The following is a 60,948-nucleotide window of genomic DNA, read 5'->3' as shown; positions in this document are numbered from 1 at the left end:
GAACCAGATTTCCAAGGCCCAATCTGTTAATTTTACCAACATTAAAGCACACACGCACGTATCTGCAGACGTTATCAGGCGATAACCGTTGCAAACTTGCACCTGCCGATTTCTACAAAAACCAAACTGCTGCAAAAAGCGCAAGAGCAGGCGAGGTCAGGCTACCCCCCCCCCCGTCACTGGCTACCATATTTGCAAACGGCCCGGACTTCAGCGACAAGATTTGCAACGGCCAACGTCTAATATCTCCAGTCCCTGTTACTAAAGTACAAAAAACCTGACCACTTAAGTGGGGGGGGGGGAGCCCCGTCGCTGCATAGGAGAGCGGTCGAGGCTGGCAGCGGCGGTGGTTAGGAAGACAGGGAAGCGGGAAGTCCCCCCGCTCCTAGAGCTCGTCACGTGACTCCGCAGGGAATTAGCCCGTCATTGAAATGAGGCAATAGTCTATTGTATCCTTCCGCCACTCAGTACGTGTGTGTGTGTGTGTGTGCGCGCGCGCGCTCTCTCCCTGTTCCTTCCCCCCCCCTTTTGATCGGTTATGTCTCGGCCAGACCCTTCCGTGTGAGAAGAGCCAAACCTCCTCTCGTTAGGCGCTATAAGGAACCCGGACGGCGGCGGCGGTAGGGGGAGGGGGTTGCTACTTGGCCAGAGCGCGCAGCGAGCCCGCTGGAGCCGAGGAGGCGGTGATGTGGCGGTGGAGAACTAATTTTTTCGTACGCGGCGGCAGCAACGGCGGAAGGACCTAAGCGAGGAGTGGTTTCGTCGTCCCGATTCTCTTTTTCTCTCTCTGAGTCTCTCCCCCCCCCTCGCTTCTTTCTCCCTCTCTCGCTGCCGTTCCCTCTTCTCCCTTCCCCCCTCCCTGCTTCCCTTCCCTCATTCTCCTCCTCCTCCACCCCCCTCCTCTCGGAAACTGCAGCCATGATGGCAGTTTGAAGCTCAGGCGGTTGGCGCTGGGGCTCGGGAGCCACAGCCCAACGGCTGGAGAACGGTCGGACGAACTGACGGCAGTGACGCTCGTGGAAGCCGGGCGCGCGGCGGAGACGGCAGCAGCAGCGGCGACGACGACGACGCGGGAGCGGCGGTGTGAGGGAGGGGGGGTGGCTCTCGCTCGCTCGCGGTGACAGAGATCTGGCGCTGAGGCGACGAGGGAGCGCGCTCGCCCAGATGGACTGAGGGAGAAGGAACTATAACGTCGGCGGCAGCAGAGAAAAGGAAAATGACACGGGGCAGCCTCCAGCCCCGCGCGCCCCTCAGGACCTGAGCTTGCTCTTTCCCTCTCCGCTTCCCTCCCTCCCTCCCTCCCTGCAGGCCCAGCCGCCTCCCCCTCCCTTTTCCTCCCCCCCCTTTCCCCGCCTGCTGCCCCCCCAACCACCGGAGGTGCGAGCCAAAGGAGCACCGAAACTTTCAAGCCGGCCGCCTTCAGCGGAAAAGCCTCAGCCTGCTCGCCTGCCCGCCCGCCCGGCCCCGGTTCTCGCGGGGTGCGGTGCTCGGCGGGGGGCGCGGAGAGAAGGAAGCCAGCCGGGGGCCCAGAGCCCCTCCGTGGCCGCGGAGCTGCTGTCACCGTTTGTGCTGGAGCGCCGCCGTTCGAGCGAGAGGGAAAGGGAGCGCGGCGGCGGCGGCGGTTCCTCTTTCTCGCCAGGCAGCAGCAGCGCTAAGGAGACTCGGGGCCCCATTTCTCCCCCGCCGCCGCCGCGCTCAAGGTATAGCCTGCCTGAGCTGAGGGGAGCCGCGCCAGTGGCGGGAGCTGCAGCAGCGGCAGGAGGACTTTCCTTGCAGCAGCAGCAGCCGCCGCCGCCTTCTGGCCAGGGCCCTTGTGCTGCTGCGGGGCCTTCGCCTGAATTGCCGCCGCAACCAGCAGCAGCGGGCCCTGTCCGCGGTGCCGCCGTCCTCGCAGCGCCCGAAGAAGGAGCAGCAGCAGCATCGCTTTCCAGCCGCCGCCGCGGCCGCCCTCTTCATCACCGGCGGCGGGGAGAGGTGGGGGAACAGCCTCCTCCGCCGAGGCTCCGAGCCATCTGCGCCCTGCAGCCGCCGCCGTGCCTATCCGCGCTGTTCCTGAGCGGCTCCCGGCTCCCAGACATGACCGCCATCATCAAAGAGATCGTCAGCAGGAACAAAAGGCGATACCAGGAGGATGGCTTCGATTTAGACCTGACCTGTATCCCAAATTTTGTGCAGGCCTGGCCTGGCCGGGCCGGGGACGCTTTTCATTTTTTCTTCTTCCTTAGGGGAGGTGGAACCCATATGTCTTAAATTCCCCCCACCCTCCCTGTACTCCCCACCCCCACCCTCAGTCAAAGGGAGACCTGTGTCCCCCTGTCCCTCATCGCTTTCTCTCTCCCCCTTAGGTAATTCTTTCAAAAAAGCTGCTGTGATTCCCCCCTGCCTCGGCTCCCCTCCCCCCTCGCTGATTTGCAGCAGCTAGAATCTGGCAGGCTCAGGCCTAGGCCTGGCACTAAAAGGTAGAGATGAAATTCAAGTGGAAAGCAGTAGTGCACATACAGCTGTTGCATCAGAATTATGCAGCGATTATCTAGCATGTTTCTTTCAGTGTCTTTTGTAGAATGCGATACATGGTGTAGTGCAATCTAGGATTGCAGCTTCATCTGTTTAAGACTTTACCAGTTACAGTGACAAAGATCTGGTTGGTTAGATTGTAATTCCTTTTGTCTTCTGGAAAATGCTCCTTTTTGGAGTATAGAAAATGCACACTGAGTCAATTTACAGTACTTAGTGTTGTTCCTTTTCTTGCCTGTAGAATGAGTAGATTGAGGGTTGTTCATAAGTTGCAATTTTTGTGTTTTATTAAAGCTAGTAAAATAAGACTCCTAAATGATAATGCCACATAGATTAATGCATATTTATATGTTTAAAAGTATGATTGCAAAGAGTATTAGTGGTCATTTGGAATAAAATTACTGCGTGGCATTATTTAACATGCATTTAATGTGGGGTGTTACATCCTACTTAAAAGTACCTAATAAGCTTCAGACTATTGCTGCAGTAACTATTTTCTGTTAAAGTGTTGGGGTGGTTGATGTACCCATGGTTGATGGCAGCATCATTTTAAATACATAGGGATGAGAAGACAATTTTCTATAACAGTCCTAAAATACTGCATTGATAATATGACTCCAAAGCAGTTAGAACTAGGAAGTTGGTTCTTAACAAAACTTTCATCCAGTAGTTTATGTTGCATCTGCAAATGCCTACATTGTTTAACATTGTGAATTCTTTCACCTCCCCCAATAGAAACAGCATGTTACAGGGAAGTGATTCTGTGTTAAATTGTAGCCTAGTAAATTTGAGAAACAATGAAAGTGGGAACACTTTTTCAGTACAGTATACTAGCATTAGGCTAATATCTCTTCAGAAAGAATACTGATGAGATAGGTGGTTTTATGGGGTGGGAGGCTGTTAAATTTGTAAAGATTTTGTATTGAGAGGCTCTGTGGTCTTACTCTAGATTTCTCTAATTGGAATCTCAAGTGTTCAGAACTGCTTACCAAACAGTTTGTTACATCTGCTTAACCCTTTGGTGGTTTTTCTAATCTTTTGAATGTTAGGTATTCTTAATTGGTGAAAGATACATATTCTTATAAAATACTCGTTTAAGCAACAAAACTTAATTTTTTTTATTAGCTCAAATTACATTCCATCTTTCAATTAGTTTACCACATTTGCAGTACTTGTGTATGTTTCCTCAGAAGTATGACTATGTTCAGTGGGCTTACTGCCAGGTAAATGTGTATAGTATATTTGTGCTGCTGATGTTGTAGCAAGCAATTCACACTGCGTGAAAGTGATAACTTAATTATATCACTGATCATTTTAAATATATGAATAATAGAGCTGCTTTTACATGGTAAGATTTTTGATCATAGAGCAAGAAAATTCAAATTATCTTGCCACTGTTGTTTCTGCTAACAGCATTAAAAAACATTTAAAAATGAAAACTTGTTAGTTCTTATTCCAATACATAATTGAAAGACAGCTCTTTTAACTCACAGTTGGACAGTGTGTGTGAAGTTGTAGCACAGAGAATCCAAAGGTTAAATATTTGATACTGGAACAGTAAAGTGTCACCAGTGTATTGGAGAATCCTCCAGCCATTTAATAAGTTGAAATCTCTTCACACATCACAAGGTTAAAATGAATCTCTTAGGCCAGGCACAGGCAGAAGTTAGATCAGAATCTACTGATAGATATTCTTGATCTACTGCAATAATCCAAAGATCTGAGTCTCAAATTGTTTAACAATAAGAACAACAAAGTGCCCCCCTCCTCAAATAAGTTACTGACGTAAGCAAACCTTTGGGTAACCAAGAATAGATTTTTGTAGGAAGTAACTGAACTCATTTTTGGTTCTTTTGATCAGTAGCTGCTCAGATACATCCTTTTCTTTAATTCTAAGTGAATGTCTTTTGTACCTGGCTCTAGTTGTTGGGTCTTGGAGTTAAGGTAAAAAATAAGTAGATTCTGCAAACCTGAGGTCTGCTCACCACTGTCTTAGGCTGCAATATTAGCAACATTTCTTAGAGCTTGAGGTTGCAAACTTATCCCTGGGAATAAGCTTCGCTGAACACAGATTGCTTCCAAGGAAATATGTATAGTGTTATGTTGCATGTCCCATTGAACTTAGATGGGCTTATTTCTGAGAAAACATACCGTACCTATGGCTGTGCTGTTAGACAAACAAAAATAATCCAAACCATTTGTTAAGCCAATAGATTTTAAATTAAATCAACTCATATATAGAAATAACCTATTGGTAAGCATAGAAATATTGTACAAGGAATTTCTTAGTCATATATACAAAAAGCAATAAATGAAAATACCTATTTCAGAATTACTCCTCTGGAATCAGTTACGGTACCTAAGGATTGTAGTTGTGCTGTGGCATGGGTATTTCTTCCTCGGATGTAGCCTGGAAATATTTCACTTCTTCCATTTGTAGAAAATTGTACTTCCTACTTAACTTGATGAGACAAGTAATTATATGTCCTGTTCGCTAATATGAAAGACAGTGTACATGATCAAACAGAAGTTAGTTGCAGCTAATTGCAATCCTGTTCATACTTGGTTGAGCTTGTTTAAACTTGGGGAGACTTTACTTTTGAGTATACATGCTTAGAATTATGTATTGTAAATCCTCTTCCATTGCTTTCAGTGGAATGTAATACCTAATGTAATGGGGCTTACTCCCAGGTAAGTGGGCTTGGGAGACTTCAGTCCTAAACTCACGTACCTGTGAATAAGTCTCATTGAATTAAATAGAGCTTACTTCAGAGTAGATATGATTAAGGCAGTGCTGTAGTTTGGATTTTGTAAATTTAGTTACCTAACTTTAATGAAAACAGAACGGGATGTCTTGATTTCTCATACATAACTTAGTATATTTTAAATTCTGTTTCTGTAGTATATCTGTCTTTTCATCCTCTCTTTTTAGGAGGGGCATTGTTATCAAAATCTAAATTGCTGTACACTTCAAATACCCGATAAACAGAGTAATTGTGGATATTTTCATGGAAGTAAGATCTTCTGTGTTCAATGCAGTTTACATGTTCATGTGTTTAGGACTGCAGCCTAATATAGGTAGAATTTCTAATCTGAAAGATTGTATGCTTTTTTAAAATTAGCTGTTACTCTGTATATGATTACCATGTAAGTCATAGTATGTGAATAAGAGTGGATATTTGATCCTGAAAGAGGTAGTAGAGTTTACCTTAATTTCCTTAAGATTTACATTTTATTTGCAAAAGGTGTAATTATTCTACTTTGCCAATTCGAAAGTCATTAAAATAGATAGTTAATAGATTCTCTTATTGTGTGTACGTGTGAGATCATATAGTTTTGGTACATAGTGGTAAATTTAAATACCTGATTGATTCTTGTTGTAGTTCCTTTGAGTGTAGTTCCTTTCCTCAGTTCTTTCAAGTGATGTGGAATGGCATCCCCTTCAGCTGGAATTACTTAACTTGTGTTTTAGAAAGTTGTATATAGAATGTGCAGATTTGTAAAGTTATACAAGTTAAACATGAAGTTAACAATTAACAAGTGTTACTGTGTACACAGTTTTAAGTCTCAACTTTTGGTCCTCTTTTCGTCAGTAATAGTTGTAGTACAAGCAGTACCTATATGATCTGTGTTTTAGTAGAAACTTTGAAATGGTGAGTAACCTATACATTAATTTGCACTGAAAATGGCATTGTTTTTTTCCTGATTATGACTTTGTGAGTGTGTATAAGTTAGGCCATTGCTCTGCCTAGATTAATATTGCTTGTTTGGACTGGCAGTGGCACTCCATGACCTCAGGAAGGTGTTTCTCAGCCTTACTGTTGAATACACCTTTTAATTGGAGTTCTAGGTTTTGAACTTTGGGCCTTTATGAATGCAAAATGTGTTATATTCTGATGCTTGTGCATCCGTCTTTATAAACTTACTTCAAACTGCTTTTTAAAGTATCTCCTCCCATATTGAGGATAGATTAATCAGAGGCTTTATTTTAGACGTAGGAGACACAATGCATTTTTACAGCAATATTTTAAATCTCTTTAGATTCTGAACTGTGTTACAAATTACACATTTAATATCTGTAATTTACAAGTCAATCTGTGCACTCATAAGCATCTTCAGCATCTGTCAAGTAGCATGGAAAACACCACTTTCTGTCCTTCCTGGTGGGTAAGGAGTACACTTCCCATGTCCCACTGAAAATAATTTTTTGGCATCTACAGTTTATTTTCACTAATTCTGACACAAAACCACTATTTCATAGTAATGATGCATATAATGGATACCTATAAATATCATGGTTTTTAGATATTGCATAGAAGTGCTTTAAAGCTGAGTCTTCCCCAGGATTTCCCTATACCCATATTCCTAAGAGTTTAGGAATAAAATAAACATTTTAGTTTGCAAATGTCCAGATTATGGTGTGCAGAAAGTAGAATGGCTTACTCTGTCAGTAGTGTCCCTTGTTAACACAAGTGTTTCAAAGATGGAAAATTCGTAGAAATTCAGGGTGTTAACTGCACATTTTCATTTGCTGTCTTGGGTCTCAAATAATGTTTTACCTGCTTTGAGGTGAGCCAAGTACCACACAAAGTAGATGGTAGTCTGCAATGGAGTGTACCTTGTCAGTTGGATTATATAACACAAACACATCATCTCTAGTAATAATCTTTTTCATACTTTTTTAATTTAGTGAATATAATGCAGGCTTCTGGGAGACTGTTTCTCTATCTGGACTTCTTTCTGCCTCTGGGAATGTTCAGTGGCTTACTGTAGTTTTCCAGAGAGATGGAACTCCCTTCACTTTGTCTCTGTTTTTTCAGCATAGGTTCAACAGGTAGTTACCCCCCCCCAAGTAGCAAAGCTCTCCCTTTGAATTGACTGTTGGTCATGCAGTCTTGATAGGTGCATTTTGAGTGGTTGATTCTCAGGTTTTTTAGCCTTTAGAGACAGATCCTGCTTTTTGTCTTGGGAGTTTAGTTTCCCTCTGCATCATGAATGGTGTGGGTTTAGCCGGTTGCATCCTACCACAAAAGGCAAAATCAAAATGGCAACACTGCTGCTGTGCAGCTATGAACTGCCTTTTGGCTATATTTGGCTTGCTGATTCAATAGGATTTTGTTTAACTTCAATAGGATTGTTTAACTTTTGTATTTGTGAAAATCATGAAATATTATTCTTAGTATGTCAATTTTATCTTGCTTAAAGAGTTCAAAATATTGTAAATCAACCTATAAGTGTTGGTATTGTTGATTTAGGTTGGACCAGCCTAAAATGTAATTCCTGTGTAAAACGGATCCAGAAATAACCTGCCTTTTTATAGGACTGGCTAAATTGAATGCATTTTCTGTGCATACTTGGCTATACTTTAGCAGTATAGAGTAGTATATAATCTGAGATAGATTAGGCTGAGAGAAAGACTTGCCCAAGGTCACCTAGTGACTTTTTTGAGTGAGAGATCTGAAGCTATGTCTTCTCCCCTGTAAGTCAGATATCCTTGCCACTAACTATACCACAATGACTTTTGTGATTGTAGTATGTATTTTCTGACAGATAGGGTGCTACACAATCTGTTCCAGAATGAAAGGCAGGGTTTGAATGGAAGCAGTGTTTGGAAGACCTTTCCACTTTTGATGCTTATTTCCATGTATGCACTTGCACTTTCTTATGACAGGCACTTAAAATAGAAGACACAAGATTGCAGCATGGAGTGCCTCCCATTCAGGGTGTCAGCCAGCCACCATGTTCTTTCTAGCCTACCGCTAGGATTTGTATTTCCCCCCTGCAACAGTCAGTTTGCACTCTATAGCTGCTGAGCATGCTCAGTCGTTGTCCTGATTTTTGAGTACCCCCCACCTTAGGGATTTCCTAATTTGCTTTTACTTCTACACAACTTGGTTTTCCCCCAAGCCTGTTGATGCTTCTCTCTGGAGTGTGTATGATCCTGTTTTTGCTATGTAAGGATATTCATTTTGAGAACTGGATTCATTCTGTGTTTGTTTGTGCGCACAGAGTTATACGCATACATATATGTCTTAAAACAAAATGCTTCAGATTGTAGATTTTTAGCTGCTCCATTTGTAAGATATATCTAACTTAAAATACAGTGTTTCTCTCTCTCTCTCTCTCTCTCTGTCTGTGTGTGAGTGTGTATCAAGCAAGTATGTGATGTACATGAACAATACTGGTTCTGCAGACGAAGTTTCATCCAGAAGGGGTACACTGGTAAAGGCATTAGTTTTGTGGTGCCAAAGAAAATGGGGTGGGGAAGAAGAGTTCTGAATAGCAGAACCTTCCCATTTCTCCAGTGGTTGGGCAAACAAGGCTAAATAATGTTTCTAATCTGTACACTTCCTCTCAGAAAGGATGCGTCGTTTTCATAAAGTTCGACACTATGTACAATGTGCATTTACTCTTGGCAGCAAAGAAACCAGAAATAATTCTATTGTAAATCTGATATTTATCTGCATTTCCCACTAGTTCCTGAAAACTGCTGAATGTATTTCCTATGGGCTTTGTGCTTAGCAGCACTGGTCAGTGCAAATTAAGCACAGTTTCTCTTAATATTATGTGACTTGGCCCCCACTAACATGGTTCTTGCAGAAGAATGTCATGTAGTCTTCTAACTGTAAGCTAACATAGCTTACAGAAGCATTGTGTCCCTTGGTATTCCTGCAGTGTATGGGTCTTTTGCTCACATTTTTTGTTGTGTATTACTAATACCTAAAAAGAAGTGGGGTTAAATACTTTAAAAAGGTAGTTTCAGTGCTATTTGAACAAAATTGTTTAGTTTGTCAGCAGCTGCACTTTGGAACTCCCTGCCTATTGAGATAAAGCAGGCACCTTCACCATACTCTTTGGCACCTGCTAATAGCATTCCTGTTTAGACAAGGCTACTAAAATGCTTAGAAAGTTGAGATAATTTTAATCTGTTTTATTACTTTAACTTTTGTAGGTTTTAATGTAGGGTTGTAATTTTTTTCTTGATTTTACAGTTTTGTTTTCTGTAAAGCGCTTTGAGATTTTTTACAATCATACAGTGTATAAATTTTTATGGAATGAATAAGTAAGTAAAATAAATAAATTGGTTCCTTTGGTGCAATGAATACAGTCATCCCATGCCATATATTGGTATGTGAAAGCTGTTACTCATTTTTTTATGCTTCTAATTCTCCTGGATTTTTATGAATTTGGTAAAGTTCATATTACCCAATATAACAAGTTTCATGTAAAATGGGAATTTTATTTTTCTGCCATAGAAAAATCATTATGGGGGGCCTGCTCCCTGGACAGGCTTTTTTGATGGGTAGATGCAGACTATGCAGTAAATGTTTTTTCTGCTATGAAATAAATTAAGTCGGGTCATAAATGTTCTGAAAGTTGCACCAGATGTTCATTGGGAAAAGAGCAATATTATAGTTTAAGACCATATATTTGACATCCTCAGTGGATTGAATTTTTTTGGATTTAAAAAAATGTGCCTGTACCTATCTCAAGAACAATAATGATAGAATACAGTAATATTTTAATGCAGAAAAGTTTCCTTGTGGTAGTGCATATTTTTAGGGAAAGTAGTGATGACTCTGAAAAAAAATATGCAAAAGGAATAATGAGTTATAAAATAGTTCTGGTTTGGCTTAAAAAGTGTATTTTTCCTGGCAGGGATTTTTTTTTTTTTGCGTGTGTTATGCACATATATATGAGTTATCAGTGGTTAATAACATCATACTGCTGCTTTGGTAAATATTCTAATGATACAGTTCAGTAGCTTTAAGAAGACTTGATTGAAAATTCAGAGAAATGCCTTTTTGCAGTAAGAATCCATTACTACTTTGCTGTTTGTTTTAACAGGCCATTTGTGTGTTCCCCAACTAAAAGAAAATGAGTCCTTAGTCTCTAGCAAATTTAAAATCCTTACATTGATAGAGGGACAGTAGAATAAAAACACCTAAAAGGGTGTTTTATTATGTCTTATTCACATGATGTGTGCATAGAACTTTCCAACTGAGTGATTTTCAAAACAAGTAATGCCCAGACCTTTTTCCTCCCAGAAGTTGGTGTTTACATGCATGCACTAATGTTCTGGAATTTGATCTTTAAGGTTTTTAAGAACTTAGATTGAAATCTACGGTATACATGCACACTTGGGTATAAATATCAGTGAACTCAGTGAGGTTTACTGCCAAGTAAGTCTGCCATAAGATGTATTAGTTCAGTTAGAAAGTGGTGGTTCCTAACTAGTGCTGTCATTCTAAATTTGAATATAATGTAGGAGGGCCCATGCTCTCCTACTTGCCTTTATCTCTTTACTTGGAAAATATTGCCATCAGAGTAAACTAATAAAGACTAGTTGCTGGGGGATGATGAACAGTAGGGGATGGCTGTTACCTGCATGACCTGGTAGTATGCTTTCTGGATGTATCTGACTAGGCAGTGTTAGAAGCAGGATGCTAAACTAGATTGATCTTTGTTCTCATCCAGCAAAGCTGCTCTTATTATATTATCAATCTTTTGCAGTTTATCTACATTGTTGTTGACTTCTGTTGCCCAGAATTGAACACAAATGAGATCTTCATCAGTGCTGAATAGAATGCTATGGTTATTCATTTGTATTTTAAAGACAGTATTGCTCTGAATGTGGTCTATAATGGCATTGCTATTTTGTTCCACTGCATCACATTGACTCATTCAGTTTATTCCCTATAAGCTGAAGTTTTTAGAAGTGCAGTTTTTCACCCAGTTAAATTTTTTCTCCCTCGTCTCCCCTGCCCACAGTATTGTATGTATAGTTCTGTATAGTTCTTTGTTTTAAATATACAACTTTTTTGTTTTTATCATATTGCTGTGCACCTTACTTTTCATAGATACATCTAACATTTTAGTGTTTGCAATCCCTTTATTTTGGATCCAACATGGTGTATGGTCATCTTCAGCTGTGTTGATTAAGAAATTGAAGAGAGAACTACCAGCATGGCTGGAAATCTCTTTACTATTTGATACTGATCTATTTTATTTCTTTGTGCAGTTTTTCAACAAATTATATCCCTCTTGCGATAGTTTGTTGTTTGTTTGCTACCCTCCCAAATAACTTTTCTGGTGTGGTTGTCATGAAGACGGAGATCAGAAGCCTCGGCATAGCTAAGATATATCAGTGGGTTATTCTCTACCTAATCCAGTCTGGCTTCTTAAAAAAGCAACTTCGTTTGGCTCAGTACAATTTATAACCATTGAATGCTAGCCACTCATATTCTTCTCTGTGCTTCAGTATGTGCTCCAATTTTAAAATGCAGAAGCCAGAATAATTTTTCTGCTTTCCTTTTAAAATAAAAAAGATGCACTTTACTTCTGTTTTGTAGCCTTTTGGGACCATGCCATTTTCCATGAGTTCACACACATAATTACTAGTGGTTCTGAGAGACCAGCGTAACTCCCATGGGATCCTTGAGTGAATGTCATCAGGACCTGCTGACTTGAATATGCTTACATTCTCCAATATTTCTTTGATTTCCTCTTTGGTTATTTATATACCACTTGATGGTAAAAAAAAACCCCTCAAAGCAGGGTGCAAAAAATAAAACAATAAAATTGAGAAAAATTCATAATCATACATAGAAAATTTAAATTACTAAAACAAATCAAAAATTACCTCAACTGTCTAAGTATCTCAGTAGGCTTGTCCAGACAAGAGTGTTTTTAGCAGATGACAAAAAGAGTATGGTGAAGTTATTTATTTATTTCATATATATCTATTCTGTATCTATCTATCTATCTATTTATCTATCTATACTGCTTGATTGTTGAAAAAAACTTCAAAGCAGTTTACAAAAAAGATAATTTAAAACATACAAAAAGTTAAAAGCACAATAGAACAGACTAAAACAAATTAAAGCTCATGATCTGTGACCTTTCCTCTCCCGTGGTCCCCCTCCCCATTGTGAAATACCCTATGATTTATTATTTTTTATAAATAGCTTTCCTTACATAATTAAGTCACATTGCATTACATACCTTTTGCTTAATTCATATGACTTGGTACTTGGTTCTTTTGAACCATTCCTTGGTACTTGGTTCTTTTGAATCATTCCTAGGCATTTGAGCAATGCTTTCTAGAAATTTGCTGCTGCTAGATGAGTTCTTTAGTAATTTGCATTCTATTGCAGAAGAAACAATATGGGGGAAACTAGGATTTTGATTTTATCAAACCATGAGATACTAAGGAGGCAGGTTTTTAAATTAATGGCTGTACAGAGATGGCTGGTCTCCTTCAACAAGATACCTTTGAGGGGGGAAAGCTGTTCCTTGGCCTGCTCCTAGATCAGCATTCTCAGAGGTTAAGTGCACACTGATAATAAATCCTTTGGTGTCTTTTTCTGAAGAATTCTAGGAAGAAAATACCATTGAATTCAATGGGAGCTATTCTGAAATAGGTGTGGATAGGACACAAGTTTGTGTTTTCTGCAGGCCCTATGCTGTACTGTGTAGCTTCAACATAAGAGTATTGGTTTTGTATGTTTTACTTGGGACACCTCCAGCCAGAACGGAACTATATCTTGCTGTCAACTGCAGAGAGGTGGAGTAAGATCTCTCCTAAAATGCCAGGTATTTAAAAGTATGCAATGGCTGAGGCCTTTTACAAATAGGTTTTTGCAGGGTTGATAAGTGCTGGAGAAAAAAATAGGGCATGTGACTAAGGGTGTGCACATATGATTTCTTCCTGGAGATTAATACTTGCATATTTAAGCTGGTCAGTCAGAACTTGTTGTTCCTGAAAGATGAGTTTATGTTTTCTGATGTCATGTTCCCCTCCTGCTCTGTTCATTGCTCTCCCATTCCATCACTTTGTACTAAAATGTTAGCAAAGAGGACATCAGGTAGAATAGCAAAACCAAATTCACTGCCAATAGCTAATAAGCCATAAGTCTTCAACTGTAGGTTGCTTCCACTTCTAAAACAAGCTTTTAACCTCTTTGCATTATAGCTGTACAGCATAAAAAAAATGTTAAGACACACTGAGGTTATGCAGTGACAACTATTTTTTCTTACTCTTCCTGGAGTGCTGATAAATTAATTATTTATTATATTAAACCTCCTAAAATTGATAGTAGTTTATTTGTAAATTGGAGATCAGTCCACATCTATAGGCTATATAAATCAGTGCTTCTCAAGCTATCTGATGTGGTGGACCTGTAAACCCTCCCCATTCAAATAAGCCAGGGACTAGTCCCTGAAGTGTCCCACCCAAACTGGGCTGTGGTAGAGTCATCAGGGACCAGTAGCTGATGGCTTGCAAATCAACACCAGTCTGCAGTCCACCACATTGAGTAGGGCATGCATAAATGACATATAATATTTGGCAGTTGCTGATGTTTAGAGTCTAGGCTTGGGGTTTCCAAACTATGGACCACCAATGGTCTGTGATCTTCATTCAGGTGGTCTGGTATGTCCACCATTAAATATTCATGCCGATTTTTAATTGCATTTTTATTGCCTCTTTTAAAAGAAACAAAAAAAATGGCAATAAAAAATTATACAGTATATCTCATACACCCTCTACAACAGGCAGAAAAACCATTAAACTGTCCACCAAGACCATCAGCTGTTTTCTAGTGTTCTTAGGGCGAGTGAGGGAGGTTGAGAACTACTGGTTTAGGCTTCTTATTGCAAAGGTAAGTCTCTGGTAGAAAAGTACAATAGGTTGGAGTGATTCTTGGAAACCATCTACATTTTAGCTTCTTCTTCTTCTTCTTCTTTTTTTTGGTCCTTCCATTTTATACACAGCCCCACCTGGGGAAGAACAGCTGGGCAGCTCTTATGACTGAAAAAACTGAAAAAACCTCCTTCCTGCCCTTGTTGCATTTCTACACCCCCCCCCCCCCGGAAATCAGCAGTGACTAGATTTCTGGACACTGGTTTGCTGCCATGATGTCTGGTTTGCTCCTTAGTCTATGTAAACATCTTAAGCAGCTTTGCAAATAATTACACAGGGAATGTTTGCCCGCCCTAACTAACCCTGTATACTTTGTGCTGCTGCAGCTCCTTCATCCTTCCCCATCCTGCCTCTACTATTGTACCCCTACTATAAACGTGCTATCTTCTTCTTGCTGCAACACTTCACCATGAGCTTAAAAGTCAGGTTAATTGATAACTGGACTTCAGTATCAAATCTACATGGTTAGGATATCTGGATTCGTAAGTCTTTAACACTTGTGGTTGAAAGAGATGGGGGATAGAATGTTGAGGTAGAACTGACAGGTAATAGAGCACTGTGCTGCAGTTTTTCCTAAGTAGGTGAAACAGTATAGAACTGTGGTTGTTAGTATGTTTGCATGCCTATGTTCTCTATTGCAGGCTTTTATATTAGTTAGCCCTTAAATATGAAAAAGGTAGAGAAGTGCAGCAATTAACTTTGACACCTGACTCCTAAAATAGCTTTTCAGGAATAGCAGCAATAGTGGATGGGTAGGGTGAGTAAGTATGATGCAACCTAAGACTGGGGACAGTGACTCGTTATCCCTCGCAAGCTGCAGACTGGATGGCTAGTTAAAGTTTTTTTTTACTGTAGCCTTTGCTTATCTGTGCTTCCTTGTTAATGCAATTTAGTAAAATTGTTTCACTGGTCTTTCTCCTCATACCCACAGGTATTAGCAGTTGTCTCTCGTGGTCATAACTGCACTTTAGGTGTACCTATAGATATAATACTTTTGAGTTCTAGTCTTCAGAAGTGTTTGTGTTGCTCTTTCATGCATATACTCATTGGAAGCTACAATGCTACTAATCTTTCCCCCCACAATTTTTGGGAAAGCTTGATAAGTAGAAATTGGAATACTCTCTAGGAGTGTAATTTACGGTAATAGATTTCACAGCTGAATATCTCATTGTGCAGAGGTGGTGAACACAAGGCATAGTGGGTTATGCTGCCCTCTTGTGCTGAAAGTCAGGAAACACATACCTTTGTCCATTAATAGCTCCCTTCCTCCTCTTGACCAGTCTGTTTCCTCTCTTGACCAGGAGCAGAGGTGTGTGTGTACTCCTCAGTTGCCTACTCCTCAGACTTGTAGTTAGTGTTTTAAATACATTTTGTCGGTGTGTGTGTGTGTGTGTGGTTGGTCTTTGTCTGATCTGTGTTTTGTATTGCTTGCCAGAAGTCCCCCACTCCAGGTTTTACCTTACTGGTGTTTTCCGACAACATCATTTTTCTTCAGCTTTTATTATCTGACTTTCACTATCAGGTCCGAAGGGTGGGTTACAACAGTTTAAAATTCAACATTAAAACAGTTAAAACAAATGACACCTTTGATAGTACTTAGTTCTTGGTAGAATTTGAGTGACTTGGCTGAGGGTTTACACAGGATGGTAGATGCAAGCTGAGATACTATGTATATATGGACAGTACAGTAATAAAGTAAGTATACTTTAAATGTAAGTTAAATTGGCTTTAATTGTTTCTTTGACAGATAGACTTCTGGATAGTTTTTGAAGATGTCAGTACTTTAGAATCAAAGACAAATAGATGAGTCTTTCTATATTGTATAATTAAACCAAAAATAAGGCTTCTGGGTCTTATACTGCTCCTTTGTGTCCATTTAAATAACAGTTTAAGATTAAGATTACTAGCACTGTGCAAGTTCTTATTGCATGACAATATTCTGCCATTTCCTGGAGGTTTGAGAAGATACTACTTTCTTTCACTGACTTTAAAGTGGGGCTTTGTTACCTAAATTTTCTTTTGCCCATTAGTGGTTCTCTTCCTCCTCTGATTGCAGGATGCTGAGCAGATATATCTATTCCAGTATTCCGGTTGTAGTTCAGGTACTGAGCCAGAAATGTTTTGGAGTATTTATTCCATTTTCTTTGTTTAAGTATGTAAACACATGTGAAGCCTCAAGATAATAATAGAGGCTGTCAAGGAAGGGAACTCCCCACCGTTCGTGGATTCCATGAAGTGTGTTGTCTTTTCTGCCAATGCCAGAAGCTCCACAAGGAACTCTGATAGGCTTCTGAAGACAATTGCGCTAGAACATTACTTTCATCCAAGTGCTCAACTTTCAGAATTTCTTCCAGTGCTGATTGCTTATCTGACTCAAGACGTCATCTGTGCACTTTCACTTTTAGTTGCCTAAACAGTGCAGTTGGCTTATACTTTCAGTAGAATTCTGAAGTTTTCAGGTGACCCTGCAGTGCAGTGCTTAATGGGTTCTTCAGCAAGTAGTCAAATATCTGTCAGGTTCCATGCCTCTTTATCAGGCGAAGCTTAGTGCTGATTGCAAAGGAGTGAATCCTGTACAGGTGACTCAACTTACACGGGGGTTACATTCCAGGGATAGTGCATAAAGCCAAAATCTCATATAGTCAAAACACATTTTGGGTTCAGTGGTGGGTGGGATTGCCAAAGTAATACTTTCCTGGACACCTGCCCTCTTTCTGCCTCCTTTTCAATTTTCTAAAAATAAAGAATTGCCTACTGTGTAAAGCTGAATGCATGCAAGTTAAATGCACGTAAGTTGTGGGTTACCTGTATAGTTAAGAAAACTTAACACTCTCTAGGCAGGCACCATTCTAGACCATTGCTCTGCACTCACCATAGCCATCAGGTCTCCTTTTCACTTTTCCACTAATGCCACTATTGAGAAGAACATGTCTCAAGGTATGCTTCTGCATTCCAGTCTGCCTTGGCTGAATGTCTCTGCCTGGAAGTTGAATAGAAGGCTCCTAAAGGCCACCCACCTAAAGTGGTAGGTACAGTTCTGTCATCCAGGTATCCTTCCATGCTCTGCATTTATCATTTTGCATGATCAATCTTCCTAGACAGTGTAAAGAGGGTCAACTGCGTTTAAAGAATGTTGGGATCACTGCAGCATCTTCATACTACCTTGTCAGCATTGCAGAAGCTGCCTTTTGAGTTGTTAAAATCTGTATCTCTTTGTTGTTTCTCAGATTGGGTTTTTTTAACCCCTAGTTGTCATCACTTCAGTCTGTCATGGTGGTGGTTCTTTGCACAAATTTGTCATTCATCTCATAAACATGCTTCCATTTTCAGCAGCAGTAGGAGCTTGTCCTTACAACCTGTTGCTTTCCAGCCTTGGAAAGGGCATGGTATTGTCTGGATGTGTGAAGAGCTTTGAGGTTTGCTTTGGGAACCAAACAGTTTAGGCAGTCAGAGGCTTTCTTTAACTTTTTTTCAGCCAAAGTGGCAGGGGGAGTGTCCACCAGAGCAAGGTGAATAAAAGGCTATATTTTCCTTGCTTTCATATTCTCTGACATAGCCTTTCCCAACATTGAGTCCCCCAGATGTTGTTGGACTATGACTCCCATCAGCTTCATCCAGCATGGCCCAGTGGTCAGGGATGATGGGAATTGTAGTCTCAACAACATATGGGGACATAGGGTTGGGAAAGGTTACTCTAAATTACCTGTTCCATCTAACATTATGACTTACTCTGCAGATTGGTGATTGGTGGTAGTATCTGCAGTTTTTGCAAATAATACCCTACACAAAGTTTGTTGAATCTCAACATGGTCACACCCTAACCTTCTGAGAATGTTTGGCAGTCTCTTGATATGTGCAAGACTTTTCGATATTAATTTATTGTTCCTAACCTTTCAGACAATCTGATTTCTTGTTTGTTTCGTTTCACTCAGCTTCTCTGAAGAGAAAGTTGTTTAGCTGTTCCCTGTCTCTCCTGCTTCTAGAGTTTAAGATGTATCAGCTCTCAGTAGCAAAACATTCAGGCAGGGTGGTTCTAAGGACATGCCTAAAATAAATTCAATTTTGCAGCAACAAGAAGAATTGATATTACCAAAGTTTTATCCCACTTCCCCGTGAGTAGGCTTGGCATTCTTTAGATGTGTGAAGAGCTATTAGAGCATACGTTAATAGAACAAACTACTGAGGCAAACAAACTCTTTCCACCCTAACACCTTGGGATAGAAAGTAAGAAGCTACACCTTAGTTAGGTGGATTAAAGCGTGCATCACATTAGCTTATGAATCACTGAAGTTATTTGTGCCAGAACATCTCAGCATATTCAACCATGACAACTTCAGCAGCTTTTTTCAGCAAATGCGCCTTTTTGCAAGGTATGCAGAGTGGCTATGCAGGCTACACCAACAGCATTCATTAGGCATTACAGAATTGATAAATGTTCTTCAGCAAAGGCAGCTTTAGGGAGGAAGTCCTCCAGCAGGTTATTTAATAGGCAACTGTCGCATGGTTCCCACTGAGAGGTTTTTAGCTTTAGTGCATCTCACCATACCATATATTAGCACCTCTAGAGAAGGAACCCTTGCTCTCACTTGAAAGGGGCTTCTCAGAGGCATTGAACACATGGTAGGTCCTTGAATTTTGGGGATGACTGGCAAGCTGTATAAATGCTTAATTTTGTGAACTGCCCTGAGATCTTATAATGAAGCGTGTTATATAAATTGAATGAATGTAGGGAGGATTGTTCTGCTTTCACAGTTGGAGGCAATATGCTTCTGAATACTAGTTGCTGGAAACTACAAAAGGGGAGAATACTCTTGTGTTCAGGTCCAGCACAGGTTCTGGTTTCCCCCCGGGCAACTGATTGGCTACTGTAAGAACAGGATGCTGGATTAGATGGGCCATTGGCCTGATTCAGGAGACTCTTCTTATGCTCTTAGGTTTTCTCCTGTGCTGCATTGCTTTGGTGATTTGTTCTGTATATGAGTAATGAAAGAGACTGGTCAAGAGATGGAGGAGCAAGGAACAGAGAAAGGTCTGTGTTTTGTGTCTTTGGGCAAAAATGGGTAGCATAGCCCACCATGCCATCTGAGAAACGTATTTCAGGCAAGAAAAATGGTTCCTTTCCTTTTAGTAGGCTTAAGTGCTTATGCAAAGGTAATTTGATAGAGTACAGTATATCAGGCTAAATATATGATACTTTGCTTCTTTATTACAGTACTTACTGACAATCTAATGTTAACGTGAGGCTTTTATTTGTTTGCTGAATTTTATGCTATTTCAATTCCTGGATGAGATGGCTATAAAAAGATCCAGTTTGAGAACCTATAGAAAATTATCTGTAGTTTTACTTAAGAGGAATGTAGGCTTTGTATAGCCCGTGATGGTTGAAATTATGCAAATGCGCCTGACTGGACTCTTGGCCTCATGTGCTTTCTCCACCCTCGCTTTATTTTTTAATATATATGTATATACTATACTTAAATAAAATTCTCAACGTGTTGTAAAAAAAAAAACCCAACTTAAAAATTAGATTTTCTTTCCTAGTTAGTAGGGCAAGGGCAAACCATTGCTGGTTTGGATTAAATGGAACGTCATGGCTACCTTACATCAGGAGGGCAGAGAGGGATCTCCCTTGTCAGCAAGGCTAAGGCCCAGGCATGTTAATGTCAGAACGTAGCTTACCATTATTTTTGAACTATACCTGTACTTGGATCATGTAAATTGCTTCAGTGGAATTAAGATTTCACTTTCTTTTATGTAAGTTCCCAATGAAGTGCAGAAATCAGCGAAAGACTGATTTAAAATCATATTATGTATAATCTGGTGAAAAGTGTAGAATAGAAGAACTTACTCTCTTACTGGATGCCTTGCAAATTACTCCCAACACAAAAGTTGCTAGTATACAAGATAGTGTACAGGTTTTTTTTTAAAAAAGATAAAATCAGATAATTCTGCATTTACTTTGAAACGAATCTCATTTCTATCAAGCATACGATATGAATTTCTGTGTAGAAGATTTTTTTTTAAAAAAAATTACTTCTGAGGACAAGGTGTTTGTGTATTTGTTTATTTACATAACACAGTTTGTGTGTGTCTATATGAATTATTGTTGCAAATTTTAAAAAAATTAGCATGATCAACCAAACAACATGGATGCTTACCACTTGGATAAGTGCTATTTTGGTTTGTAATTACCTGTTTTGTTTACTTGCAGGTGCAAGTGAAGGTTTTTGCTTTTGTTTGGTTAGACTTGACTATGATTTTGGGAAACAAGCCAACTTCAAAATATGGTTCACGATCCTGGCTTTGTTTCCTACCATGTATAATAATCACAATTCTCTGATTGGGTGAAATGAGTTGCTGTCATCAGTTTAAAATGAGTGGCATGCATGGAAAAGTTTTTTTTTTGTTTTGTTACATTTATATCCTGCCTTTACACCAACCAGCTCAAGGTGTCCTACACAGGTCTCTCCCTTTCCATTTTATCTTTGCAACAGCCCTATGCTGTGGGTTAGGCTGTGAGGTAGGTGAGACCATAACTGGTCCAAGGTAATCCAGTGAGCATCATGGCTCAATGGATATACTATACAGAAGGTTCTGGAGCGAACAGCTGGTATCTGTTGAGCAGGTGCATTTTGCTGCAGATGATGGAAAGGCAAGTGTCAGTCTAGTTTTGTAGTTATGAACAAATATTTATAACAATGAGAGTTTAACAAATTGTAAAACTTGGAGTACATAAAATAGCGTGAGCTGGATTTGAGTGCATTATTCTGGTGAGAGACAGGAGGATGGCTTTTGGAGTAGAGACTAGATCTTAACAAATCAGAACATTTTCTTTTCCCTGTGTTTATATGCAGATTTATATGTACCTTCATGCATATAAAAGAGCTGAAGGACAGCTTTCAAGCCCCCAGGACTTGCATTCTGCTCCCCTGTGTTGTGTGTGAGAGGCTTGGAGCCATATGATTCTGTGGTACAGAAACAGGAGATGTTCTATATCTCTTGGCAGCATATGCAGCCACCCAGTCTCTGAATACTCAGAGCTTGCCGAAGTAGCCCAAATGGACAGACTGCTTCTGTTTGTACTCCACAGATGGTCTGACTGGAGCAAGCTTGCAACTTTGGAGGTTCTGGTGAAGGGAAGGAAGTGCCCTGGATGTGGAGATTCTGTACCTCTTCAGTAATCTGATCCTTGCAAGGCTGTGTCTTGGCAGCTAGGAAACACTAGAGAGCAACTAAGTCAAACTTAGTGGTCAGCTATGCATAAATCACTAGATCCATGGTGGCTGTTTTGATGTTAGGGGCTGCACGGGTATGAAACAGTTTCTTGACCCTCAAGCTGAAGGGTAGACTGAATAAAATTGTGAGTTATATGACATATAATACTGTTGTTACACTGCTTGATCTTTCAAAATGGTAGATATTAATTTCTCTCTATTGAAAACAAGAACATTCTGCTTCCAAGTAATTGTTAAGATTACATGTGAGCAATCCAAGGCCCTCAAAGACCTTCCCTATGGGTTGGCAAACCACCGCCTGTGCCCCTCTGTACTCCCAGTCCTGTTCTTCTTAGCCTGCCAAACAGTTGTTTCCCTGATGGTGGAATACTAGTGTGGTGTAGTGGTTAAGAGCGGTAGATTCGTAATCTGGGGAACCGGGTTCACTTCCCCGCTCCTCCACATGCAGCTGCTGGGTGACCTTGAGCTAGTCACACTTCTTTGAAGTCTCTCAGCCCCACTCACCTCACAGAGTGTTGGTTGTGGGGGAGGAAGGGAAAGGAGAATGTTAGCCGCTTTGAGACTCCTTAAAGGGAGTGAAAGGCGGGATATCAAATCCAAACTCTTCTTCTTCTTCTTTTCTCTATAGAAAGTGTCTGAAATGGTTGCTTAAGTCCAGTCTCAATAGTTACTTACTTGAAATATTTAACACTTTATGTACTATTTCACAATGTTATTCTGTAAATATTTCTCTTAACTTGACTATTCAGATATTTATCCAAATATAATTGCAATGGGTTTTCCTGCAGAAAGACTTGAAGGAGTATACAGAAACAATATTGATGACGTTGTGAGGTAAGAATTTGTGTCTGTGCATCTTAATGTCATCTGGGAGTAAATGTATAAATATGAGATTTCTTGGGGACAAAATGTTACATCCCTGTCTGTATGTGCCCTTCCACAGGGTTCCCCATTTCTGAGATTATCACATATTTTATTCAAATGAGAACTAAAATAATGTTTTGGTATCTTTTATAATGCAGTGTGTTTTTCTCTGCCAAATCTGAAACAAAAGCAAATATTAAGATTTGAAGTTTTAAGGTAATTAACTGAAGTATTACTTTTTTATATGACAATATATCAGCATTATGTTTAATCTAGCTAGTGCATTCATCGTTACTATTTTTATTTTTTGTATAATTCTGCAGTTTGGTGTCAGTTCAGCAAATCTAGTACCTCTGAATTCATCTATGCACTTAATAGCCATATTGTGTAAGGCAGAAATTAGTTGACAAGTTTGGCTGTTAATTCTCCAGCTCTTCAATGAACGTTTGCCTCGCTAATTTCTAGGGTGACTATAACAATTTATTTTAGCATTATAATCTAAAAGCTGCAGGAAGGCAGCTACACAAAGTTCTGGTGATAGAGAAGTATCGTATTTTAGTGCTGAAAGGTGAAACTCATCTAAAACGAGGGTAAATAAGACCACCGATTTAATAAAAACATTATTTTAAAAGAAAACCCACTTTTCTGGGGGGAGGGGATCATATTACATGTTAGACTAATATTAAATATGGATATAAGCATGTAAGTCCTATTACTAATCTTTAAGCTAAGTAGATGCTTCTACGAGATCAATTGAGTTAAAGGAGAATTTGATGATTTCTGAAATATGAATGTCCATGCTCTATCTCCAACATAGGCATTTCATTTTCACCTGTTAAAAATGGGGGGGGGGGTAGGGAAATGCAGTGCACTGGCATACGTATAAGCACTTGGAGCTCTTTGGATGTTGCAGTTGCATCTGTATATAAAATTACAACCTTTCACGAAGTAGTTCAGGTGTTTCCACCTTCGTCCAATTTCTCATTACCTACCACAATCTCTAGCACATACCTCCTTCACATATCATATACACAAAATGTTCCTGGCCAATAAAGGTTAGGTGTTGATTGTGTGATAAAAATGTATGGAGCAGAGCATCACGATAGCTTACTGAGCTTGCATGTCCTCATATTGGTGGCTACTATGCAGTTCCCTAGATTTTTATTAGTTAGTTGTGTTTCAATATGCTGGTTATCTAATAGCTTTACAATGGAGCACTTCTGTATATTTAGAAAGGAATTACCACATATGAGTTAATTCTATTTAAAAACCATTCTAATTTTTTTTTTTTACACAAAAAGTAAAGGTAAGAAAATTGCAAATATTAGCACAAAACACAAAATATTAACACCTTTAGTAGATCAACCAAAAAACAGCTCATATTAAAATATTTTGCAAGCTTTCAAGTTCTCCAGAAGTCTTCATCAGACTACTTGGTGAACAATGCAGTTGAGCGGGGCAGGGAGAAAATTTGGCTGCTATTGAAACCATAGAGTGAGTTTCTTGACATATTTTAAACATAAAATGGTCAAGGAAATAGCAGATACTTAAGTGATATGCAGGTATCAGGGTTTTTAAAAAAGAGTTTGAGAGGTATTGATTCATAAAAGTAGGTGGTGTTTTTGCAAGATATACTTGTATCTATCTAAATAAGTTGGTGAATTCTATCAGGGATGTTGGTTTCAGTGGCCTTTATTACCCTGTAAGTGAAAGAGCCATATCAAAAGTGGCATAGTGCCAATAACTGTAATGCTTTCTGTTTAAGTTTTGGACCAGGGGTAAGGAAACTTTTTCAGCAGGGGGCCGGTCCACTGTCTCTCAGAACTTGTGGGGACCGAACTATATTTTTTTTGGGGGGAAATGAACGAATTCCTATGCCCCACAAATAACCCAGAGATGCATTTTAAATAGAAGCACACATTCTACTTATGTAGAAACACTAGGCAGGCCCTACAAATAACCCAGAGATCCATTTTAAATAAAAAGGCACATTCTTCTCATGTCGAAACATGCTGATTCCCGGGCCATCTGCAGGCTGGATTTAGAAGGTGATTGGGCTGGATCTGGCCCCCGGGCCTTAGTTTGCCTACCCATGGTTTGGACCCTTGCTAAATTCTTGTTTGCTTCCTCACTGTGACCTTGCTTTGTTCCCTGTTTTGTGAGAGCAGAGTACTGGGGAATTGGTCAAAAGTGAAAGTGTGCATAGAACAATAGGCAGTGTTTTTCATTGGTTATGCAATGAGCAGGGATTGATTATATGAGATTAAGGCTTGCACTTTCTCAGTTGCATTTATTTTGCAAGTTATTTGGAATTGGGCAATTAATGTAGTCTGTGATTAACTTTCATTTAGCTGCTTTAGTTTTCCTCATCTAAATCGAGGTTGAATCCTTTATTCTGAGGCAGATTCTATGAAATCTAAAATTAAATGCCAATATTAAAGAGTACTAATTCTTACCCTTGCATAGAGCAATAAGGCCATCTTTAGAACAACATCTGCTTCAGTTTCTCAATAAAAATGCTTTGTGGAGTAAACTGCAATTTTAATTTCACACACTTTCCCACATTAGTAATTGTGAGGAAACATTTGTGCAAATTAAGGGCAGCAGCAATAGTAGGTACTACATACACATCAAAATTGATATCAACATTTAGGTGGAGATAGATACGTTTTATCGAGCAGCTATGTAAAATAATGATGTCAAATATATGTTTGCGTGACTTGTGTGTGTTTCTCTTTAAGGTTTTTGGATTCGAAACATAAAAACCATTACAAGATATACAATCTGTAAGTATACTTCTTACATATACTGACCCAAATATTTCTAACAGGGGAAGTTAAGTTCCTTTTTATTTGAGAGGTAGATCTCAAAGATATTCATCAGACTTAAACATGAAAAAATGCTGAATGTAAGCATTGTGAACTTATTTTGTAAGGGTGGTGGTATGGTGCAGTTTAATGTTACTTGGGCTGCTTTAAATAACATGGTAGAATGCCTACCTTGCAGCTTGTAACCTTATGATAAAGTGAAATTATTCAAGCAGCTTTTGTTGATTTGATGACATCGTCACATTGAAGCAAAATTGTTATGTGTTTTATTAAACTTTTTGTGGAAAGCCTTAGTTTGCTATACTCAGGCTACATTTTATATATTGAATTCTTTCAGATTTTGCTATACAGTTAAATTTCATGTCAAGGATCCTAGGGCTTATAGTAAACTAGAAAGAAACAGATGTATGAGTAACATTTTTATCAATTGAAAAATATATATAAAGAAAAACATTATATAAGAATGACTATATCCACACATGATACTTATGTTCCAAATTTGATTTTTAATCAACTGAACAGTTGATTTTTTAAAATCTAGAACAGTTTACCATTTTTTAAAAGTTATAATGTTTTTCAAGCTGTTAAATGTTTAGGATTTTTAATAAAAGAAATGATGTAACATTTCTTGATGTAACAGCTAGAGCAAAGAAAACCGATAAAAAGAGCAGCAGCCATCAGTTGCCCATTAAAAACAACAACATAAATTTACATTCATATGGGAGAAAGTGATCCCTGAAGTACCTCAGGTCAAAATCATTTGAATTGTGCCTGGGAACTCAGTAGGACCCAATAAAACTTTTTCAACCCAGATGTAATATGATCAGACCAACATGTCTCAGTCTTGTTCTGATAGTGTCAAGTGGTTTCCATTTAAACAGCTGGTAAAATAGAGGGGGAAAGCTCAGTTTCAATGCAAACCACTTGGTGCTACAGGAGCAGCAGAGCTGCTTATGCTGCAGTTCTTAGGTGCCTGACAAACAGCTGATTGTCGGGCACTTGAGAAGTACTACCCAGCTACATTATGTGGGCATGACAACCTACCTGTCACTCATCTTTTGTCATATTGAGATCAGATTGACAGGTTGATTGTCATGCCCCTCCGTCAAAGTTAGCTGGCAGTTTGGGATCAGCTAAAGAGCTGGCCCATTGGGCCAAAAAGGTTTTCCACCCTATGTTACAGGAAGAAGCCTACACAAGCCTCAGACTTGTACTGTTCCTGTCTGTCTTCCTCGTTTGTGCATGCACAGAGAAAATTGAAAGCTTTCCCTCTAGAACTAATCACAGTGACATCCAAATTCTGCAAAATGATTGGTTTTAACTAAGAATATCAGTGGCAAAGCTTTCTTCCTTTTTTGTGTTACAGGTTCATGTTATTGTTCAAGTCTGTAATATCTGTTACTTCTCCAGAATGTTACTCATTAATAGTAATTCAATTTGGTGGAATAATCTGCTTGGTATTTTGATTTGCTGAGCTTCTTTTTGTTTTAACTTCACCTATTTCTACTGGCTTTAAATGTTTTACCTATGTGGTACTTAGGATTGTCACTTGGATACTGTACATGGTGAACTTTTAAATACCTTTTTAAAAACTCCATGGTAGATTCAGAATGTTGCATTTCATAGGCTTCCTTAAATGTAATTTCGTAAATTGGATAATATATACAACTTGCAATGGAAGCATTTTTTACAACTCCAACCATATTAGCTTTAGAAGAAATTGCACACTTTTCAGTAACTGGCTTCATGACAGCTGTGGTATTGATCTAGCACAGGGATCAGCAACCCAGTAGGTGTCCCAGACTCTGAGCTTTCATTTTTTTTAAAAAAGTCTAGCCCTCCTAGAGGAAAAATTATGGAGCAAAATTTGCAGGTATCTTTAAAGTGATTAGTGTGGCTACCTCATCCCCCCCCCCCAGTAGTGAGAAATGCTCCCTGTTACTAAACAGCAACAGCATCTCTCTCTTTCTCTGTGTATGTGGTCTCCAGAATCAGGAATCAGGACCAGTAGCATATAGCTAACTTCCCGTGATGAGCATGTCAGGGGTGGTGTTGTCTCTCTAATGTGTTATGCGATGCTCCTTCCATGACTGCCATAATTGGTGCTCCCAGCACTCTCAAAAATGTGCCTTTCACCAGGGCAGAAGGGCAGATTTCAATCAAAAATTCAGAAATAGCTAGAGGGCCATTTGAGAATGTTACCAATATAAAGCAGTTTAGCAACAGCCTGTTGATTGCGGTTGGAGGATGGAATACAGCATTTAGCTTTTGGGGACCAAATATATACATTGGGTTTTGTAAACCTATGGGGTACTATTAAATTCACAGTACCATTTGTAGTGATCTTAAGGAAATTGAAAAAGTTGTCTATCTTGAAAGTATTGTTTTTACCCTCTATGCTCCTCTTTTACAAGAAATTTAAAGAACTAGTTTTGTGCTAAGTATTTGTAGACATAATGAGTACCTAATACATAGCAGTCTGTAGGGTCACATAGACCCACAGGAACATCTGTGTATGGTTTTCAGTTTTCTCAGTCATTCCAGTAGGGATAGAATTGATCCCCAAAACTGTAGGAAAGAAAAAAAGGAACATTTCACTAAATAAAGTAATCTTCTAAAATGTCATATGGCAATATAATAGAAAGGGAACCTCCATCTAAATCTGTCTTCATAACAACTTTTTGAAGTAGGCTTATTAGGCCAGGAGTTGGTGGTCTGACAGAGCGTGAAGGTCACCCATTGAGCTTCATGAGAGCATGGAAATGTGGATTTGGTTCTCTCTGATCGAGGTCTGATGCCTCACTGTTACAGACTCACCCTCCCTTCCATATCTGTGGACTTACATGCACCACATATTTATTTATATGGCTTGAAGAACATCTGAAACTTCTGACTAAACATATATATTAAGCTTAATGGAAGTGTTGTTTCTAATATGGATATAGTAATCGTTAAAAATGTATTTGAAAATGATAAATTTTCTCCCTGGTGAGTAGTTTTGTTGAACTTGTAGTTAATGTATTGCAACTTTTATTTCAGATGTGCTGAAAGACATTATGACACCGCCAAATTTAACTGCAGAGGTATGCCTGTTCTTTCATATTATTTCTCCTAAACTAAGAAGCAAAATGGATTGCAAGTGATTAGAGAGGGATGTTGCTAATGTAGCAAGCCACAGATTTCCTGTTAATTTGATATCCAGTAATTTCTGTGTTGGCCCCAGACAGTAAATAATGATTAGGAAAGGAATTTATCTTTTCAATGAATCAATTTTTCCTGTTCTATATCATTCAAAATTTATTCGGAAGAGACTTGTACTTGGCAAGGACTGACATTCCCATGTATGGATACTAAGTACAATGTCTGGTATGGATACTTAGTACAATGTCTGTCATTTGCATAAAGCACTGTGTTTTCTCAGGTGTCAGTCACCTGATGTCATTATGACATCAAACGATTACTTGTGGGTCCTGCCCACCTGTCAGGTTGACCCGCGGAATGGAGGAAGATAAAAATCTGGCATACCCAGCCAAAAAGGAGCCCCACCCCACCCTGTGTTAAACGGTAGTGAAGACTTTTTGGATATAACAGTATGGCTATAACAGGCTGCTCTACGTACTGCAGTCTCTTTATAAATTTTTGATAATATAAATTACTGATTTTTGGTTGGCTCTGTTTCATTCCACAACCAAATTATGACATACCAAACTCTGTGTAGGCCATGAACAGCATATAGTAGCCCACGTGTGACTTAATTTTTTGCTGCCTTACTGGGATTCCCAAACACTTGGCAGGTAAATGCCTGATGGACTGCATTTGCCATGGTATGTGACAAATTGCACAAGCCTGTTATAGATGATTGCTTATGTACCGTATTTTTCGCTCTATAACACGCACCCGACCATAACACGCACGTAGTTTTTAGAGGAGGAAAATCTGTAGGCATGCCACCCGTAGGCATTCCCTCCATAACACGCACAGACATTTCCCCTTACTTTCTAGGAGGAAAAAAGTGAGTGTTATGGTGCAAAAAATACGGTAATTTGTATACTGTAAATCCTATAATGATTAAAACATCTAATATTGATATGTTAGATTTAACAGTAATCTGACTCTTGACTAATCAGTACACTCTGTTTTATAGTTGCACAGTATCCTTTTGAAGACCATAATCCGCCGCAGCTGGAGCTTATCAAACCTTTTTGTGAAGATCTTGACCAATGGCTTAGTGAAGATGGCAGTCATGTTGCAGCAATCCACTGTAAAGCTGGAAAGGGACGAACTGGTGTAATGATTTGTGCATATTTGTTACATCGAGGAAGATTTCAGAAGGCACAAGAAGCCCTAGATTTCTATGGGGAAGTAAGGACCAGAGATAAAAAGGTAAGAAGCTTGATTTTACTACATATGCATTATGCCTTTATTTGTAAATCAGTTGTGTAGGATATCTTGAAACTGGTGGGTGGTGTGGTTTTTGTTTGTTTGTTTGCTTTTTTGACATGCTTATGTTTGTGCCATGAATGTATAGTATTCTAAAAATGGTACCATTTTTAAGATTTTTTTTCTTCCACAAATGTAGTCAGCAACCTTTGCCAATAAAAAAATAAATATTTTAGCTTCTACCTCCACCACAATAGTGCATAGTATGAAGAATGCAAAAAACTAACTGACTTAGACTTGTATCCTGCTGTGTCCTAGGCACTTAGTGATTTACCCAAAAGCACAGATACTTATTCCTTAAGACCCACAACATAGGCACCTGTGTAATTAGAAGAATAATTGGGAAGTAAAAAGTCCTCCAACTCTGCTTTAGCTTGTTTGTATTCTAGGTCTCCAAAGCTTAGAAGTTCCCATTTTCTAAACTGGAGATGGAGTATTTGTTGGTCTTCTGATGTTGTTTGACTCCCAACTCTTATTGGCCCTAGCTGGTGGTGAAGGATGATGGGAGTTGTAGTCAGACAACATCTTGGAGGGACACAGGTTTCCTGCACCTAAAAGTTCCACACTCCTCTCTAATGATGATCAAAAAGGGAAAATATACATTATTGAGTTAGCACTAGGGCACCGCCAGTTGGGTGTGTTCACTTGCTTGAAGAAGCAGAAAATGAAGCTCCAAACAGTATAATTTTGCTGATGCAGCTGTTGAGGACAGGCTGGGTCCAATTGGAAAGCAAGACACAGCACCATGTCTGCCCTGCCTCATTGGTTAATTATATCTAGGGTTGTCATTTACCTAAATGCATCCTAGTTGATTTATTCTACGAATTCTAATTGATAAAATCTACATCTGAAGAGGAAAGCAAACTTTCCATTGATTTTAAATTAAGTGTACTTGTGTCATATGTGTGTGCTTGTGTCTTAGTATGCACTATCTCAGAAGGGTTATTTCTTCCCACGAGAGAGAGGAGGAATGAATGCCTCTTTGTAGAAGGCAACTGACACCCATACTTTTATAGGTACTTACATTCCAAATGCTTAAATTTTCAAAATATCTGCTACCCAATTTTTACACAGAACACTCAATCAAAATATCTTATTTGGCTAAATGTTGCATTCCTATTTGTAACAATTTGTAATGCCATTATTTCAAAACCCCACTGTATGTTTGCGCAGTATTTTAAAAGAGATAGAGTGTTCTCAGTTGCATTCAACTAACTTCAAATTGCCTTTCACTAACATTTGCCAACTGTTTGTTAGAAATGCTACAGGGAGAGGCTGGGGGAGAGGAAACTCAGTCTTAGGTATGGGCAAAATAAAAAAAATCCTTCCAGTAGCACTTTAGAGACCAACTAAGTTTGTTATTGGTATGAGCTTTCATGTGCATGCACACTTCTTCAGATACTTCTTCAGATACTTCCAGATAGTTGGTCTCTAAGGTGCTACTGGAAGGATTTTTATTATTATTATTTTTATTTTCCTCGACTACGGCAGACCAACATGGCTACTACCTGTAATTAGGTATGGGCAATCATAGGCAGTCATGGGCAGGAATTCCGTTCCAAGATGGCGGCGCATTCATACACTGCGGCTCTGAGCTCCCAATGCATCACCTACTCACGCACAAAACTGGTAAACATCGGGCTCACAAGAAAAATAGAGATAACTAGAGAGTTTCAAAGGTCCCACTGTATACCACACTGCATAGTAAGACCTCCAGGATCTCTATGGATTGTCGACGGGAGGGGGAAGTGCCGAAAGAAGTGAAAGAGAAAAGAACAAAAGCAAAAACGTGGTTGCAGAGCTGGTCTGTTAACCCGGCTTCGAAAAAGACCCACGAGACCAGCACTGCCAAGCGTCTTCCTGACCAACACCAGATCTCTCGTCCACAAAATTTACAAACTACAGCTGCTGATGGCAGCAAACAAGCTTCTTTGTGAGAGCTGTGTGGTAATTATTACAGAAACTTGGCTACATTCAGCAGTACCGGATGCGGCAGTTGAGCTGATAAATCGAATAATTTATTGCTCTGATAGAAATAGTGATTCTAGTAAAGCTAGGGGCGGAGGAGTCTGTATTTACATATACAATGGTTGGTGCATTAACAGCAAAGTAGCTTACAAGTATTGCTCCCCAGATCTAGAATTGATGGCAGTTACATGTCGGCCATTTTATTTGCCCAGAGAAGTAACTGTCATAATTATTATAGCTGTTTATATTCCATACGATGCTAATGTCAGTGCGGCACTTTCTAAGCTGTATGACGTCATCTCCGAGCAGCAGCATATCCACCCAAAGGGCACCCTTGTTGTGGCAGGGGACTTCAATCAAGCCTGCCTAAAGACGTTTTTTTCCTAAGTTTGAACAGTTTGTGAAATTTCCCACTAGAGGACAGAATATTCTAGATCTCGCGTATTCCAATTTGAAACAGGCATACAGGGCAATCCCCTTCCCCCACTTAGGCTCATCCAACCATTCTTCAGTTTTTCTATGTCTGAAGTACATCCCTCTCAGGAGAAGAATTCAGTCAGTTATAAAAACAGTTAGAATTTGGCCAGAGGGTGCTCTTAGTCAGCTCCAGGATTGTTTTGAGAGCACTGATTGGAGCGTGTTTGAACATCAAGATCTGCATAGATACACAGGTGCTATACTCTCCTATATTAAAGTGTGCATAGATAATGTAACATCGCAGAGATGCATTAGACTCTATGGCACCTGTAAACCATGGATGACTGCTGAAGTAAGAGGACTCCTGAAAATCCGGGATTCTGCCTTTAAGACATGGAATATAGACATATACAGAGAGGGGAGAATAAATCTCAAAAAAGGCATTAAGGCAGCAAAACAACAGTATAAGCTTAAGGTGGAAAATTACTTAGCTGATAACATCATGAAACAAGTGTGGCAATGACTGCAGCACCTAACCAACTACAAGGGCAATACAAGGAACATGGTTAAGACTGATGCCTCATTGGCAGAGGGACTGAACACCTTCTTTGCTCAGGGTGCGGTTGCTTGGGTTTTATCTTCTAGGGATAATTACCCTATCAAACTTTCACCTCTTCCCCATACCATTCTAACCCAAGAGTCCTGGCCCAGAGATGACTTGTTATTGAGGAGATCTTACCCCTCTATTGGGGAGGTTAGTATGGGGTCTGGGACTCCCACTATTGAAGGGCTAGGGAAGAATGGCGGTGGGGCTAAATATCACTATTGGCGAAGGGTTTTGAGATGCAGTGATGCTCGAACCCCTTCTAATCTACGCCCCGTCCCAAGGGACAAGGGTAGGGCGAGCAGGGATTACCAACCTCCGTCATTGGTGTTGTGGTACGGGAAGGTGAAGTAATCTCCCTACATGAGATAACACCTCCAGGTTTCTCTGTCCTCCATCAATCGCGGACTGTGGGTCGGGGGGGAGGAGTAGCGTTATTAATCCGGGAGGATTGCTTTTTCAGGGCTCTTTCACCACTGGTGATCTCCGGCATTGAATGTGTTGGTCTCGTGTGGGGCACCAAGGAGAACTTGGCTGTCTGGCTGGTGTACCGACCACCTAGCGCACCGGCAGCCACCCTGTCAGACCTGCTGGAGGTGGCAGCAGGCTGGGCCTTGGAGTTTCCAAACATTTTGGTCCATGCCGATGCCGCCCCCTCCTCACAGGCTCTGGACCTAGTGACTTCCATGGCAACACTGGGACTCTCCCAGTTTGTTATGGGCCCAACCCATCAAGCAGGCCACACACTGGATTTGATCTTTGGTGCTGGCATAGATGTGATCATGCTCCCCCCTGTGGAAGTGCCATAGTCTGATCACTACGCTCTGAAAGCCATGATTGACTTCCAGCTCCTCTCCTGCTCAGGTGGTGAGCCTATTTGGGCTCGCCCGCGAAAACTGATGGATCCTGATAGATTCTGTCTGGCCTTGAGGGACCCTGCTCCTCCTGGCGACTCATTAGATGACCTTGTCGACGACTGGAATAACTGGCTCTTGGTGGCCAGGCCCTTGGTTTACCGAGGAGCTCCGGAAAATGAAGCGGGATCTCAGATGGCTAGAGCGAGTATGGCGACAGACTTGTGAGGGAGCTTCAAGAACATCTTATAGGACGCTTATGAAAGCCTATGAGATGGCTATGAAAGCTGCTAAGAAATCTCACTTTGCAGCTTCCATTGCATCCGCTAGCTCTCGCCCGGCACAACTTTTTAGAATAATTAGGTCAATAACGTCCTTAGGAGGACAACCAAATTTAAGCACAAATTCAACCCACATTTGTGAGGCATTTGCGAGCTTTTTTGCGGAGAAAGTCCTGTTGCCCCGCCGTGACCTCCCTGCCAATTTAGATACAGTGACAGAACTGGAGGCCCCTTGACTGTCTTCGGGTCCAGTGTTAGAACATTTCGATTGGATACTCCCTGCTGATGTGGATAGACTCCTCCAAGCTGGTAGGTCCACCACCTGCCTCCTCGATCCGTGCCCGTCTTGGCTGATTAGAGCATGCCCAGATATCACGCGGACCCCCCGGTTGAAATTATCAATTTGTCCCTTGACACAGGGATATTCCCAGGGGCGCTGAAGGAAGCAATGGTGTGTCCACTCTTAAAGAAAACTTCACTAGATCCTTTAGATCTATCCAATTACCGCCCAGTTTCAAATCGCCCATATCTGGGTAAGGTAATTGAGAGAGCAGTTGCTGAACAGCTCAGTAGGTTTCTGGAGGAAACATCGGCTTTAGATCCATTTCAGTCTGGATTCTGTCCTGGTTTTGGGACCGAGACGGCTCTGGTCGCCCTAACAGATGATCTCTGCAGACAACTGGATCGAAGCGGGTCAGGACTGCTGATTCTCTTAGATTTGTCAGCAGCCTTTGACATGGTCGATCATGATCTTTTGGACCACCGCCTCGCCGATGTGGGGATACAGGGCATAGTCCGTAAATGGCTGTGCTCTTTTATCTCTGCTTGGGGACAGAGGGTGGCACTAGGGAGGGAGTTGTTGTCGCGCCACCCCTTGGTGTGTGGAGTGCCGCAGGGCGCAATCCTCTCCCCAATGCTTTTAAACATCTTTATGCGCCCCCTTGCCCAGATTATCCAGAGCTTTGGGATGGGTTGTCACCAGTATGCTAATGACACTCAGCTCTATCTGCTGATGGATGGCCATACTGACTCGATCCCTGACATACTGACCAGATGTTTGGAAGCTGTGGCTGGATGGTTTCATGGGAGCAGATTGAAACTAAATCCTTCGAAGACAGAGGTCCTCTGGCTGGGTCGGGATGGTATGGGGATGAGGGGCCAACTCCCTTCTCTTGCGGGGTCCCAATTAGTGCCATTGCCTTCTGTTAAGAGTTTGGGTATAATCCTTGACGCCTCCGTTTCCATGGAGGCGCAGGTTACAACAACAGCCAAGGCGACATTTTTCCACCTTCGCTGCATCAAGCAGTTGGTCCTTTACCTTTCCCGCCCTGACCTGGCCACAGTGATCCATGCAACGGTCACCTCCAGGCTTGACTACTGTAATTCGCTCTATGCGGGGCTGCCCATGAAGCTGTCCCAGAAACTCCAACGGGTGCAGAATTCTGCAGTGAGGCTCCTCACAGGGTCTCTGCCATGGGAACATATTCACCCAGTACTTTTCCAGCTGCATTGGCTCCCGGTGGAGTACAGGGTCAGATTTAAGGTGCTGGTTTTGACTTTTAAAGCCCTTCACGGCCTAGGACCCTCGTACCTACGGGATTGCCTCTCCTAGTATGCCCCACGGAGGACCTTAAGGTCCATATATAGCAACACCCTAGAGGTCCTGGGCCCTATGGAAGTTAGATTAGCCTCAACCAGAGCCAGGGCCTTCTCAACACTGGCTCTGGCCTGGTGGAACGCTCTGTCTCTTGAGACCAGGGCCCTGCGGGATCTGATCTCTTTCCGCAGGGCCTGTAAGACAGAGTTGTTTCACCTGGCCTTTGGCTCAGAATCAGTTTGATTCCCTTCCCCTTTTTCTTTTTCCTTTCTCCTCCTATGATGAGATTGCTCCTTAATTGTTTTAATATTGTATCTTAATCTTTTAAATTGTATTTTAATCAACTTGTTTTTATTATTGGTTGTTAGCCGTCCTGAGCCCAGTCTAGGCTGGGGAGGGCGGGGTATAAATAATTTATTATTATTATTACTATTATTATTATAGCATCTACACAGGTTCTGCCTAAAGGAGGTAGGTCTTCAGTTCACAGATGCCAAGCCTCTTCTTCCTTCCAACAGCAGCTCAAATGGTCAAATGGAGTGTAATATAATTGGTATATGATTGCTTATTTCAGAATATGAATTTGAGCATGAAGCATGAGAAATAAAGTAGTTGCTGGTGCCCATTGGGACTGGTAGGACAGAAGCCTGGCAGTCCCCACAGTAGGTGGAGCCAGAGCCAATGAAGGGCAGAGCCAACTAATTCTTCCCCACCCTCCTCCCAGCTTTGTTCTAGAAGGGCAACACTGAGAGTAAAGAGGAGGAAACTGACCGGCAGGGCCACCTTTCTGATTGGAGGCAAGTAAGCAGGTAGGCAGGACCAGGATAGGACCATTAGCCCTAATAGAGCAGTCTCCACTAGAGAAATATATAATAAAAACATTACAGATTTGACCACAATAATTTTAAGGGTGTTTTTGACATTGTACCTTTTTAAATTGTTACCCTATAGGTTCTGTCATACTATATTTTAATCCAAATACTAATTGGCTTTGTGCAGTCCTATATGTAGGAATACACCTGTACAGATTGCCATTGGAACCTAAAAAGCTCTCGAAAATTAGGAGCATTGCCTACCAATCATGCAGTAAACTCACTCTCTCATGGGGATCGGAGGCTGTGATTTCCGCTTTAGTTTCTTCCTGACCACACAGGAAATAGCATCAGAAAGGGACCTCTCTTTGGGAGCTCTGTAAGTCTGTTGTGGTGTTTGAATCTCTTAGTTCACCTTTTCATCAGCATAGTGGCTTTCATCTTGCTTCTGTAATAATTGAAACCTTACTTTAGAAATTATGTATTTTTTATTAACTGTTTTCATCGTTTATACCCTGCCATTTAGCCAGAAGGGCTCTCAAAGCAACTTACAAAATCAGTTCTAAGACATGCTGCAAATGCAGTAGTAAATTCTCAGAGTCATTTACATGGCATCTGCTTGGGAGAGGATCCTGTTGTTGACACAAGTAGGAATGGTCAAACTCACTCAGAAAGCTTAACTTTAGTGGACAAATGCTTTTAGGCTATCATGTGGTCGCACTTTCTTTGTGTTCTGGCACTCTCTTCTGACGGTCACTCATTCTGTGTTGTTCATGCAAGCTACAGGGTCCACTTCTTCAAAGACTTATCATCTGTCCTCTAAGTTGTCATGCAAGCCTTCCACTTTTAAGGTGATTAGCTTTAAATTTTTGGCATTGAGATATTTTACTTTTTATATCTTGGCATTGAGATATTTTTTTTCTAGATCTGAAGCTATGGAACCTTCCTTCTTTGTTATTTCTAATTCCATGGCCGCTAAATCTCCCTTGATAGCAAATACAAGGTTACTTTCAAATGATTATGATTTGGGAAATGGCATCTGGCTCTACAGTAGTTGGTTGCATTGAGTTTGTAATTTCTTCTTTGAAGATATATCTCATTGAATAAAAACAACTTTATTTCTGTCCTATCAGGAACTTATGTTGGAATTTATGATTCTCCTCCTCCACGTGTTATCTTTATGACTGAGACATAGGCTGATAGTGAGTAGCCCAAGGTCACCCAGGGAGCTTCATAGTTGTGTGGTGATTTTAACGCTGGTCTCCTACATCCTAGTCCATTTATTATCCTTCCATGTTCTGGAAAGGCAAAGAAGTGAATACATTGGGGTGGGGATTATATTATCAGTAGGGTTGAAAGTTTAGGGCATGACCTTTTTTAGCAGTTCAGTTTGCCACCTTTAAAAAGTTCAGGCTCTGGTCCTATCTGGGAACCATCCCCATGAAATTTAGTCGGTTTACTTCTGAGCAATGTATGGTTATTGTGACATTAACACACACTCAAAATTGTGACAGCAGGGATCCCTTCTAAATGAAGATTGGACACTTTTCAGTTTGGTTAGGCACTAAGTATGTAACTGCAATGCTTTGGTGTCCACACCTTTGCAAGAGAGGATGGGATAAAACCAAATGGCCCTGCCCATGTGACCCTTATTGGCGTCACCTACATCACCTCTTTGGTCATGTCATGTAACTATTGCAGTTAAGCACTTCTCTTTCAAGTCCATTATTTTCAATACACCTCTCACTTCTTATTTCTTCACCTTTCATGTTTGGTGGAGGGGAGTGTGGATATACTTATTAATGCTTGAAAACTTTCCACCCACAAGGTTTGCTTATCTAAGTGCAAACTGCTCTTTCTCTCTGGATTTCTTGATTATTTTCCTCCTAGGGTGCCTTTATGTATAGTACTTAGTAGTGAATCATCTTGATCTTTGATCAAAGTACATGCACTGGCAGGTTGGGCTTCCCATTTGCCTCTGGACAAGATGCTGTGGTTGATATGCCATAGTGAAAAACTTTCTTGTCATATTTAATTTGAGTATCACACCTGGAGTTTGCTCTTCCATCAGTCATAAGTAAACTCTTGGAACCTATGGTTAAGATAGGGTACAAATTGTGACCCTACAATATTGTTGCTTTGGCACTTACTTCAGCCAGTCATATTAGTGAATTTTCAGCTTTGTATGTTAACTCTTAAAGGTACAGGGACCCCTGACCATTAGGTCCAGTCGTGACTGACTCTGGGGTTGCGGCGCTCATCTCGCTTTATTGGTCGAGGGAGCCGGCATACAGCTTCCAGGTCATGTGGCCAGCATGACTAAACTGCTTCTGGCGAACCACAGCAGCGCACGGAAACGCCGTTTACCTTCCCACCAGAGTGGCACCTAATTATCTACTTGCGCTTTGACGTGCTTTTGAACTGCTAGGTTGGGACGAGCAGGGACCGAGCAACGGATTCGAACCGCCGACCTTCTGATCAGCAAGTCGTAGGCTCTGTGGTTTAACCCACAGCACCACCAGCATCCCATGTTAACTCTTACCTGCTTTTAATCCACTAATTTCATGATTTCCAGCAACAGTTACTCACAACGTTTTTCTTCCTCTAAGGTTTCTGGGGAAGAACATGCTGTTGTGCTTGAACTTGCAGAAAGTTTTAGCCATCAGTATTGATAGAATCAGATCCTCCCTTAAACTTCACTCCCTCTTTATTGCTTACGGCAATGGCAAAACTTAACACATTTGATTGTAAGTACCGTAGAGTTTGGAAACTAGCATATGTTCCTACTGTTAGGGACAATTTTAACATCCAAAACTGCTTGTGCCACTAACATGCCTAATTGCTTATATCTGAAATATCTTTCCACTTGTTATTATCTTTACTGGTTGATCAGCTTTATTTGGTTCTAGACAACATTTTTGCATCTTGATAGACCTGCCTGTACTGTATCTGATCAGTACAGAGGTAGTTGTAAGCATCTTTGAAGTTTGGGTGCTGCAGTACTTTGTTCTTAGAGCATAGAACTTGCATGGTTGCTTCTTGTATCAATTCGGTATTATTTGGACATGGTTACTTTCCATTAGCAAGTTGAGAGACCTAGGCTGGTAGGGCATGGTCTGGTGTGTGAAATAGCAGTGCCTGATTGTCATAGTATATCAATCTTTATAGAGCTGCTGAGAGGTGGAGAAGCAGTAACCCTATTTAGATTCACCTTGAAAAACATGAGGCATCATGGTGCTAGTGTTCTTATACAAAGTCTTATATTAATTGCACTAGCATTATAAAATCCAAGGAGCCGTATTTAATTACCCATGATCTATGAGCAAGCAAAGGCTTCAGGAGGTAACTGGAGTTCTTTAACTTTCTCTTCTTCCATAGCATTGCAGCCTATGAAGAATATGGGCTTCTCCACTGCAATATATTTCGGAGGATAACAGGGTTAATCCTCCAAGCTACCTTTCTTAATAGGATGCATACCTGGAAGCTCTTTAATTCTCTCCACCTTCCCATCCCCTGGTAGCTCTGAACTTCATAACTATTTCTTTTCACTTGGGTCCAGTAACATTTTTATAGTTTCACTTAGGTCCCTGTTCTCTGTAGTGCTAGTTGAATACATTTCCTGTTGATCTTGCTCATGGGAGGGGAGGGGGGAATGTGATATCTATGTATTCGGTATTGTGACATAAGGAATTTATTGTAAATACAGTGTTTTGCTTGGAGCCTTGAGGTTTTTGCAGAATTGAGCTGCTTTTTAAAGCGCCTAAAAAGGTTCAGAATTAATCTTGCTTTAGTAGGCTGAACATCAAAACAAATGGAGAATCTCTGAATGTTACAGGTATCAATATTTTTCTCTTCATTTGGAATGCAGAATTGAGGGTACCTTGCTGGAGTTGGATTGTGTATATACCCTCAGAAGTGGATGATTAAGTCAGTGTTATCAGAGTTGAGTTGTCATTTTCAGTACATTAATGTACTGCTATTTAGTGGTTTTCTACAGGTGATATCCCTGGTTCAACATTCTGGCTTGAGTTTTTTTTTGTCTGAAGTTTTGGTGTTGCATTTATGTTTGGGGACAACAACAATGACTTACAGCTTGAAAAAGTAATCAGTTACATGTGAAGAAGAATCTGGAGGATAGAAATGTTACGAACTGTGAAAGTTAATGAGAGAAATTTTCCAGTGATTTTTGTTTCATTTGGATGCAGTTTGGCAAGAGTGAGTCTGAACACTTTACGTAAACTATACCTGAATGTATTGATGCTCAGCACTGGTTAAGGTCAAAACAATTTTCTAAACGTTTATTGAATATATGTAAAATAATTCTTTACAGCTGAAAACACTGGCAGCATTAAGATAAATTCAACAGTGTAAATAAGTCTTGAAGGATGCAATAATGGAATACTGATTGGTATAGTTTTTGTAAAATATGCAGGGATTTAAGATATGTAAAATGAACCATGGAAAGAGAAGAACGGAAGTCATTGATATCTTAAGGATTTAAAATGAGTATTTGAAATTCTAAAACAGAAAATTTAATAAAAACAACATGATTTTCTAGTTTCTAATCTCAATAAATACCTTGTTTCATTTTGGGCTGAATAGAATCAACATTTGTTTTGAGTTGTACCATGTAAATGGCTTACAGTATTGAACAAATATGGCATAGATTACGAGACCTACCCCTTGTTTAAAATAAATTGTTTTCAGTATACCAAAATATTTTGTATGTGCTGCAAAGTTCGGTCATTAACATATTTAGCTATATTCCAAACTTCTGAAAAATGACTGGTGTGTTTAGAAACTGGAAAAGAACATGTCTGTGAATAGAAAATTCTGAAAAATAGCTACTTAATTATAGAAGAAAAAGCCTCCATAGTTTACAATGCAGATGCTTTCATGTGCATGCAGATCAAAGTATAGTGAAGAATGGAAAAATAATGTACAGTCCTGGTTTTGAAAACAGTTTTACGATTCTCAGTATTGGTTTGCAAAGGAAAAGGATAGTGGTTATACTATAACTTTCAGCTCTCATGATCAGAATTGGACCTGTACAAATAATCCATCCTATTCTCTGTGTGGAATATATATGAATATAGGCCTATATTCAGATAAACTATGACAACTCAGCTGTGATTTCCATGACTAAAACAGTTGACTGCACTTTTATTTGTTTTAAGGACTGGTACTTATTTCCACACAATAACAGGAGCATGATGACTAGTGATAATTGGTGATGTGTAGTCTGTTTTGAACAACTGAACTGGAACTTAACCTTCTGTATTAGTATTTTTATACATGGTAAAGTAGACAAAAGCAGAAGATCAGTGGAGTCTAGTAGAATAAATTAGTGTTATCTTGATGCTTTCTGTGGATACTTCCTGCTACCATTTAAAATATCAGAACTACAGGGCCTGCTGAAATTTCTCCTTCTGCCCGTTTCTTATATTTCTACTTCTTATAATGAACTACTTATGTATTTTTGCATGTAACTTTGCTGCAATGGAAGACAGGACCTGGATAATCCACTATTTAATTAACCCCACCCAATGGACTAGAATGTGGTCTAAATCTCCCTTTTAGTCCATCTCAGCCAAAAGAAGGGAACTCACCCTGAAACTCACCTACAGGTGGTACTTAACACTATGGAAACAGGCGCTGATATGCCCAGGAACCTCACCAAAATGTTGGAGAGATTGCAGCTCCACAGGCACATACCTCCACATGTGGTGGGAACGCCCCCAAATCCAACTCTTCTGGACAGCAGTCCTACAAGAAATATGCCAAATAACTAAACCAGTTTTAGAACTCAACCCAGAACTGGCACTACAGAACACCTTCCAAGACCACAATGACCACTCACATTATACAGAGCTTATAACCCACCTACTCTCAGCAGCCAGAAGCCTCATAGCCAGACACTGGAGAGACCTGTCGGGGTGAACATGGAGCAGTGGTACCAAATCATATGGGAAACAGCCTTGCTAGAAAAGCTAACCAATAAACTGGAACTGACATGGGGACAAATAGAAGAGGGCGCCTTCACCCCAATATGGCTCCACTTCATCACATACACAGCCGAGCAAGACAACAAGAACCCAGCAACAGCAATACAAATCAACCTGGTTTACTTGACCCAGCAAGCCGCCCCCCATGCAAACACACCCCATTGCAACTAATCACTGACCCTGGGCCTCCAAAGTCTCTCACTACCAAGGAAAAGTAACAAGTGAATAGAAAGATAACCTATCTAGTTGATGCTTACACAAAACCCCGCATGTACACTGTAAAAAAATATAAATTTCACCACCACCCCTCCTCTCTCCGCTCTTCTTCCTGACCTTATACTGTTCTCAACACTAATATCTCATAACAAAGGTAAATGATCTGTAGAAAAGACTGTACAACTTGTAAAAAGAGACAAGACGTACTTTTGTAAACCAAGAAAATCTTTAATAATAATAAAAACTAACTATTGTAGGCAACCAGTCTTTTATGCAGCATCATGGAAGTGAGTGACAGAATATGGAATTAAACTGTTATAAAAGAAGAAGTTCAAGAAACATTGAATATATATAGAAAACCATTCCAAGATTTAATGGGAAAGCATTTACTGATAGCTTTTTTCTTTTCTTTTTGGTTACATTTAATTTTATAACATGCTACAGGCTTGCCAATGTTTAAGTACTGTCTTTGAAGTGTACATATTAAGGAACATAGGAATTACCGTGTTTTTCGCCCCATAGGATGCACCGGCCCATAGGACGCACCTAGTTTTTTTTTGGGGGGGGGAATAAAGGGGAAAAAATTATCCCCCCCCCCAGGTGCGCTGTGCTAATCCCGAAGCTTTGGGCGTGCGGAGCTCAGCGCGCCCCAAGCTTCTGGGTGCCGGCAAGGTCTTCTCTAGCCGTGGGAGAGCCGCGCGGCTCTCCCAGGGCTAGCGGAGCACTGCGCTAATCCCGAAGCTTGAGGCGTGCGGAGCTCAGCGCGCCCCAAGCTTCTGGGTGCCGGCAAGGTCTTTGCTAGCCGTGGGAGAGCCGCGCGGCTCTCCCAGGGCCAGCGGAGCACTGCGCTAATCCCGAAGCTTGGGGCGTGCGGAGCTCAGCGCGGCCCAAGCTTCTGGGTGCCGGCAAGGTCTCCGCTAGCCGTGGGAGAGCCGCGCGGCTCTCCCAGGGCCAGTGGAGCACTGCGCTAATCCCGAAGCTGGGGCGTGCGGAGCTCAGCGCGGCCCAAGCTTCTGGGTGCCGGCAAGGTCTCCGCTAGCCGTGGGAGAGCCGCGCGGCTCTCCCAGGGCTAGCGGAGCGCTACACTAATCCCGAAGTTTAGGGCGTGCGGAGCTCAGCGCACCCCAAGCTTCTGGGTGCAGGCAAGCTCTCCGCTAGCCCTGGGAGAGCTGGGTCTCCCACGGCTAGCGGATAGCTTCCTGAAGCCTGGAGAGCGAGAGGGGTTGGTGCGCACCGACCCCCTCGCTCTCCAGGCTTCAGCGAAAGCCTGCATTCGCCCCATAGGACGCACACACATTTCCCCTTCATTTTTGGAGGGGGAAAAGTGCATCTTATAGGGCGAAAAATACGGTAATTGAGAGATAAGATTCATATTCAGAAATCTATGAAAGTCAAGTAACAAAGCGTGAAAAATGGCATACATGATTAGCATTCTTGATCTTATAGATATTTATTTATTTATTTAGGGAGTAACTATTCCCAGTCAGAGGCGCTATGTATATTACTATAGCTACCTGTTAAAGAATCATCTGGATTACAGACCAGTGGCCCTCCTGTTTCATAAGATGATGTTTGAAACTATTCCGATGTTTAGTGGCGGCACTTGCAGTAAGTATCTTTTTAAACATTTTTACTTTGAGAGGTTGTCTTCTAATATTTGTATTTACATCTGTTCACTGTTGCTCTCATTTCATAACCACTTTAATACTGGCAGAGTTAGCCATGTCTATAGACTAAGGGTCAGAGCCAACTAGCCTGGTGCACAGTGGCAGCTAGTGTAAGGACTTATACTAGCTTTCCTCCTCTGTGCCCCCCACCTCCCTCAGATCCTCTCTGGAGGGCCAGGAGACACCTAAAACAGCACATGGGAGGAGAGGGGAGGCCATTTGTCTGGCAAGTAAAAATGCTTGTGTTGATGGAACTATCGTATTAGTACAACATTAAATTCCATTTTCTCTCTTCCCTCCCTGCCTGCTAAAGAAATTGGCTGGAGTATTCATTTGTTCACCTAAATGCTTCATTACATTTTTTCCTGTCGCTTCTCCTTTCTAGTTTAGTTTGTAATTCAGAATGAATTATAAAATTCCCACTCTACATTCCATGTAAGAGGCACACAGCCTAATCATATGCATGTTTAAGCTGCTCAAAAATAAGTACCAATGAGTTGAATAGAGCTTATTTCCACATATGTATGCATAGGATTGTTGTCTTGGTCAGCAAGCTTATTTTGCTTTTGCTGAAATTCTTGGACAGGCAAGGTAAGACCTTTCCATACTAGCCTTTAGTTCAAGCCATAAATTCTCATTACTGTATTTTCTGGTTTTTTAAAAACTTAAGATCATATGATAATATACATAATTGGTGAGTAGCTTAAGAGGTGAGAAGATGGGCTCTCAAGAGAGAAGCTTGCAGCTGTTTTGTTACTCCCTGGTCCTTTTTGCTGCTGCACCAAGCCAGGAAATTGGCTTAGTGTGTCGTCTGACCCATGGCGTATAGTTAAACTCTGTCCTCAGTAAGCACAAGCTGTGTTAGAAGGGGAAAAGGAATGAGCTCCCCCGCCACATGGATACTTGGCAGCAAGAATACCTAATTTTTAAAAGATTCAGTATCTTTACACATGTAATTTGACAAGAGCTTAATTTGTTTCAACTCTATTATATTAACTGTTTGCATTAATTAAAACTTGTATGTGATCAAGTATATAGAACAAACTTTCTTCCCAGTTTAGAAAAGCATAACTGATTCTTAACAATACTTTGCTGCTATGAGTCTGAAGTGTTGATAGTCATGACTCAAACACTTTAAAAATACTTGCTTCAGGTAAGTGTCTTTCTAATTCTGGACTTTAAATTAATTTTAAACTGCTTGGCTATTTTTATCATGCAGATCCTCAGTTTGTGGTCTACCAACTTAAGGTAAAGATATTCACCTCCTCTTCAGGACCCCCAAGACGTGAAGACAAATACATGTACTTCGAATTCCCTCAGCCATTGCCAGTGTGTGGTGATATCAAGGTGGAATTCTTCCATAAGCAAAACAAGATGTTGAAAAAGGTGTGTTTGTTTTAATCTGAGAAAATATTGATTCCAACCCCCCCCCCCAATTCCTTGCAGTTCAGTCTGCTATTGGTGGCTTTAGGCATTCTACCAAAGTGATAAGGAAGGAGATATGACTCACTTAGGCTTTTCTTGTCATTGCTTCTGGATATTGTGTGAAAGGGGACAATGTATATATGCCATCTGCCCACTTAGTATTGTATCAAATGTTATAGGAAGTCAGTGCAGATGACTGATTTCTGCTTTGTTTTCCATGACTTTACCTTAGAGATGTGGACTACCACATTTTGCACTATCTGAAGTTTCCAAACCATCAGTTGCTGAAGTCTTTAGCTTATATATTCATGAATGGTGGTTGTTGAGCCCAAATCAGAAAGAATGGCAACTTGCTAATTAGGTGGTTAAATGTTTCTAAATGCTTCAGTGGACCCACAAGTGCTTCAAGTCTAAGGGTCAAATCGAATATTATGGCAGGCTGCTGCTCACATGTCTGCCCTATTTATGTGTAAAGAATTAGGGTAGGATAGGTCTAATCTTAGCATAAAAGGGAACATGTTGGTACAGTCTTATCTTCTTTTGCTGTTATCATCTGAGCAATCTTTTGTGAAAGATTGCAGGGCTGAAGCCCAAACATTGCAAGTGGTACCAGTAGTACTGGGCTTGTAAACTGGGGTTCCCCAGCCTTTCCCCACAGCTACAGTCCATTCCCCTTGCCACAGAAAAGCTGTTCTTTGTAGTCAGAGGATATTGGCATGAGATATTGCAATTTTACAAGCTTCTCTGCAGTAATCTCAAGAGGGAATTTGTTAAAAGTCTTACTGAAATCAAGATACACTACATCCACAGTGTTCCCCTGATCCACCTAGCTTGTAACTTTATTATTATTATTATTAACTTTATAATAATAATAATAATAATAATAATAATAATAATAATAATAATAATAATAATAATAATAATAATAATGAGATTTGCCTGGCATGACTTGTTTTTGAGAAACTGATGCTGGGTCTTAGTAATCACAGAATCCTTTTCTAAGTGCTCACAGACTGACCATTTAATTATTTGTTCTACAACATTTCCTAGTATTGATGTCAAGCTGACCGGTTGGTAGTTAGTTTTTCTAACTACCAGTCAGGATTTCTTAACAGAAATGAGCAAAAACACTGAAACATAATTTCGTAGGACGAGGTTGGCTCAACTGTACCCAGTTTTTCAGCCTGTGCTAATTGAGCTGCTTTGAACAAAAGTAACTTTTGTTTTTGAACTGGCTTCAGATGTATTGCATTAACAGAATGTGTTCTGGGATGGAAGCAGCCCAGTTGCACTAGGTCATTGGGAGCACTTTTGAACTGTGCTTTGGTACAGTCGTACCACCTGCAAAGGAAGCTTTCTTTGCTGCTGGTTTTTGCACGATGAGAGTATTTTTTAAAAAGATGTTGCTATAATCGGCTTCAGCACAAATAGAATACATTTGCATTTCTAGTAAGTTTCATCCCTATTTTTAGCAACCTATTGTATCCTATATACCAGAGTGTCCTCTGCCGCTGTAATATAGTTGCAGCCAACATCTTTCACCCAGATCATCAACAGTTATCCAAATCAGTAATTCCTAAATAATTCTGGAATCTAGTTATGTTGGTCTGCCTTTAGAGACTTGTGGACTTACCTGGCTTTATGCCCTGAAAGCACAGATGAGTGTGCATTTAAGACATTAGAAGGTTATGATCCTGACTATCACAATGGTGTCTTAATACACATAACTACTTGGAATGTAATCTGCCCTCTTGCGTACATGACTACCTTGTATATATACAGGTGAAACTCGGAAAATTAGAATATTGTGGAAAAGTTCATTTATTTCAGTACAGTGGTAGCCCGCAAGACGAATGCCTCGCAAGACGGAAAACCCGCAAGACGAAAGGGTTTTCTGTTTTGGAGGCACTTCGCAAGACGAATTTCCCTATGGGCTTGCTTCGCAAGACGAAAGCCCATAGGGAAATCTCCGGGGACCTCTTTTAAATGCTGGCGGTGGGGAGCAAAGCCTTTCCCCCCCTCCGGCCTTCAGAAGAGGTCCAGGAAGGCCGGCGGGGGCCAAAAGGCTTTGCTCCCCACCGCCAGCATTTTAAAAGCAGTCCGGGATAGCAGGGAAGCGCTTCCCGCTATCGCAGACGGCTTTTGAAGGCAGGCGGGGGGGAGCAAAGACTTTCGCCCCCCGCCCGCCTTCAGAAGAAGTACAGGACCTCTTCTGAAGGCGGGCGGGGGGCGAAAGTCTTTGCTCCCCCCTGCCTGCCTTCCCGGGAGAGCGGAGAAAGGCAGCCCGACCCCCAGCATTTTAAAAGCCCGACCCCCAGCATTTTAAAAGCCCCCGGGGCAGCGGAGACTTCTCTGCTGTCCCGGGCGATCTTAAAATGCTGGCAGGCGGCAGCGAACCCTTCGCTGCCAACCCCCAGCATTTTAAAAGACCCCGGGGCAGTGGAGACTTCTCTGCTGTCCCGGGCGATCTTAAAATGCTGGCAGGCGGCAGCGAACCCTTCGCTGCCGACCCCCAGCATTTTAAAAGCCCCCGGGGCAGCGGAGACTTCTCTGCTGTCCCGGGCGATCTTAAAATGCTGGCGGGCGGCAGCGAAGCTTTCGCTGCCACCCACCAGCATTTTAAAATCGCCCCGGGACAGCGGGGGCTTTTAAAATGCTTTTAAAATGCTGGCGGGCGGCAGCAAAGCCCTCCTGTCCCTGGAGCTTGCGGGGCGGGAGGTGGGGAGAAGGGCTTTTCTTCCCACCGCCAGCCTTCAGAACAGCCTTCTGAAGGCTGGCGGTGGGAAGAAAAGCCCTTGCCCCCCCCCAGCCTTCAGAAGAGGTCGGGGGACAGACTGTCCCCGGACCTGGTCTGAAGGCAGTTTCCCTAGGAACGCATTAATTGATTTTCAATGCATTCCTATGGGAAACCGTGCATCGCAAGACGAAAAACTCGCAAGAAGAAAAAACTTGCGGAACGAATTAATTTCGTCTTGCGAGGCACCACTGTAATTCAACTTAAAAGGTGAAACTAATATATCAGATAGATTCATGACATGCAAAGCGAGATATGTCAAGCCTTTATTTGTTATAATTGTGATGTTTATGGCGTACAGCTGATGAAAACCCCAAATTAACAATCGCAGAAAATTAGAATATTAAATGAAATCAGCCTGGACTTAATGAAGCACAGTGGACCAACACCAGCTGATGACATGGCTCCCCAAATCAACACAGACTGTGAAAACTTCACATTGGACCTCAAGCCTGGGTCCTTGGTTTCCAAATGAGATGCAAAAGCTGCTCTCATCAGAAAAGAGATTTAGGGAGCCATGCCATCAGCTGGTGTTGGTCCACTGTGCTTCATTAAGTCCAGGGTCAACGTAGCCGTCTACCAGGAGATTTTGGAGCACTTCATGGTTCCTTCCGCAGACGAGCTTTATGGGGATCCTGATTTCATTTTCCAGCAGGACTTTATCACCTGCCCACACTGCCAAAAGTAGCAAAACCTGGTTCAATGCCCATGGGATTACTGTGCTTGATTGGCCAGCAAACTCGCCTGACCTGAACCCCATAGAAAATCTATGGGGCATTGCCAAGAGAAAGATGAGAGACATGAGACCAAGCAATGCAGAAGAGCTGAAGCTTCCTGGTCTTCCATAACACCTCAGCAGAGCCACAGGCTGATAGCATCCATGCCACGCCGCATTGAGGCAGTAATTTGAGTACTTGTGCATGCTTCTACTTCTCAGAGGTCCAATATTGCTCTATTTGCAGTCCTTGTTTTGCTGATTTCATTTAATATTCTAATTTTCTGAGATTGTTAATTTGGTGTTTTCATCAGCTGTACGCCATAAACATCACAATTATAACAAATAAAGGCTTGACGTATCTCGCTTTGCATATCATGAATCTATCTCATATACTAGTTTCACCTTTTAAGTTGAATTACTGAAATAAATGAACTTTTCCACAATATTCTAATTTTCCGAGTTTCACCTGTAGAAAAGCAGTACAAAAGACTTCTAAATCTTGCAGATACAATTTATTGAGCAGTTGTAGGTTGAGTAGGTGCTCGGTTTAGCAGTCTTTTCATAGAATCCCCAGACCAGGAAAGTAAATTTAGAAGTGTAGAATCATTTCTGTTTTTTCTATGATCCTTTCAGTATAGAACTATGAAACATCTGACTAAAACTATCAGCACAAACTTTTTTGGAGGGACGGGATGGCAATAGCTTTCTAGTGGAGTGTAAGGCAACATCTTGTTCTTTATCTTCTTTAACATTACTGTAACAGCAAAGTTACTCCTTATAGAGACAATGTTTCTTTAATATGGCAACTTGTTATGCTTTCCTTCACTGATGAAAAGCAGGTTGTCTCCTTTTTCAACTTAAAAGGCAGAATATACATGTGAGAAAACGAACAGTTTCTTATAGGAAGTATATCATGGAAAACATTTCTTGAAGGGAATTTGACTGTAGCAATGGATAATTTTAGTATCCCCATTGTGGTTAATTTTATTCCTCGGTTAATGGGTACTTTTGTTTCTTACCAATTGCAGCTACCACTAGCAGTGTCTAATCTACCATACAGACTTTCATGGATGTTTAACATCAGTAGACACACATATCAGAGGTTGTGAATGTTTTGTTTTGTACTAGGCCTGTTTTAATTGTACTTGTACAGAGTGGTGGTACTTAGTTGACGTGATCCTTAATTGTTGGAAAGGCCTCTAATGAATTGCATCTGATGCTGCCACATCTTGTAACCTCCAGGCCTGGATTATGAACCCTGGTTTATAGTGCTCGCTTTTTAATAAGAGGATGAGCATTACAGTCACTGCATTCTTTTTTAGCTCATGGTTGAATATGAGTGAGAGAAGAACTCAAATCTTCCTCCTTCCCTTCCAACTGCCATCCATACCTTTTTCTGCACCTATCCATTCACTTGACGGTGGTGGCTGCTGCAGCAATAGCAAAGGAAGATCTATCTCTTCCTGCTCCTCCAGTGACACTGGTGTCATGCTGTATCAGTAAACTATGTACCAGCACTTGTATAAAGTGGATATACAGCTTACCTTCTGCTGGAAAAATGAGGGAAGCTGAGGATGGATGTGACCCCATCACAACCTCATTGCAATCATCACAAGTTCAACTTATAATTACTCCTGAAATATGTCAAGCCACTTCTCAATTTTTAAGGAAGTGGGAGAGAAGAGGAAGAAAAAGTTCAGTTCCCCAGGCCAATAAAGAGTTGGGGTGGGGTGGGGTTGTGTTAAAATTCTTGCCATGGTAGTTACAGTTAGGGGGACAGCATGCTCCTAATTCACATGTTTCATCTCATGATTTAGGCTGACCAGATTTCAGGATGTAACAGCTGTGTATACAGGTATACATAAATTCAGAGTGGGAAGAGCATGCAGCAAATTCTAACACATACAGCCTTCTCCCCAAGAATGGAATTAGGGGTAACCTCCCTAATTTTTCATATCCATTGTGTCATCTGCCCTCTTCTCAGAGAAGGCCTTATACGCAGCACTGATCATCTGGTCTTTGTGCCAGTTAGAAAGCTAATTATTGCAGTCGATTTTCAAGCGTTTAAAAAGAGGAGAAAAGATTTTTGAAATTAAACACTCAACAAAATTTGAATGAATAATCATGCTAGGCATTGGGGCAGCTCTACCAGAAAGGAGGGCAGTGGAGGTATATGTATCAGTGCAGAAATGAAGATGGGGAAAAACTCTCCCCACCATAAAACTTCTTGTGTATCTGTGTATGTGTTCGTGTAGCCAAATTTCAATATTCATATTGTGCCATGTTTATGTTATGTTAAAACAAGTTTTTTCTTTTTGTCTCTAGGACAAAATGTTTCATTTCTGGGTAAATACATTCTTCATACCAGGACCAGAAGAAAATTCTGACAAAGTAGAAAACGGAAGTCTTCTTGGAGATCAGGAACTTGATGGGATTTTCAGTACAGAGCGTTCAGATAACGATAAGGAATATCTAATACTTACACTAACAAAAAATGATTTGGACAAGGCAAATAAAGACAAGGCAAATCGTTACTTTTCTCCAAACTTTAAGGTAGGTATATTCAAAGGGATCAAAGAAACTTGAAGTGTACTCCGAGAGATTGAAAGTATGCCATGCATAGTAAATCCGGGGTCTTACTGTACAGTGGTACCTCTGGTTATGAACTTAATTTGTTGCGGAGGTCCGTTCTTAACCTGAAACTGTTCTTAACATGAGGGGCGCTTTCGCTAATGGGGTTTTCCCGCTGTTGCCGTGCGACTTCCGCTCGCATCTTGGGGCAAAGTTCACAACCAGGAGCATCTAATTCCAGGTTAGCGGAGCTCGTTACCCAAAGCGTTCGTAAGGAAGACGGTAGGCATCCTGAGGTTCCACTGTATACCTTAAGGGTAAATGTGTGACAATCCAGCAATGAATTTATTTATTTAAAATACTTTTAGCCCACTCTTCATCACAAGTGATCCCAGGGTATGGTACAAAAACACAACTTAAAAATAACATCCATCTGCCCAATAAATATAAAATGAGAGTGGCAGCTTCAGAATCAGTATCATAAGATTTCCAGCAGACTTCACTGCTTCCGGGTCATCTTCAAGGGCACCCCTATGTAAAGCATATTATAGTAATCTAACTGGGAGTTACTAGAGCATGCATTACTTTGGCAATCTTACTGCTGAATATCAATAACAGGAAGATGTTCGAATTTGAGAGAATTTTGTGTTAAACTGTTTTACTTGTATGTTAAAACTACTATTACACTGACTTGTTTTCCTCTTTCATTTGTGTTATCCGTACCTGCATACAAATACAGCAAGAGCTGATTTTGGCAGAACCCAAGCTGAATTCTGTTAATTGATGTTTGGACTATAGTATGTGAGGGGGGGAATAGCTTCCTTTTACAATTCTATTTCAGAAGCACACATTTAATAAGTACTTTGTTAGGCTTTTCTTAAGGTTTCCAGGATCTTGCTAAAATCTTTTGATAGAGTAGATAGTGACCAGATCCTGAGTAGAATAACTGTTAGAATAACTACGAAGAAGCTAAAAATAGGGACTTTGCCATATTAATAGAAGATTGGATCAGTCACTCTAGAAGAAATGAAAAATGTAAGATACTAATAAGCCTTGAAATTACTGGTGCCACCTTAAAGATCCCCATTTAGTCAGATAAAGTACCGTATTTTTCGCTCTATAAGACGCACCAGACCATAAGACGCACCTAGTTTTTGGAGGAGGAAAACGAGAAAAAAAATATTCTGAATCTCAGAAGCCAGAACAGCAAGAGGGATTGCTGTGCAGCGAAAGCAGCGATCCCTCTTCCTGTTCTGGCTTCTGGGATAGCTGTGCAGCCTGCATTCGCTCCATAAGACGCACACACATTTCCCCTTACTTTTTAGGAGGGAAAAAGTGAGTCTTATAGAGCAAAAAATACGGTACTTGCTATTTGGGTTTCTGTCTAGTGTTAATGCCTAGGTTGTGATAATATTCTGCATTCACTTTTCTTGTTCATAACAGTCCTGTGCACAGATGACCACGCAAAGAACTACAGATGCAGGGAGCAACCTATTCCTTCTTTTCCAAGCAAATATGGACTGATATCTTTTGTCTTTTTTTCTAGGTGAAGCTATTTTTCACAAAAACAGTAGAAGAGCCATCAAACCCAGAGGCTAGCAGCTCAACTTCAGTAACACCGGATGTTAGTGATAATGAACCTGATCATTATAGGTATTCTGACACCACTGACTCTGATCCAGAGAATGAACCTTTTGACGAAGATCAGCATACGCAAATTACAAAAGTCTGAATATTTTTTTTATTTGGGAAAAAATACCACAAAGAAGAAAACTTGAATAAACTGAATTATGGACCTTTTGAAATGGCAATAGGACATTGTGTCACAATTATCAGTTGTAGGAACAGTTCTTTTCCTGACCAATCTCATTTTGCCCTATGAAGTCTCTGGGCTTGACACTTCTTGTCCAGTTGAAAAAAAAAGGTTACGTAGCTATGTTATGTATATACCTTTTCGTGTCAAGAGAACATTCAAACTTCAATTAGGAAAACACAAAGATGGCACTTTCCCATTTGATTCCAGTTTTATAAAAGTGGAGACAGATCTGATGTGTATACGTAGGGAATTTTCCTTTTGTGTTCTGTCACCAATTGAAGTGGCTGTAAAGCTCTTTCTAATACACAGGTTCACATCCTGCCCCTTTCTTTGCACTTATGTGGCAACAGATAAGTCTGCGGTTGGCTTGGAGAAGTAACGGGTTTTACTACATTCAAATGCATGTAATATGGGTAGGAGAGTGGAAAGAGAAGCTCAGAAAGGATTGTTTTGTGCTGGACCCTGGACTGTGTACCATTTCCAGCTTACTTACATGCACCTCTTTAGCATGCTACAGTAATAAATCCTGGACATTTGAGGAATTGCCGCTGTCACTGCTTGTTTGTGCATTTTATTTTTTTTAAAGCATAATGGTGCTAGAAAAGGCAGCTAGAGGGAGTGGTTCTGTATTAGGGGTACAGGAATGAACCTTCTACAGCATCTTAAAAGATCTACAAATGAAGGGATATGAAAATTTGGTTACATGTGAGACACCGTAACAATGACTTAACCATACAAATGTGGAGGCTGTCTACCAGAAATGGGCTTACACAGTTGTTTGTGTGTTACAGTTGCCATGCCCCCAGCTGTGGATGATAAATGTTGAAGTAATATTTTTTCTAAAAAAAGAAAATAAAAAAAAATCCTTGTCTTTCAAACATTTGGAACTGCTATTTCGAATTTCATGGTGTAAAATCCCATTGGTTTATTGGAGTTAAACTTGTTTATTATTGTCCCATTTGAGTAAAAGAATTTGGAATAATCCATTTTTCCTAGTCCGTTAGCATTGATAACAAGGGTATATATGGTAACTAGTCAAGGCAGAACTCAGGCTGAATACCGAACAAAGGGGCAGCATGCTGCTTCAACATTCATTGGCAAATTTGCTCCCTTTTCTAATCTGTGTAGTTGCGTGCCTATAACTTCATATTATTTTTAGTGGAACTTGCATGTAACTGCACAGGATCATAGCTTTCATCTATTACATAAACTTTTTTCAAAGCTAATGTTCAGATTTCCTCAGATTCGATCCAGTTCTACAATACCATAGATGGACCTTATTGGCGAGAGGTGACAACCGTGTCACCGTTGACTTTCTCCTGCAACTTACGTTGAGCCTGATTTATGTTAAGACAATTTGAAAGCCACATTAGCCAACTAAAAAGTTTGTGCTTTAAAATGTTTGGATGTTGACAGTGTTCGGTGTCTTGTACAGTTCTGCTGTGTAACATGGGAGGGTCAGATTGGAAATATTTCAGTGGCCTTTTGCACTGTTCTTCCTTTGGAATGTGAAGGTCTGAATGAGGGTTTGGATTTTGAATGTGTCAGTGGTTCTGAGAAGCCTTGCTTACGTTTTTATGGTATAGTCATTGGAAAAGGAAAATGGTATTATATATATATTATATATATAATATATATCATGCATACTCTCCTATACTTTATTTCAGCTACCATCCCCATAGAACATGGCAAGAATTACTATGACTGAAAGGTTTGAGTCCTAATTAAAACTTTATTTATGACAGTATTCATCATTTAGCTTGAAAATGCATTCTTGTAGGTAATTTCTTGAGTTTCTGGACTGTGTGCTTAAATTCTTGGATGTGCAGCAGCTTACATGTCTGAAATTACTTGAAGGCATCACTTTGACAGGAGCTTACTCTTAGGCCCTGTGCCATCCCTCATCATCTGTAGCCCCATTTAAAATAGTTTGTCGCAGTAGTTAAAGGGCAGTTGTATAAAATAGCACCAAGGTTATATGCTGTGGCACAAATTGTAAACTGAAGGGATGTTTACATGCAGCATCAATTGTTTTCAGCTTTAAGGAAAAAGAGTTTGGGGTGCCAGTGTGCAGTTCCATGTTTAAAATTCTAGCAAACGTGCAATATGTTAACGATGCCTGTGGTTGCCACAAAGTGCCTCGTTTACCTTTTTAAAATACTGTTAAAATGTGTCATGCATGCAGATGGAAGGGGTGGAACTGTGCACTAAAGGGAGGCTTTAACTGCATTGTTTGGTAGAGCTGCCTCTTTACTCCGCCAGTTCAAAATTCTCAGTCTGTTTTCATATAGAATATTATATATATATATACATATATATATACACTAAGAAAAAAAGTCTGTTAAGCAGCCTTATTCTGATTCAGCCTCTTCAGATACTATTGTGCTGTGCAACAGTGGCTCTGTGTGTAATGCTATGCACCGAGGATACACAAAACAAGAAAATGACATGTACAGGATAATGTCTCATACAAATCAGATGTCCGTTTGTTATTGTGTTTAACAGCCCTTTATCGTAGTGTTAAAACTCCACTTAAAACTGATTAAAGTCTCATTCTTGTCACTGTGTTGGGTGTATTATTATATGGAAGCACATGGAATAAAATCACTTATATTTCAGTAAAATAATGAAAAGCACATGTGATTAAAAGGATTGCTTAATAGAGACGAACAGGTTCAAAAGTATACCCAAATTTCATTGGGGGGGGAAATTGGTGGGGTTTTGACAATTTGTGATTAGACTAGTGTAGGAATATGAATATGACTACATAATTTGGTTTTGTATTTTTGAATCTTCTGTAATAACTTCAGTATGGTGAACTTCTTTTTTCTGGTGCATGAAAGAGGACATAGCTTAGTGGGGTAAAGCTCAAGCATTACATAATAAAGTTCTAGGTTAATACAAAGCATATCCTCAATGGCTGTTCTTAGTACTGTAGTTGCAAGGACGAGAAAAACCTGTTTAAGACCCTAGAGCTAAGAAAGACAGTGCTCTGCCATTGGTCTAAAATGGTTATTTGGCAGCTCCTTTATATCTGTGCAGATCTAGAGCAATTAAACTATTCCTGTTCATTCTAATATACATCTAGCACAGGACAATTTGCACACCTAGCTATTTTCATGGTAAACTGTCAGCCTGAATACATAAATGAAACTTGAACATCCGGGATGGGTTCATTTTGTAGCTTTAAAAATATTACCACCATAAACAAGTATTTATATCAACCTGTTCCTATGTAAGAAATCAAATGCTTTGATGCATTGTTTCAGAGGTGATTGCTACTGAACAATCAATTTTTTCCCATTGGTCCAGAATGGTTTTTGTTGTTCTTTGTATTTAATGTGCTCAAAAGATAGCCTATTCAGATCTTAAAGTGGACACTATATATTGCTTTACCATTTTTTATAAAGCGTGAAGAAAGGAAACTATTATGCTTTTGTTAAATTAGGCAAGATTGTCTAATTTCTAGCGTTGCCATGTTAGTGTTCATTTAATACCTTAAGTTGTGAAAAGCTGTATGGGGTAAAGATTGCTCCTAATTGTCCTGGACCTTTGTGCAATACTTTCCAATAACACGAATGTATGTCTAAAACCACAGAATAGTGTTAATGGAGGCTCAGAGCAGCCTTGTACTGTAACCGTTCCATGTTTACATGAAATGAAAACTGAAAAGTTGAGCCGTATGATACACTTACATTTCAGATTTTCTCCATTTTGTGATGCATAGTCCCCAAATCATGTTGGAGTGCTTGCTTATCTGTTGGTTTAAAAATCCCTAACCTTTCAGTTCCTTCCTACAAGTAGTCAAGCTTTTGATAGTAACACTTGAAGAAGAGAGAAAAAAGACCCATGTATTGCTCATTATATATTACCTGATTTCCCCTTTCATCATATGGAAACATACTTTTTAAATTGAATGAGGACACAACTGTCCTTTTCAGACACTCTGCAAGTTCCACTTTTAAAGTCACACCTCTCCTGCTTCCACTGCCACTGTGATGAATGTAATTCCCAGAGTATGGTCTGAAAGCGCATGAGCCTACCTTCTGCTAAAGCAAAGCAGGCCTTAGTCTGGATGGGTGACCGCCTGGAAGCCACATTTGGTTTGAATTTCATGACAGAAGAAGCGGGATATAAATGTAAGAAAAATTAACAACTGCAGAATGTTCTATCAGGGTTCTAAACCCTGTAAGGAGCCTCCATCAGAAAAGATCCCCTGCTGCAGAAAGTATGCTTAGCATGGTGATGGGAGCAGGAGGAGGAACACAATTCTGGGGCTCTGGGCCAGAAACTCTGCCATTTCCACCATGGTTTTCCTTCTACATGCACATAATGTGTGAAGAGGGCTACATTGATGACACATTTATCTGAAGTTCTTGCATACTTAAAAAAAAGTTTTTATTTGTTTTTCATGGTACAGGAAGTACATTTTGAGAAAACAATTGTTGCAACAGTAAACAAACAACTTGCCCTGATAAAATTACAGACTTTTCAAGTATAAAATACCGGTATGCAAAATATATGACATTAACTGGTAGTTAACCCAGTGTTGCTTGGCAATGATAAGAAACCAAAACAACACAACAGCCTCCAAGATTTATTAATGGATTGTTTAATTTGTTGATTTCTGGGCTATACACAAATCCCAGGTCCGGGGTGTTTCAGAGGGGAGGGATCATGGCAGACTGAAGGTTTCTCATCGGCTTCTTACTGATGGACATAGCAGTGTAGCCTCTGATGATAGCCAGACACACGTTTGTCAAAAGAAGTTGAAACGAAGGAATGGAACTGTTGCTTTAAAAAGTTTGTTCTTTGTGAGATAGGGAGATTGCAAATTTTCCTGCCTTGTGGTTTGAGTGACAGGAGGCCAAGGACTGTCATCTTGCCCAAACCATGCTGCAGTCCTATTATGGACACTGACCGCAAACACGTCCCTTTCTTAATTATCTTTGGAACAAGATAATTTACAACTCGGAAGCGTTTCTGCGTCTGCCAGTGAAAATCGGTATGTTAACTGCTTTCTGGAATAAAGGAGAAGGAAAAAGCTACTGCTTATAGTGTCAAGTAAAAACGACGAAAAGCTGGATTTATGGCGTGGAATAAGAAAGTTTTAACCTGACAAGGGGAATCTTTGCAGCTTGAAGTGGATTATTTTTTATTATTTTGGCGAATGTGTGTTTAGGAAATTGAAAGTTACTTTGCCAGCTGACACTATTCCTGGGAATGGAATATGCTTCTTTCAAAATGAGGCAGGTACAAGCTGTGAAATTGTAGTGATGGAAGCTGTTTAGAGACAGAAGTAATATACCGTACTTTTCCGTGTATAAGACTAGGTTTTTTTTTACTTTAAAATAAGGTTAAAAATCTGGGGGCCTCTTATACACGGATAGTGCATATGCCCATTTTCTAAATTTGGGATCCCCCAAAGTAGGGGGCATCTTATACATGAAGGTGCATTATACACGGAAAAATATGGGGTATATAAAAATGCAGGGAAAGCATTAAAATTCAGAATATCACAAGAATGAAAAGGAAAAAAGGAGGCAAAAGGAAAAACGGTGGAAGAAAAGAGATCTTCAGGGTCCCTTCTTACTGTGGATATTCTTAAGCAGATACCGACAGAGCAAACAAAGTCTCTTAATGCAAAAACGGAGGTTTTAGAGGGGGAAAATAGATAAAAATTTGACAAGATTAGAAGGAACAGTCTGAAATGAGCAATGAAACTAAATCGGAGATGAATAAAATGGAAAAAGGGATCAGAAATGTTATAGATGCTCTAGATGATAAAGAACAGGTAGGACTGAGGGATGAAACTGGCAAAGCTAGAAGGAGCAACCGATCAGGTGGAAGAACCCACTATACAAATGTATGGAGAAATGAAGAAACTAAATGATAAAGCTGAGATTCTGGAAAAGAAAAACGAAGTTAAAAATGGAGAGATATTTGGATAATCTGACATCTATGGAATTGAGGGAGTTTTACCTACAACTTGGGAGTGATCCCAGGGGATAAAGCTATTAAATCCCTGGTATTCTTTTTGGAAAAAGAATGGAAGAAATGCATATGGAAACTGAAAAGAGAAGGCTGGAAAAACATGGTAAATACAACAGGAAGTGGAAATTGACGATACAGAACTGAGTGTGGACCAATGGATATGGAATATTGTCTCGATGTGTTCACAGCAGAGAGACTTATCAGCACAGAGCGGGAAAGATTTATCATAATTTAACATGGAGGCATGGTTGCTGAAATGGTTGGCGGCAAAATTGTTATGTTTAATTAGAAACTATTAGAGGGACATATCAATATTATTAACTGGGGACCCTTTTTGTGCAATATTTGGGTTTGAAGATTGGGAAAATACTTTTTTAAGGAAAGTGCAAAAGTTGGATGTTGTCATGGAGCAAATGTTTTGAATAATTCTTTTAATGTAACTGACAGATGGAGAATCAGAAGTCCCTTTTCTTTTCTCCTTTTTTCTCCCCCCCCTTTTTTATTTTGCTCTATCAAAAAAAAAAGCTTTAATAAAAATTAGCAAAGTAATAATAATAATAAAAAAGCCCAGGTCCAGATCAGTTTGGGAATGGGGCTAATGTTTCATTAGGGATTGGGGGACAATGACACTGCAGCTTGTTTCCCCACCTCCTGATGAACCGCGGAGAGCATAATGGTTCAATCCTGCTGGATGCTGGTATGCTGGCATGTTCACTGCAGGAACACATCAGCAAAGCAGTCCACTGCAGCCAACAATCCTGCATAATTGGTGGGTCTCTCCTGCACTGCTGCTGCATGAGCTTGGCTCTTATGTTACGTCTGCTTTCCCTCCCCTCTCTGCAACTAAGGTAGTTTCTTTTGTCAACCACGATTTTAGCAAATGCTGCAGTCCTTCCTCTGTCTTGAATAAACTTCATAATTTACTGACGTTGAGAATGTTCCATCAGACCTAATGAGAGATGTTGAGTTAGATAAGATGTAGTGAGTGAGTTCTAATGCCATTATTGTTTTACAGATAGCATTGTTTTACTATAGAATCCCTTCTGTCTCATCTTAAAAATTCCTTTCTTTAGGTAGGAGTCTTACCTTTATACAGTGAAATCCCACACATACCTCAGCATCTTCCAGCCAGGCATGCAAGGGGCATTGCCACAGATCAAGGACACATTCCAGCCAGAAAAAAGCACTTGAAGGTACAGAGTAGGACCATGAGGGGCAAAGTCTAGGGATAGAGGGCATGGCCTGGAAAGAGTCCAGAGGGACATACTTCTGGGCCTGAAGTTCCCCACCACTCTGGTAAATGATCAACCTGAGTTGCTGTGCCCTCAGTTGATGCATTCAGTTGCATATGGAGGAGGCCATCTTGCCTCTTAAGGATTATATAAGCTGCTTTTCTTTTCTGTCCTTTTATATCCCATTCAACTCTTCTCAGGCCAGAGGAAAAGGAAAACGTAGGCATCCTACCACCAGCTTTGGCAGAAAGCATGTTGGATGCTTTTCTTGTCTTTGTAGTTTTGCTTTATTCATATACTGTTCCTTTACTCCTGATATTTATTGTTGTTGGATTGGATAGTTTGTACAATCAGCTTTCGTTACTCATTTTAGAGGTTCACCATATTTGACA

At 40.5% G+C, this 60,948-nt stretch overlaps 1 protein-coding gene and 1 long non-coding RNA gene across 2 annotated transcripts; one reads left to right on the top strand and one right to left on the bottom strand.

Moving 5' to 3' along the window:
- Window positions 1-1,371: 1,371 nt before the first annotated feature.
- PTEN (phosphatase and tensin homolog) lies at window positions 1,372-55,892 on the top strand. The gene is made up of 9 exons (XM_081189698.1): window positions 1,372-2,155; window positions 22,203-22,287; window positions 25,059-25,103; window positions 28,185-28,228; window positions 29,290-29,528; window positions 43,806-43,947; window positions 45,226-45,392; window positions 51,269-51,496; window positions 53,061-55,892. Exons 1-9 carry the CDS (start codon window positions 2,077-2,079, stop codon window positions 53,244-53,246), a joined length of 1,215 nt encoding a protein of 404 aa, XP_081045824.1. The 5' UTR covers window positions 1,372-2,076; the 3' UTR covers window positions 53,247-55,892.
- On the bottom strand, window positions 4,806-9,502 carry LOC308584818. Its single transcript, XR_014007034.1, has 2 exons — window positions 5,878-9,502; window positions 4,806-5,008 (listed from the first exon to the last, which is right to left on the bottom strand). It is a non-coding gene; the product is annotated as an uncharacterized lncRNA (long non-coding RNA).
- Window positions 55,893-60,948: the final 5,056 nt, after the last annotated feature.

The sequence above is a fragment of the Podarcis bocagei genome, assembly GCF_964188305.1.
Source record: "Podarcis bocagei genome assembly, chromosome: 4".
NCBI lineage: Eukaryota > Metazoa > Chordata > Lepidosauria > Squamata > Lacertidae > Podarcis > Podarcis bocagei.
Note: the sequence above shows the minus strand (reverse complement) of the source record. Positions and strands in the feature narration are given on the sequence as shown.

What these genes read in the sequence shown, in the direction of transcription:
- PTEN (XM_081189698.1), top strand. Translation starts at nt 2,077, where the DNA reads ATGACCGCCATCATCAAAGAGATCGTCAGCAGGAACAAAAGGCGATAC. An exon ending in TAAGGACCAGAGATAAAAAG is followed by an intron (nt 29,529 to 43,805) that starts GTAAGAAGCTTG and finishes TTATTTATTTAG; the next exon opens with GGAGTAACTATTCCCAGTCA. An exon ending in GTTTAGTGGCGGCACTTGCA is followed by an intron (nt 43,948 to 45,225) that starts GTAAGTATCTTT and finishes TTTATCATGCAG; the next exon opens with ATCCTCAGTTTGTGGTCTAC.